The 60948-nt window shown below is 35.8% G+C and overlaps 1 protein-coding gene across 17 annotated transcripts; it reads right to left on the bottom strand.

Annotated features, from left to right (window-relative positions):
• Window positions 1-2064: 2064 nt before the first annotated feature.
• Window positions 2065-52583, bottom strand: LOC105340586 (protein cordon-bleu). 17 transcript variants are annotated; one of them, XM_034449030.2, is made up of 13 exons: window positions 51881-52583; window positions 50402-50416; window positions 27280-27501; window positions 25305-25545; window positions 17727-17952; window positions 15061-15221; window positions 12648-13437; window positions 11273-11401; window positions 10223-10558; window positions 9592-9618; window positions 7385-7510; window positions 4270-5906; window positions 2065-3943 (listed from the first exon to the last, which is right to left on the bottom strand). In XM_034449030.2, exons 1-13 carry the CDS (start codon window positions 51901-51903, stop codon window positions 3893-3895), a joined length of 3984 nt encoding a protein of 1327 aa, XP_034304921.2. In that variant the 5' UTR covers window positions 51904-52583; the 3' UTR covers window positions 2065-3892. The 17 variants fall into 17 exon arrangements, with proteins under 17 accessions (XP_034304921.2, XP_034304914.2, XP_034304925.2 ...); XM_034449023.2 differs by lacking the exons at window positions 50402-50416; window positions 51881-52583 and adding an exon at window positions 45252-45797; XM_034449034.2 differs by lacking the exons at window positions 50402-50416; window positions 51881-52583 and adding an exon at window positions 43948-44193.
• Window positions 52584-60948: the final 8365 nt, after the last annotated feature.

Below are 60948 nucleotides of genomic sequence, written 5' to 3'. Positions count from 1 at the left end.
TGTGACATTGAACAAGTGTGTAATCACACCATTTTGACATTGAACAAGTGTGTAATCACACCATTGTGACATTGAACAAGTGTGTAATCACACTTTTGTTAAATTGAACAAGTGTGTCCATTGTGGAAATGAACTATCATGTAATCACATCATTGTGACATTGAACTGTTGTGTAATCATACATTTGTGACACTCATTATTGTGTTATCACACCAATTTGACACTGAACAATTGTGTAATCACACAACTGTGACATTGCTCTGTAATGGTATCATTCTATGGTGTAATTTGACTATTTGACAATATATCACACTTTTGTGACATTGAACAAGTGTGTAGTCATACCATTGTGACATTGAACAAGTGTGTGATCACACCATTGTGACATTGAACAAGTGTGTGATCATATCATTTAACATTGAACAAGTGTGTGATCACACCATTGTTACATTGAACAAGTGTATGATCACACCATTGTTACATTGAACAAGTGTGTAATCACACCATTGTAACATTGGACTAATGTGTTATAACATCATTATGTGATTGGACAATTCGGTAATTACATCATTTTGACACTATGTAGACTATTGTGTTAACAAAATTGTGACACTTAACTATTGTGTTATCACACCATTGTAATATTGAACTATTGTGTATAAAGACTATTATGACATTGAACTTTTATGTAACTACATCACTGTAATATTGAATTAATGTGTAATCACAAAATTGTGACTTTAAACTATCATATTATCACAGTATTGTGTAATGAGACTATTGTAACCATGGGCTATTGTGTATTTACTACATACGGACATCTTATTCTGTTTTATCAAACCGTCGTGAAATTGAAATGAATTGTTATCGCAATGATGCCCTGATCCACTGAGCACATAGATACCGGATATCTTTGACATATCTGTAGACTATTACCATGCACTGATATCGTACATTCAGGATATCGATGTGTTATGATTTAATACATACTCCTTGAAAATTAATTCTTGAGGTTTGCATCTCTTTAAAAAAATCTTCCCTTGCCAACATTTTCATACAACGCACCTTGGCGAACGCACTAGAACTTAGTTACAGTAAAATGCTTGATAGATAGCTTGACTTCTTTAATTTACGGTATGCATTTTAGCAGGTTGCATACAAGAATCGACGAGGATAGGCTAGTGTTAAGAAAGATAACCGTGTTTCAATATTCCATACGAAATTCGCAGTTGTCCCTCTTTGTTTAATTGGGGAAATACTGTTCAAACCTGCTACAAGATTGCCTGATCAAAAGTAATGAACTTCTCAGTATATGTTATTATTTATAAAACAAAGTGTATGGCAGATGCAACTAATTTTAAAACTTTATATATCATTAAAAGGGTGATGTAATGTACAAATCGCACTTATGCCGCAGTGATCTCTGCTATCCTCCGATCAGATCAACTTTATTCTGAAGGAATTATCCGTTGTAAATTTTCACCATCAGTAATTTTTATTAAAGTTCTTATATTGTTATATTAATGTTGATACCATATAGACTATTCCTTTAATTTAAATTGACACAATGACTTAAATGTAAACCACAGGTAAGATAAAACCTTACTGAAGAAATCTGTTATTGTAAATCATATAACAATAAAGAAATCTGTTATTGTAAATCATATAACAATAAAGAAATCTGTTATTGTAAATCATATAACAATAAAGAAATCTGTTATTGTAAATCATATAACAATAAAGAAATCTGTTATTGTAAATCATATAACAATAAAGAAATCTGTTATTGTAAATCATATAACAATAAAGAAATCTGTTATTGTAAATCATATAACAATAAAGAAATCTGTTATTGTAAATCATATAACAATAAAGAAATCTGTTATTGTAAATCATATAACAATAATGGTTATTCATTCGCGGATACTTTGATTTCAATGTCAGTTTAGGATTATTAGGGAACTAAGTTTTTCCGAACCGGGAGGTTCCGCCGAGTAATCCGTAGTAATAAACAGATTATCCCAAAAGTAAAATGTCCTCCAATAAAAGAAACAAAGAACAAGGTAAAATTTCGTATTTTTAATGCTGGCCTTGGTTTTTCACAAAGCCTTCAATATACACGTGTATACAATTGATAATATACAAATAAAAAAATATATCCACATCTGAGATACATATTGGTCGTGGTGAATAAATACAGCTACTGTAATAAGCTTTTGATCTTGTGTCCAATTGTCATTTTTACCCCAAGATTTTTCCTTATCACAATATACATTTTCATCGCAAACTATAATCTCAATTCAGAATAAAATTTAGAGTTTCATTGTTTTAAAACGAATCTGTAGTTTAATATTATATACCGGTATATTCTAACTATAAATTGAATTGCATTTATAATTCATTTTGAAATAGCATTTTATGCATAACAATTTTTTGCATACCTCTTCCTGACTAAAATGTTTATAATTATTTATCATGAAAATGAACTGTCTAAATTCAAAGATTTCATACTGTATGAATATGCATACCGCGTATTATAACTACATATTCTGACTCTAATCAATGAATATTCATTACACACTTTTTGATATTAGTAGAAATATATACTGACCTTGACATCAGTGTAATGTTGTTCTAATTATGTAGTAAAAGTCCTCTGGTTACATAGTTACAAACCTAAATAGTTTCTCTTCATCACAGGTTATACAAAAATACTAGAAAAACATGTAAAATCAGACCTGCCCTAAATTTAAGGGGTAAATCACTCCATCTTTCACGCAGTGTAACTAAATTCCCAACAAGTCACATTGATCTAGCTGTCCATTTCTTATATATGCTGACTCTAACTAAATGAACACTCTTTTTGAATACGCATTATACACATGTGCATATATATTTACAATTCACGTACATTTAACAAAACTAAAAAAAAACATGAATAAACTGGTCAACTTTAAATTGCACTTTTTTTCAACATATGAACATCAATAAAACATATATACAACACAGGCTTCCAGTGATAGTACAACGTAAAGATCACATACAAGCACACCTGATGTTTTGAATTTGATTTCATGTAACTATAAATGATTATCTGTGCCAATATAAAGAGTATAAAACAAAATAAAATGTGTGATGGTTGATTATCAATGAAGAAAAGAGAAAAAAATCCTTACTTTGAGAAAAAAATGGCTGCTGCTATTTTTTGACCAGCCAAAACCAACAGATATATGTACATCTATTTTGGAAAAAAAAAAAATGTACATCTATTTTGTAGTGAAAATATTGAATTTATAATGATGATAAAATGTTAACGTTGTTATCAAAAAAGCATCATTTATTTTATTGCATAAAAAATAACTATTGATGAATACACACTTCATAGCTCAGAATATCACATTTATACATGTATTACATGACCATTACATGTACAATAATCTGTTGATTTGGAAATGCTTTATTGAAACTAGATCAATAAATCTCTTCATTCATTGGTTGAAATCTGTGTCATATGACTGGTGATCAAACTTCTTTGGAAGACTAGTAAATGGACTGATTAAATATGTTTCAGTATGTAACAGCTACATCAAATGGTTAATGTTGAATCCATATTGAAAAATGAATTTGTCGTCGTCACAGAACTGTAACAACAAGGTACAGCTTTTACTTCAGTTTTGATTTGAACATCTCAGCCATCACTTTATACAACCTTGACCCTTGACCTTAACATTAATGCATGTACTTTGGTTCAGAAGTTCATGACCCCTGCAGATTGACCCTTCAGCTGTTGTTGAATTGTTTAAGCTTCAGATCAGTTGTTCTGCTGTTAAAATTCCCGAACTTCACATCATGGATGAGGCTAACCCTGCCATGGCAGATACTGTTGCTATGGTTACTGTGTGACCCCTGGTCCAGACACCCATTTTGTTTGTTTCAACTGAACCTATTAAGTAAAAGCTATATGTGAACAAATGGTCGTTATTTATAGATTGATTATTTAACCTACATAATTGTGTTGACATTAAGAATACATAATCACAAAATTGATGATGTCATTTTACTTTGCATTAATTATCATCTGTAACTGGCACATGGAAAATAGAAATATGAAATATTCTTTAAAAAAATAACACAAGACAATGAAATTCTGAGCCTGGTAAATTAAGGAGCGAACAGTCACACACCTGACCTACAGGCAACTCTTCTGATTGACATGCTGTACAGTAGATCAAAACTTGTCATGTCTGATCATAAGCAGGAGTTACTGACCTTTTTCAGGGCGCCCCGCCCCTGGAAACCCCGGATCTGAATCATCAGCTCTTCCCGTGGATCGAGTTTGGGCTCAAACTTCTTGCTGCTTCGCTTCTTGGCCTTCTTCTCTTTGTCCATGGAGTCTGACTTCATCCTCATCTGCGGCAGCATGGGCGGACTAGGAATGGGAGCAGGGATAGCGGACTGTTCCGCCGGTTCCATACTATTCCGTGGGGAATCCTGTGACACAGACGTGGCCTGAGCAGCTAGGGTCTCCATACTCTTCTGCATCTGAGCAAGCATCTGTTTTTGGATCTCTATCTGAGCTTTGAGCTGGTTCTGTAGCTGTATGGAGTTTTCGTCTGTAGGGACTGGCTGGGAGGCCAGCAGGTTCTGATTCTGTTCTAGCTGTGTCTGCCAGACCTGGATCTGTTGCTGCATTTGTTCCATGGGGCCCACATCCATACTGCTCACACTTCCTCGAGCTGAGCTCGGCGCCGAGTTATAGTTTAAGCTATCTCGAGCTGAGCTCGGTGCAGAGTCACTGTCATTCTGAGAAGGTTCATTGTTATTCACACTGTCTTCATTTATCTCATTATTTGCTACACTCTTGGACTCTGACAAACCATCTGTCACATCTTTGGAGAGATCAAGTTTTTCTACCACAGAATTATCAGGAACCAAACGCTCCGAAGACTTCACAATGGGAAGAGCCATCAGTGAAATAGACTTCTCCTCCATCACATGCTCTTGTTCGCCCTCAGAGCTCGGAGTAAAACTCAGTTCATTACAACGGTCCTTGATACTTGAACCGCTCTTCTTTAATGGAGTTAGTAACACATTCTCGTCGCCGTCGGAGCGGAATCGAGATCGGAGTTCCTCTAACACTAACACTGGGGAGGTGACGACCGCGGGGGACTTCCTCCCCGACCGTCTCTTGACCTCCTCACCGGGAGGCTTGGTGTCTGTCTTTAGATTCAAGCTCTGTGGTTTCTTTTTCTTTGGTCCTGTGAAATCAACATTCTGTAAATCATCGAAAGTCAAAACAAATTCCTCCTTTTCATGCTTCACTTCTTTGGGTTTTTCCTTCTCCTGTTTCACTTCTTTGGGTTTTTCCACCTCTGCCTGTTTAGTAGCAGTCTCTTGACTTGGAACCTGGGGCTGCGCTTTAACAGTCTCTTTCGGGTTTTCAACCAGAGGTTTAACATGCTCTTTAGGAGAGTCCAAGTCCGGAATCCGCCGGGGACTCCCGGGTCCATCACTGGAGGAGGAAAGAGGATAAATCACCTCTGTTATTGTCTCTGAATACTCCTCTTCTTCCTCCTCCTCTTGACCTTTGACATCATTTTGCTGACCTTTAGCCTCCTCGGTCTCTTGGAACCCTGGAGGAACCGAGTCGACAGTGAAGCTGTAAGTGATTTCGGACACCTCACTGTCGCGCTGAGCTGACTTTTTATTTTCCCTCGGACTTTCACAGGGTGAACTGTCCACACTAGAGAAATCCAGTTTGGCCACCTGGACAGAGATTTTCTGCTTCGGTTCTGAATCTGGTTCCGTCTGGTTTGATCCGGCCTCCACTGCAGGTTTCTGGTTGACCACTTCTTTGTTCATCCTTTCCACAAAGTGGGCCATCTCGTTTTTGTATTCCTCTTCATCTGAAATATCCAAAATTATAAATCATATGAATTCAGCTATGGTGTAAAAGTGTATATTCATAAAAAAAGAAGTTGAGTTTTAGGAAATACAAATATCAACATCCCATCCCAACCCCTGGATTTAATGCTGGCTAGTGAAACAACTATCACAACAATTCTGTTACATTTTAATACATTTGTAATACCTAACTGTATCATAATCACACACAGGTTTGCTTTTGCTGATCAACTATATGCAAATACATAATTGGTTGAATTAAAAATGCCAATGTTCTCTTATACAAGCTAGTAACAACAAATGACTGGGAACTAACCTCAATGATACAGACTTATTGTACCAGTACTGTACATAAAATGGGACTGCTACTATTCTCTATAACACAACATTAGTAATCAATCCACATCAAACCTATACATGTATATAAGTCACTGCACACAGCTTACTAACTATTATAGTTTCTCCACACAACTAAATAACTGTTATAGTTTCTCCACACAACTAAATAAATTTTATAGTTTCTCCACACAGCTAATTTTAAATAACTGCATCAGTTATAGTTTCTCCACACAGCTAAATAACTGTTAAGTTTCTCCACACAGCTAATTACTTTCATAGTTTCTCCACACAGCTAAATAACCATTATAGATGCTCCACACAGCTAATTAAATAACTGTTATAGTTTCTCCACAATTTAAATTAATGTTACAATTTCAGTGATGTATTATGTTTTACAAACTCTTTGTGCTCATTTCACTAAATATATAAGACAATTCTATATAAGAATTAAGTTATTTGTAACACACAAGTCAAAGTGTTTCATTTCATAAGGATGTTGCAGGTTCCTTCCATATCTGGACTACCAATTTTCGATGATGTCAAAGATAAAAATGTTTTCAACAGATTCTTACATTCATGGACATTTAAAAAATTCAACATGACAATGAATGTGTAATGATATGATCGTTACAATTCATGGTTTTGAGAACTTTTTATATTGTAAAGTTAAAATTCATTTTTTGCAAAGTCTATGCTCTATACACTCGATATGTTTGGTGTATAATTATGCAATCAATTTTTTTGGCTATTTAATGTTCATTTTTGGGGGGTAAATGTTCAATATTCTTCCTTTAAGCATTGCTTTATATGCTTACATATGGATATAAACATGCATATATAATGTAACATATTTCCTGTTGAGCTCTTGGTAGATATGTAAGTGCATGGATCATAAGTATGGGGTTATTCAAGTGCAGACACACATGCAGTATAATCAGTGATAAGACACAAGGCCATACCGGGATTAAACAGATTAATATAGACCAACATAGCTGACCGTGCATAAGATATTAGGGCGCAGAGCACACTGACACACAGACAGACTGGCTGGGCAGGTCCTAGTTTTACACTGCCCCATCGCCTGTCACTAGACATGTCCTAGTTTTACACTGCTCCCTTGCCTGCCAGGGACTGGTTTTACCTTCCTCGCTGGACTCCTCTAGCATGGCTTCCTGTCCCGCCAGTATGGCCAGCTCAAAGCCCATGTTGATCTCATCAATGGTTGTCACGGAGGCCATGCTGGTGCGACTCTCCGCCCGACTCTGCGCTGTGAGGGGCAACAGAAAACAGTCAACAACAGAAAGCAGGACTCCAGCTCAGGAGCTCCTCTGGAGGGGGGGGGGGGGACAACAGTGGGACAGGAAGAGTCAGTATCTAATGAGAGCCTGGGATTACTAGTTTACTATTGAAATTTCAACAAAAAGGGGCATTGTAAAGTGTTATCAGAGATTTTTCTGATAAAAATGTCTCATATTTAAAATATAATATCTTTAAAGATTCTGTGCTCAATTTCTTTACATAAAAATATTTTTGAAAGTATTTTTTCCATCAAAACTGATTTCAAATCAAAAGTTCATTTACCAAGGTAATACAGGTACACTGCATGCTCCCTCCAGAGGAGCCCCTTACAGATACAAAAGGGAATAAACAGAGGTAGATAAGAATCTCTGGTCTATTGCTGACCAATCATGTTCAGTGTTACCTAACAATTTAGTATAAAATCAGCCAATCAGTAACATTGAAACAAGTATCAAAGTTATAATCAAATTTACTTTTATTTCATCCAATCAAATTTCAGTCCTAAGTAACACTGAACAACAACATGCTTTAGTGCAGCTTGAAAGATAACCAGGTTTTTCTTCTATATCTCATTCAGATTTGAAAGACAATATTCTTTTGAATCTATACACATATCTTACAATTGAAATCAAATACAATACAACCCAAATTCATACAATAGTGTTATTTAATACACAAAATACCAAAAGAACTCTGAAACCTGATGCTATCATAATCATACAGATATATCAGAGGAAAAGACAACTTTTCTGCATGCATGTTCATATTAATTCAACAAAGGGTTAGTGTGCAAGGTTATTAAGTCAAGTTGTCTTTTAATCCCCTAATATTTGTCTAGCCTTTCCCTGACCCTTTTATCTATTCACTTGTTCAGTTATGTCTTTGATCTGAAGGTTCAGTGACCATTTCCCAAAAAATATTTATTTCAATAATTGCCATGAAAACTATCAGATTTTCAATCAAGTTTTCTTGTATGATAAAATTATCGGATTAAACAGGTTTCAAGTTAGAGAGGTAACCTATTTACGTCAGTGTTGAGTTGTACTGTACGAGCTGAATATCTAGCATTACACATTAAAGAATTAATCAGACTTTGTGATGACTATTAGCCCCCTACTGATGACTTGACGAGCCTACACAGGCTGGAAATTACCACATAATTGATTTTTCATGCAGGTGCAAATATTTGCAGTTTGATTACAAAACAGGTGCATTTATTTATTTTCTGTACTTTTTGCAATTTCCAAACATCATCTACTCCAATAACTCTGACAAAATCAATTAAACGTTTTTTGTAATTTTATTTTTTTTGCATCTGAGATGATACTTGCAATAACAATAATAGCAAATTTAGCAAAAAGTGGCACCCAACAGAAAAATCCAGTTACATGGTAATTGCTGTGGCTCTGCAGTGAGTTAATTAACTGTTAATTAGTTACAGAACAGGATCAGGAAGGCATTCAACAGAGAGTGCATTCTATAAATTCTGTGTCCTAGCTCTGTACTCTACAGTTACGCAAACAAATTGACATTTTGTCAGTCGGTGATGTAAATTAGAGGCAGATGACATAAAATGGGTGAAAAAAATGATGTAGGTTACATTGCTCTACGTTTGGGCAAATATCGAAAACAATGAAAGCAATTAATTTATAATGAAGATAAGCATAATTTTTTTTTTTTGGGGGGGGGGGGGTGTTGGAGGGGGAAAGGGTGTGTGACTGTACAAGGGTTTTGTGTTGATGACTTATACTCTTATATATAGAAGTTTTACAATATTGAGTTGATAAATGGCTGACTGACACATGATACACAAGTGACATTTAGTGACAGTTGTACAATACTAGTGTGATACATTGGTTGGCTTGTTGATACGTGATACACAAATATCACAGGTGCTCTATGGTATTACGATGATACATGGTTTGTTGATATGTATGTGATATATTCTGTATATTAATGGGAGATTTTGATATGATATTATAGCGATACATGGTTTGTTTGATACGAGGTTAGATACATCAATATCACACTTCTGCTGTCATATCTTACTTGTGTGTCTGACGCTTGACTGAAACTCTATAATTAAAAACGGTGAAGAAAAACTATATGATAAAAGCTGCATCTATTGCCATGCCAACAAAAAGGTGCTTCTCTCGTACATGGAGAATTGGTAGAAAAATTATTGGCATAGTACAATCATTTCTATGCAATGCCATATTGTGAACAGCAAGAAAAAATTAGACACATTGTAATATTTCCCTTCCCAAAGAAGATCCAAATTATACACATGTTTTTAAAAACTAATGTTCCAAACCACCAATAGAAAACATACATGTACATCATTGTACAAATGAGAGAAATAGAAATTTAGTCCTATCTAATGTGTTTTATTTTTAGAATAATCTAGAACTGAATATTTTCTAAACTAACTAAATCCCCAGACATAACTTCACCCATAACAAGCGACTAGTCCATGACAATTCTAGGATATATGTACTAATCAAAAATTGTGCATTAATTTATTCATTACTATGATCAGAAGGATTTTTTTCCCAGCATTTTGCCGGTGAACTTTAAGCATGGGCAGCCATGGCACACTCCCTTATCAATTTTTTCCAAAATATCATAATCAACATATCAGAACAAACTACACAGAATTCATGATGACGTTTATACATACTTGGTGAGCTTTTGGGACTCTCCTGATCGAAAGATGTGCTGTCATCGCTGGTCTCCGTGCCGATGTCAACGGTGTCGACCTTGACCCCCATGATGTCACTGTAGCTGACTACCTCCCCGTCCTCTGGTGGGGGCTCGTCCGGCGGGGGTGGAGCCACGAAGCACGGCTTCAGGGGCCGGGGAGTGTCCACCTCCTCCACAGTAAGGTCACCATTCTCCACCATCATCATCTGGTCCTCTCCCTCCTCAAGGTCTTCACCGAGGTGATTTTCAAGGTCATCACCAAGGTGATTGTCAAGGTCGTCTAGAACCGCATGGATGGCTAAAGTATCATCTTCTGTACAGGGAATAGAATGGATGCATACAGAGATAATTTTATTTAACAGGTCTTAATTTAAAATGAAACACATACCTACAAGTGGATATATTTGGGAAAATACTACTAAAGTGAAAAAGAGATGAGACTGATGTAAGCTAGCACACACACACTGCACTCCAGAGTCACTGTGATTATTGTGAAAGAAAAAATCTGTGATGAAAAACAGCTACAGTTACTGTACATTACAACTAGCATTGAATTGTTATTAAATTACCGTATAAATATGTTCAATGCAAGTTTAACGTGACCTCATATTTTGGTCTCCATAAGCTGACATTTAGGTATTTACACAACACCTCATTCTCAAGGATATCTCTTGTATTGATAAACAAATTATCACTGATTGATACTGTATTCAAAATCCTGTAACATTTGTCTCTAAACTTAATGTGTATTCATTTGATATTTCACACTTATTGAGCCATTTTTAGTATTTTCTGTTATTGCAAAGCACACACAATGACAACTGTTTTTATTCATTATTTTGAAATTGATGAACATTTTAATCTTCCTTTTTTCATACATTTAGTTGATTGATTAGGTTGCATATTATTACATAGCAAATTGATACTTAAAAATTTCAGAAAATCTACTTTAAATACTTGTCCTTTAAAAAAAACCCACTATAACCTTTGACCCCAGGATTATACAGCGGTAACCTTGGTAACTTACTTTTAGACATGGAGGCGGGGCGGGGGGAAGAGGTAGCAGCAGGGGCGGTAGAGTCGGAGGATTTCCGGGCGGGCTTAGGAATGGTCGCCTTGACGGAAACAGAGAGCGGTTCAGAGGGTGGAGCATGACCTAGATAAGGGGTGCAGAAAACAGAGCACTCTAAAAACAAGAAATCACGGCAAACGCCAGACTCCCCTCACCGACAGGCCTGTTAGTGAAGCAGCAGTTAATACACTCCGGGTGAGTATAAATGTGACAGCAGAAAGGAAACACCATGGAATCAGTTCATGGTGGTTAAATATTGGGTTGTCTGAAGTTTTTAGTATTTGTGGATAACTATTTTCTGTGATGGGTCTTGTATATAAAGAGAGCATGTCATCATTTATAGTTGTGAAAATCCACAATCTCTGCACGACCCCATGACCTCATGATTCCATCGTGATTCCCATTTGAAAAGCAAATCTATCATGACTAAATAGAAATAATTGTCTCCTTTTGTTTGTCAAACAAATCGGTCTCATGTAATGATAATTTCTATCATTTTTGCATTTTTTCATCAATACACTACTGTACAAAAGTTGTAAGAAATTTGGACTGACAATTTTTTTTCTGTGATGAATAAATCTAAAGAACTTAACTGATAATTTAGATTGGGTTTCTAAAAAGATGGACTCCAGTGTAATGGAACATCATATAAAGTTTCATTTTAATAATGTTTCCAAAAAGTTTTTTTCTTTATCAAAATTTAAAAACTTTAATGATCACAACTGAATTCAGAATTTTCTTTAACAAAATTGGAAACAATTATCCTTTTTATAAGATTACAATGACGCTTGACTACAATATACTTTATCACTATACACTGTGGATTCATTTGAATTCACTGGGAGCAATCTTCGTGGATCGTGGGATTTTGGTTATATGTAGGGATGTTATTTTGTAGATATGTCAGTTGTCAGTTCCAGAAACAAAGAAAACTTTTTCTAACTTTGTTCATGTCCAGAATGTAAATTTGTGAAGGAGGGCTTCCCACAAATTCTACGAAAATTGAGCCCCCATGAATTCTAATGATTCCACAGTACATACTTGTACTAAGTACAGTTATTCTTGAATAATGATGTACCTTACTATTATCATACATATACCAGATGCTATGATCAAATTGGCTATTTATTTATAGATATATATCAGATACCATGTACAATTAAGGCACAACATACACCAATAAGAAAAGATAACTCTAAAACTTTATAAAATGGTGTTGTACCTTAAAAGAACAAGTTCTAATACATGTATGAAAGAAACTATTTGAAAATGGGTCAAAGTGGGAGAACATGTCCAGTGATTGTAACACCTCTACACTCGCACACTGTACCTGGAGGAGGGGGTGGGGCTTTCTTCTTCTTAGCACCGAGTGTTCGCTCCAGTGACTGTGATCGAGGGTTCTCCTTTTTCCCGGTTTTATCGAGTGGCAATGTCTGACTGGATCCGGTTTCCAGGTTGTCGATTCCTGGTCGGACTTTGCGTCGAGGAGAAGACATATCCTGTATTCCACTGTCTCCACTGTGTTTGTTTCTCGCACCGGACGCTAGGTCCGTGGAGATCTGGAGTTCTAAGTTTTCCTCTATTTTGGCGGTGTCTGGTGACTCGGCACCACTAAGAGTCAATTCGTGGTAGCCACTCGAGTCCGAACTGTTCCTGGAATGAAATTTGTGAGCTAGTTGTTGATTGGATGGTGTGATTTCTGGGATCCGTGAATCGGCCTGTAGAGGCGTCGTCTGTTTGCTTTCTACTGTGATTTCAGCAGTCACTACATTAGAGTTAGGGGGAGCTTTCACTTGTTGTGGGGGAGGGGGAGCACGTTTTTTCTTCCCTGATTTAACAGGAGGTCCCGCTGTGGGGACCTCTTTTACAGAGCTCAGAGCGGGGGCAGATTTCACTTGCACAGAGGGACCACTTCGTCCCCTGACGTCAAATTCACTGGATGAAGCAGGGATTGTTTTTTGTCCATTCACTGCGACATCTGCGGTTGATGTGACATACATGGATTTGGGCCGTTCCATCCTCTCTGTTTTCTTTCGCATGGCAGGGGGGCTTCCCCCTTCCCTCCTAGAGCTGGAGGATGACCGTGATTTTCCCGCGTGATTGAGGTCCGCCTGCATGGACTGAAATATAAAATTATATTCTCACTTGAGAATTAAGTTATGTCATTTTTCTACCACGAGTGAAGAAATATTTCATTTAGTATTTGTAAAGATATTTCATGGTTCACCGATATACATTTAATTACCATTGTATACGTCAAGTTCCTAAGACTTGCAAAAATTAATATACATATATATTTAAATGCACCTAGAGAATAATATCAAAACGGATTACAGATAATTATTTTTTTCATCAAAGTTACATGTACTTTATAAGTATTTAGAATGTGTTTACTAATGATTCCCAATTTTTAATTACCAGGTATCTAACAAGAAACACCCCTCCCCCCCACAACTCTTATTTATTAAAGAAACTGGGCGCACAAGATAGTGAGTTTGCAGGAACCATCGACACGAACCAATTGGGGTTTAAATGTCTATATCCTCGAAATGCTATGTACAGGTTTCAACAAAAATTGATTACTCAAACTATATTGTGTTGAGAGAGTTTAAGTACAAGTCTATTCTGGCTATTGAATAAAACTCACAAGCTTTCTGAAAAGGGAAATGAGGGGTAAACCGATAAAACTTTATATTGGAAATTTTAATACACATGCATATATATTTTAATTGAATTATACTGTATATCATAATAAACTAGTAATAAGAATAGAAAATAGTGTTCATACGGCAGAAATCAATAACGACTAATCAAAATATACCGGTATCCTAGTATAATTCAACATAATGTTATATCAACATACAATTAAAAAAAAAGTTTTTAAAAAAGTTAATTTGAGTCTCGAGCAGGATTTGAACCCAAAACACTGCGTGAATGTCTTCAAAATCCAGACCGAAACCAGTGAGCCATGCGAGGCTTTGAAAATTGCGGTATAAAGTAGTGTTGGAGACAATATTGTCATATCTTTGGACTTTGTTTTATTATCTTCCAAAAATATTTTGAAAAGGTATATAATTAGTCATCTCTGGGTCATCTCTCCATCTTTTTTTAAAAAGCGACGTTTTTAATGTTGAATTAAGTCATCTTTACAAGTTTAAAATTTGTGGAGAGAAGACCCAGAGACATCAGAATCATTTAAAAACAGCTGTAAATAAGTACGATTTTGCATCAATTCCGCCGTGTTGCTATATTTAGGCCCATATTATGACAAAACCTTTTGCATTTCAAACATTTTTCTGCCCATTCTACGTCCAACAGAAACCAAATAACGGTTATTATTCGAAAAATGTCCAAAATTAATCAATGAAATTTTCACTATTCTTGTGCACCCAGATTCCTGCCGAATCCACATCGTAAGCGCCCACTTTCTTAACCCCTTTACTTTCTGAGAGATTAGTACATTGTCTTATTCACTTTAGTCTTCCCCTTGGATTCCATTTTTCCAATATCATTTAACAACGATGATTCCCCTACCCTCCACAACTCTCATTAGATCAATGACCACCATGGATTTGTTGTCCTAATTTACCTGACCTACCACTGTGACAGTGAATTTCTTGTCATATCTTACTACTGTTAATTTCTTGTCCTAACTTACCACAGTGATTTTGTTGTCCTAACTTACCACAGTGAATTTCTTGTTCTGAATTACCACTGACAGTTAATTTCTTGTCCTAACTTACCACAGTGAATTTCTTGTCCTTTTTCAGGAAGGAGAAGAAGCCCTTTTTCTTTTTGCCCTCCCCGGCCATCGGCATGTAGGGTGTGGTGGGGGCATCCGTCTTCATGGACTGGCTCCGCCCTATAGACAGGTCTGGCATCGACTTGGCTCCGTCCAACATTACTGAAATCAGTGGGGAGGGTTAGTGAGAAGCAAGTTATATCTATATAAGGCAATAATTTATCTTTAATGACCATATAAAGAAGTGAATAGCTGCTACGTTAAACAAGAGAGGGGGTAAATGAATGGTCAAATCATTCATCCATATTGATATCACGTAATTCATCTATAACGACCATATTTGATTTATATTGACCATGTCTACATTTACAGCTCAGCATATGTGACATTATATATAATTCAATTATGACCATGCACAAAGAGCTTATCTAAAATGACCATGCTTATTTCAACTATAATGATATATGACCATATATACATGATATACATAAGGCATCTATTACTATATTTAATCAGAGACCGTCATACTTAATTCATTTATTGGTATTATATACAATCAAAAGAATATAGATTTGATATGTTATATTGAACAAACCATTTCCAGTACATTGTGCACTGGTCATTTTCAAATTCAGAGTACTCTATCAATTTTTTTTTTATATTAATAGATAGTTCACATTGGTGTTAGTTTTAATATTCCTTGTTGACGGTTTGTTCAAACTTCACTGAACTAACAGTTTACTTTCCTTGTTCTCTGTCAGTCAATGCTTTGACACAAATTGCTCGTGGAATTGAAACGTCACATGTGAAAGGACACATTTTCCTGAATTCCAAATAACTTTTTTATACCGTTAAAAATAACTGAAGAGTTGAGTACTTCTCAGTTTTCGATATCTATATAAATATTACTGTAACATGAATTCTACCTCTGTGCAATGACTTGTATGAAAAATATTCCTCTTATATTGTATACCATCTTCAAATCAAATGTTTAACTTACCTGAAAATGATTAAATGGACATGCATTTTCACATTCCCGTTATTTTCTTAAAGGTAAATTTTAATTATCTATATATATCTGAACTTTTCCGACCTATTAATATAACAAGTTAAATAACTTCTGTGTCGCTAACTTCAGAACTGATTACTTACTGTAATGATAGCAAAGATTCAGCACTGTGAGTTAAAAAATACAGAGTCTATAATAATGATTGTATTGAGGGTGACACTAAATGATTTTAACTTGTGATAAAACTCTGCAGCTGACAATGAATTCCTTCCTGACACACTATGACCTTTATTTGACATGTTACCACAATTTGTTTACAGCTACTACATGTATCATAACTATACTAACCCCCCCCCCCCCCCATTCCTTAGCCCCCCCCCCCCCAGGCCTTACCTTGGATCTGGCCCCTGCGGCGGGCACTAAGACATGGACCCATGTTCCTGGTCCGAGGTCACACCAGATACTGATCCTCACATGTTGACATTGAGCCACAATTAACGTTATAGATTTATCCCAGTTCAGTTATGTACATTATTGTGTAGTTATTGTGTAAACAATTTTTTCTTGTAAAAGGAAGGAAGTGAGAGCCCCTCTTAACGTGCTTACAGTGTGTGTATACACGGCTCAGTGTCACCGTACTCACTCTGCGTGTTAAGTTTGGGTCACACACACGACCAGATGTTTATCTGTAGGGATCAGAACTTGGCACCCCATAAACCACCCCACCCCCACCCCCACCCCCACCCCCAACCACAGTTCTTATCTATTATCCTAATACAAACATTCTGTTTAATACAAGGTCTTTTGTCATTTTTGTTCAGAACTGGTAGTTGTTTAATTAATTCAGCAACTTTATCATTTAATATATTTATTGATATAAAATGAGTTTACAAAATCAACTGTTTTACTGCTATATAGACAAGTCTATCAGACTATGAGGCTAAGGTTTAGATGCTTACCCAGTATTAAGATTGACTGGTATTGATGAATATACTGGTAAATGTTTACTTTTATACACCTAAACAAAGTTCATAATTGACTATACATGTATTTATCAATGTGTTAAAAATTCAATACAGAATTAATGTTTCAAATTTATATCTTACTTATTGTTCAATTTGGCTCTATGTCATAATTATGAGAAGTTTTCCTGTGTGACAAATTACCGATTAACTGATTCTTTATAAAAAGATTCCAGATTTAGGTGTGTAAATATCACATTAATAAAGGTAATGCATGTTTATTTTTCCAATTTGTCATCTTTTTTCGTCAAATTTTCCAAAATAAAACTTTTATGAATTTTCACCATAATTGCAAGGCAAGAGCTATAAAAGGAGAAAACCTGTACCTCAAAGCCTATTACGTACTAAATAATGGACTTGCCACAGAAATGAAAAAAAAATGCATGTTTTAAGGATCTCCCATAACTTTGAACAATATACATAATTTTTTACCCAACTTGTGCATTTACTTTATCCTCTCACCAACCAGGGCTCTGGGAAATAAAACCTTTACTTAACTCATATTGGTTGAAAATTAACACACTTAATATATATAAGCATAAGTTCCATAAAAAAATGGAAGTTCACAGGTTCAATAAGAAGCACTAATGTCAACTTGGTCAACATAAGCTGAATAAATAATTTACATAAACTCACCATTAGCACTAACAAGATTGACCTCATTGGCCGGTAACTCTGAGATGGTGGTCCCAAGACTCAGCTGTTGGCCCGGACTCGTGGGTAACTGGAACACCAGTCGACTCGGGTCGAGTTGCCTCTCCTGACAGAGCTGAGCTCGGACTTGCTCGAGCGTGAGCTGGGGACTGATCCTGAGGACCTTCTTCTGACCCCCGGGGAGATTGACCGTGAACCGCTTGGTCATCTGTATAAATAAAAAAAATTATAAATTGAAACAGAGTTCCCTCATGTAAAGTTTAATATAAACAGTTCTCAGTAAACCCATAGGAAGTTACAAAAAAAATTATCACTGAAAGGAAGTTCCCTAAGGTAATGTTAGAAATAAACAGTGGATGTTCCTCAAAGATTTTACATGTAGCAATGAAGTTCAGTGGAGAAATTACTTCAGAGTGGACACAGAATACACATTCCAATATCAATATTTCCTTTTCCTGTCAGCATAAAATATGAGATTCAATGATCGAATTGAGTCTCAAGTGTTGAGACAGAGATTACTATACAGAACATTTTTTCAGCAGTTTGATAATAAAGGTAATCCCTTGAAGAAACAGTTCATCCAAACACTAGACAAATAAATAAACACTGCATTTATATGACAAAGATCCTGCAGTGATTATTTTTCTTTTATTTATGAATTTCTTCTCTCCACTTTACAGTATGATTTCAATTCCAAAATTCATATAATGTTAATATGATAAGCATGAAGCTTTTTGTTCTTTTTTTAATTAATCAACTTTGGAGTAGCATTTATTTATCTGAGAAATGAATAAAACTTCATTAACTCTTGGTGATCAAAGGCAGAGAGATGACCAAGTGTCACAGAGATGTGTCGGCAGCCTTTATTTTACCTGGATGGATGCATTAAACTTTGACTGTGAAAGTCATTTATCATTCTCTAGGCTGAATTATCATACTAAGCTATGGGAGGGAGGGAGAGAGAGAGAGAGAGAGAGAGAGAGAGAGAGAGAGAGAGAGAGAGAGAGAGAGAGAGAGAGAGAGAGCAATGAAAATTCTATCCAAAATAGAAAAACTCACAAGAAGTCACACAACATCTGTTATATTAAGGAAAGAACAATCAGTTTACATTATTTTTGAGTCTACAGCCCTGGGTTACGAGATCTGCAGACATTCTGTCAGTCTGCTGAAGGCATGGAATTCAAGATGCACTTTATGAGAACAGAGAGAATTTTAGAACATAGGAGAGAAAGAATTAAACCAGAGATTATAAGGTCTTAGAAAAGATTTAATTGGATAAAAAAATAAGGGTACATATTTAGACGGGACTCAGATCAAAAAGACTATTATACCACGACCTGAATGAAGTGTTACCAACTACATTCTCATTAACTTAAATTACATACCGGTGTTTCTAAACTTTATCAGAAGTGCTACCTCATCATATAAATCTGCTGTATATATAAAGAAGCTATGGCATGGAGTAGTGTAACACTTAATTAGACTGTGTATTTCACTGCTAAAACTAATTGGATTGCAGGATGACCTTCTAATGGCAGTAATTAGGTATTCAATTTAGACAGGTAATGCTATATACTTTAGGGTGTATGTATTAAAAAATGGAGAAATGTAGTTAACATGAGAGAGAGAGAGAGATAACAGGGTACATCAGGTAGATAGGTAGCAGTGTACACCTATACTGTGGAATGTGAATGTCAGCGACCACTCTATATACACAGACAGGTGAGAGAGCATCACGATTCAGACAGGGCCCCTCATGTACCCGAGAAATAGAGGCTCTGGGAGAAACGAAACTGTCTTGGTTTCATGCTCTGATTGAGAAAGGTTTTTAAACAATGAAGCTCCTGTAGATGCCTGGCACCAGAAGAAGAAACCGGAGACCTGATGGGTAACCATGTCAATAAAATGTCAGATATTTTATATGTGTGATAATGGGGCACACCTACATTCTGACCAGAATCTGTCGTCTGTTGTTATAACACGTACCAGCGACAAGTACAGGACAACTCATGTACTGCAGCTTTAACAACACCCAGTATTGGGTCAATGAATGAGACATCACTATCAATCAAATCATTTATTGTTTTAACTTCCAGGTTTTATAATATACTACCAGTATTTAGCACGAATCCTAGCATTATCAACTCCTACATCTAAATATATATATAAATACTAAAATTCAACGAAGAATAGTACACAAAATAAAAATTTATGAATAGACCTATAGTACTAAAACACAACAAATATATTAAGATTTTTTTATCCCTGAATTCACCGTCAGCTAGAGTCAGTGACATTTTTTCAAAATCTTGTTGTCTTACCACAAAAGGGAGCTCCTTTGATGAGTTGGCAGTCATTGTTTAAATTTGCCACTGTTCAATACTGATTCACAATTGCTGTTATCCAAAAAACAATCGCTAATATTCTGAAATCATTGTTTAAAACAGAGTCCATAATTCATATATCTATAAAACAACAGAAAGACCACAAGTTTTCTTCTCATTCATCCTCATTGTGACATTGTCACATCTCTAACAAGTCCGTCTCACGTTGACATGATGAATTGACTTGCCTCATCAACTACCGGTGAACATCACACTCGTACACAAGTAAAAACTAAAGACTCAGCACAAACAGATGTTTTTGTTTTGTTCCCACACATTAAAGTGACTTTTTTCTTTGCCATCAGATACAGGCTCCAGTGACATTTAAATGGGAGGGTTACAATAGCCTCCTAAGATTCCGACTTCAGTAAAAAGAATCTACAAACACCGAGAATTTTAACAAAACAGAGCCCTGAATATAATAAACGCCGTCACAGATAAATATCGCTCCACCCTCGGATCCATGCAACGTTTCAAGTCTACCCGACTTTTATCAACGATTCGATTACAGTCCGAACATTTATTGTTTACAAATCACAGCAAAGGTCAACACAAAAGGTCAATTATTTCTGATAGAGGCGCGCTAGGTCACTTGTAATGGTGTGTGATCGATATTGTTAAAGTTCACTCCATAAATCTATACCAATTGTCCACCTGTAGTGTGTGAAACTATCAGTAAGTTTTATTTACCTCACTGAGCTAATATTGTCACTGTGTACAGGGCATATATATATGAGGTACAGAATCCAGGGTAGGCCATCAGAATGAGTCAACCTAAATCAACCTTATTAAAATTTACTTCAGAAACTAATATACTTTTTAAGTCAATTTCAATAATGCTTATAATGTAGGAAATTTGACTGATCAAGGGAGCTAGTATTACAGGTCAATGGGTTTAATGACTGGATTTTTCAATCAATTTGAATACAAAAATTAATCATCGTTGATTTTGTAGATGTACAGTAGATTCTAATTCAGATGAAGGTCTAATATCATCCATGTCATCTTATTTTTAGTCATGAATTAAAATTTACTTTTAACTTAAATTTTGCCATTGAACAGATTATAACAGAGCCTTCCCCCTTTATCATAGTATGATCATCAGTACTAATCCGATGCAGGGTGTATATTGACCAGTCTCGGACCACTGACCCCCTGCAGGCACATCTCTACCACTGTGTACATGTAACAGCCCAGGACCCTAATGGACAGTGGTGAGATAATTCCACTTCAGCCTGAGTCCCTGTTTAAATTCCCGGCCTCTTGTAAGGACCCATTCACAAAAACCTGATCCTTCACACAATCTCTTTACAGTCAATTCATTCAATGCCTTCCATTTTTCACAGTGTCTATGTATATAATACATGTGTTAATCTCCGTTGAAACTCGGCCCCGTTTTTTTTTTTAAATACCTTGGCACACATCTCTCGGTATTTATTACAAACATTTAACTATTATATACACATTGTGTACAACAAAGATAGGTATTCCGGCTTTCTATTCAATCTCGCAATCTGAAATTTACACTTATACAATAAGCTTTATGTGACAGTCAGCCATTGAATCTCAACATCAGAGTCTGGAAAGCAACAGCAAAAACAATGAAAATCTGAATTCACACAATGAACTGTTCGATACATCAATTTTCTTTATAATATCAAATTTCTTGATTAATTCAGATCCAAACTCAAAATATATACATGTATTACATAGAACCTGTTTTAAAGTTGAAGGAATGTATGTATATATGTAATATTCTTCAGTAAAATTAACATTTCCAGCAAATATAATCTTGCTGAGGATTATAGCTAGCATAGCTCCACGAGGAAATCTCGACTGATTTCAAAGAAATGAAAATGCTCCCAAAATAGTTGAACTTAATTGACTGGAAAACCTGCCTCTTTAAAACTGCATAAAAATAAAAAAAATTCTGGCAACGTTCTTCTGTTGTAAACTTGTGGACTATCAATAAGTTACAATACAACATAGTTAACTGAGAGTGCATGCTCACTGCTCAGGGACCAGACATGGCTACAGATAACACACTGCACCATTATGAGCAACTTCTAGAGATCCATGTTTTACTGTATAATTACATGAAACACTCAGATCACAATGATACACTTCATTAACAATCAATCAAAATGATTACACGGATTAGAACGCTACCTGATTTTGTGTGAAATCTGCTAAATACTCCCCCAGTGTCATGGCTTGGACACCAAATCTTTCACATCTGAACTTTTGGATCTTTAGGACCAGGGTCAACATTTGACCCCCGGGGCCATCAGCCAATAGAAGACATGTAATATACAGGTAATATACAGGTAGATGCACACGGTTAGGTCAAGTTTGGTCAGATTTGGTTGAGGGGTGTTAGGTAATCCTGTCCCAGTGATTTGCTAATGATACTTCAGACTTAATGTTACCTGACGGTTTGGTAAGGTGATATTGTAATTCCATGTTTTTAGACCAAAATTATGTTCAATTCACTTCCTATCCATGGGCAACTGGATCAACAGCTGCTTTTTTTTTTTTTTTTTTTTTCATATAAATGACTTTCATGGATATATTGATTTCAGAGTACAATTATGTCATTCCAAATAAAAATGAGCCATAAATGGAACTGACTTTCTGGCTAAAACATTATCCTTCTAGCATTACAATGATCTATAAAATGTGTTTTGCAATACTTGCATTTGTAACATTTAGTTTAATGTAGAAAAAAAACCAACAACAAAGTATGTATAACTTTTGTTCAAACCATAAACAAAAAACAATAAAAGCTAATTTCTTGATGACTTTGGTGGCCTATAATGTTTTGGTTTTATTTTATTTTTATTACATTTTTGTACAGATATTAAATGTTGTTTTGAACCAAAAGCCAATTAGAGCCCATAGAATTTTATTTAGATGGATGCCCCATTATTGCATGGTGTATTTATTTAGATTAACTTCTGCCAAATGAACAAACGTAATTCATCTTCTCTGTTAAATGCGCTATACACATTTCATTGTTCTGAAAACAAAAAGAATTTTAAGATTCCATTTCCCCCCTCTCATTTTTCCTCTCCTTTAAACCAGGTGAACTCCACACAATAATGATATGCAAGTATTAGAATTTACGAAAAGAAACCTGAATACATTTTAATACACACCAGTTATTTCAGAGTCAGTATCGAATAGAGGCCGCGACCTTTGGTGACCTTATGGTAATGAAAGATAGAGTCGATCGTCCTACAGAGTCCTCTATACAGTGAGGCAGTGAGTGTCCACGCATATCAACTACACGCGGCTACACAGCCTGTCCTAATGTAATGAATGAGTGCTTGACAAAGAATGGCTAGTACATGTAAATGCAAATTAACAGGGAGTTTTGAGACACTCAAGTCACCTGTGTGAATAAAATTCAAAAGTCAAAAACTATTATTAAGAAAACATATTCAAAACTGACCTTGGTTGAATATTTTAAGTTTGCGCTACATACATTTTAAATAAGCCAATTAAGAAGATAAAAATGTACAGTGTTTTCATACATATTTTACATGATACAATTATTTCAGACATTACATTGTCTCAAGGATCTGTAATTTATACAGTGTAAAATATCTTGTCCTTTCTGTATACATACAATATAGGTAATGAAATATCAGAGAGATTATCCACTGGGTGAAGTGTGTATGTGTGGGGGTATAAACGGGTGCAATATAACTAAAGAATGCCACTGTATAACACATGTAGGCTACTGCCACAGTATATATTTTTTACACAAATACCTGTACATGTACAAAACCAGGTCGGTGCATGTGTTCATTGCAGTCTCACCTGGCACTGTCGAGATGATTAGTTATCACTTCCTCGGTCACCAGGCTTGTGTACACTGCAATCCAAGAATGTTAACCAGTACACCCAAAAAAATCCCCAACTAACTCTCTAACAAACCGGTAAACTATAATTACCTCAGCTACTCCAAAACGATTTTGAAATCCATTAACAAACCCCAAAATAAACTTGTTCCACCTCTGAAGGAATACCTGCACTCCAAAACTTCTCTCCTTATTAATGACTTCTTTTCTTTTTCTTTTTTACTTTTTTGGTGGTAGGGGGGGGGGCGTATATGTCTTTTCAATGTAGGACTAGCTAGCAGCATTCTCAACCAAGAGGTGTATAAAAGGTTTTCTCCTGGATTCAACCCCCTATCCAACATTTATCATTCATATTCCACTAGTCAAAGAACTGTATACTAGCTATTACATGTAAGTTCTGTGAATCAGCACACACTCTAACCGGAGCTAGTAGCAATACTAGTACATGTATAGAGTTAGGACCCCCTGCGGTGGTGATTTACCTGACGGTGTTTAGGGACCCCCCTCCCTGCTGACAAATACCTCACAGCTCTAATGTTTCATGCTGGGAAGTTCAGTGTATACCAAGTTGTTTGATTTCACTTTCCCTTGTTTTACAACAATGGCTGGTGTAGATTTAAATGTGACCCTCGTAATGTTTGACACCAGCTGGAATTCAATCTCCCCCAGTCAACAATCGATTGTCTTTCGTCATTGTTTCACCTGAGCTCCCACACCTGTGGTAGCAGGTTAAATCTGGGTCAATATTCTAATACCTGTCCACTGCAAGGTAGCACCAAGGTGTCATCACAACATCTCTTCTATGTCTTGTTTTCAACAAACATTACCCAGACTTTCTGATGATACTTATTCATGTCAAATTAAATCTCCGAGTTTACTGGAAATCTTTACAGAAGTTCAGATCTCGGTTAGATGGTGACAGAACTCGGTTAGTTAGTGACCTGTACCCACCCCGAACATTCCCGTCACATTCCTTACACCCAGTCATTCCCCACTTAGTTCTTATAAAAACTCAATCATGTCTTATTAAATGTCAAATGGACTCAAAGAAATTAAGTCTCCAGAATTTTTCCACAGTTAATGAAGTTGGATTTTATAACCACAAAGTTATTCTATCCAAGTCATACATGAAAGACAAATAGAAGATTCAGAGCGAGAATTTGGGTGGAAGAATGTACCGGTAGTTTGTTATATACATGTATTATATACACTAGCAGTTAGAATCTCCCCTGAAGCTGTCATCCCTTGTAACTGACCACAGCTGACCTCATTTTGAGCCGCTGGGGGGCTGGGTGACATAAACACCTTACCTCAAAGGGCTGGGCATTTTTGTGGTGGGTGGATTTTTTGGAGTCTTTCTTGGGGACGATTTGTACGGTGGCCCCGAGGAGTCTGTGGTCATCCCCGCGGGTACACAGGGAGCCAATCGTCTGGTTGGCCTTGTATTCCTTCAGTTTGCCCGTCTCCTCGTTAAGCACCTGCAAGGTGTGCCCCGCGGGGTTAAGTCGACTCCCCGCCGCGAGGTTCACCAACAGGTCCATCATAGGAATGCTGAAAGTCAAAGACATTCAACTCATTAAAATGCGTCAAAAATTCCTACCTCATCTGAATGGCCGTTTAACACTGCCTTCGATGGCTCTGACACCTGTTTCTTTTTACGCGAAAACATGACTGGATCTGTGTTAATATCACTCCATGATCTAGTGACTCTGTTGCTCCAGACTCCAAACTCAGCACTGGGACAAATCTCACATATATATCTCCCTCAAATTATCAATAAAACGGTTCACAGAAATCAGGCTCCGAGAGCTGTGCCCGACATTTTCCCCTGTGCTACCTGGGCTATGACAGGTATTTAATGAAGGCTTAAACACTGCTACACACACTCTGTGTTAATTGGAACAGTCTATATATATTGTGAATACATACTCAGGGCTCTGGAATAACAAACCCATTATAGTCTGTTTCATTGAAAGAATTTACCTGGATTCTTTGATTCCTAACAAAAACACAGCCAAAGGGCAGTAACTCTCGGCCACACTGATTGAAAACAAATGGATTTGGGGAGAATTGTTCAAAAGGAAGAAAAGTATTAAAAAGCAAAAACTAAGATTATAATTTGAATTCTCTTTGTTGAATAATTAGAAAAAAATCATCTCATAATAAATGATTCTATGATAAAGTCAAATGACTTTATAAAAATGAAAGTTTCAATTTTTTTTTTCTCCAACAAAGCTATGCAATCAGAAGATCTCATGAATTTAGAGTGTTTGGATTTCAACTGCTTACACAAGTGGATAGTTATGATTAAAAAAAACTGAATGAAATTACAGCTGTTGATCATTATGCATACAACCACCAAATTCATATCACGCTTGAGTGAACTTGAGGCATTTATTCTACAGAGGAACTGGAATTTGGGATTACAGAATTTACACACGATTTACAAACACAAGTAGTTGATCCATCGATAATCCCCAAATAATAAGCTATAACACTGACTTGTCAAATCCTAAAATTATTGGGGTTTTTCTCTCTCTCTCTCTCTCTTTCTCTCTCTCTCTCTTTCTCTCTCTCTCTCTGAGAGTCTCTCTCTCTCTCTGATCTCTCTCTCTCTCTCTTTCTCTCTCTCTCTCTCTCTGATCTCTCTCTCTCTGAGAGTCTCTCTCTCTCCCCATAAAGAGTTACTGCACTTGGTAGACTTTCACAGTGTAGGATCAAGAATCACGATTACCAAATATATATACCAATATACCAGTACATGATGCGGAAAGGTACATCCTGAGTAACAGTTCCTTTTTATCACAGCTAGTACAGTGCTTTCTAGCGTCTGGAGGACAAGAGTCACTAGATCTGTAAACTATTTCCTGAAGTCAAGCTATACATATGTATTTAAAAAATAAATAAATAAAAATAAATCATACTTGGTAAGTTGGTAATATGAAACAAAAACCAATGGAAAAGAAAAAAAAATCAGATAAACATATAATTAGCTCTTAAACTGAATCCAAAATAGTTAATCCCTGATCCAGTCATGTTTCTAACAGAGCATCAGCTTGATAAATGTGCAGTTCACTAAATGATTGACATTATTGCTAACATGTGGATGACAAAATCTTAGGTTTACTTTAAATTGTCAGCTGTTCAATTTTGAGTCCTTGTCCGATTTCAACTTTCAACTGACGGATCAATGTGCCATGGTAATACTTTAAATAAATTTTGAGCTCACTGATAACTAACTTTTAAGTTCAATGACACAAATTATAACTACAATGGGATACTTACTTTGAGTCGACGGACATCTGTTCGGTTTTGCCGTTGGGGAGGTACACCACTACTCCCACACTCTCCCCCGTGATTTCATTCATGTTCTCGTCATCGGGCGGCTCTGAGGGGTAGGACAGGGGGTGGGGGCCCCGACCATTACCACGGAAGTCGTCCAGGGGGGTCTTCTTAGTCAGGGGTCCCCCCGAGTCAGGCCCCGGCTTGGTCAGGCTCATGGCCCTACTGTAATAACAAATTGTTATTTTGTAATCAAAATAAGGTAACAAATATTATACATGTACTGTAATGATAAATAGAAGAAATGTAATACAGGGTTGTCTCTAAGACCCGGGAGTCGGGGAATTTCCCCGCCTATAATGCCTTAATTTCCCGGCTATTATTGCATTTCAACACAATGTAGCTATAAGTAAGACCCCCAGACCCCCCTTCTACTTTTTTGTTTCTTCCTTCTCCTTCAATTTTTAGAGACAACCCTGTAATAACAAAACAACCCCTATTGTTATCACAAATAATTGTATTTAAAATGTAATACAGTTAAAATGAAATGTAATAGTGTTAAAATGAAATGCTGCAATACTGTTAAAATGAAATGTAATACTGTAACAATTGTTATCAATGTTTAGTATACTTTGAATGCTACCTATCTAATACCCTGAGTAGCAGTTGTCATAATGTAACAGCAGAAATGTCACTAATAACATTGTTATTATAACAAATGATGTTAATATATAATCTATGCAGCAATAATACTTGAAGATTATATTAAACTCATCAAAGTGCACAGTGGCACGTAAATTCTTAATGCAGTATCACTGATTGTATTGTGCATGAAATATAAGGTCAACTATAACAGCTTGAAGCAAACTTTTAAGACCTTTAATACCACACCAGTATCATCAAAGTCATTCTTGTATTCATTTTGACATAAGATATCATCTAACACTATAAAACTTTTAATACTTTAGTTTGACCCATTTCTTCTTTTTCCTTTTACTCCAGGTGTCCAAGAACTAGGTAAGTTATCAATATGTATTTACAACACTATTCAAAACTTTTTTAATACTTTAAATTAGTTTGTCCCATTTTTTTTTTTACTCCTGTTAAAGAACTAGGTCAAATAGATAACTGATAACAAACTGTCAAATAAAGTCTCCAAATCATTACCTCCACAACAGAAAAAATACCTACGTTTAACCCACACAGAAATTTTACCTTAAGTTTAAGCCGTAAATCCACTCTTAGTTTATATATTACCTGAGCTCTAACAGTCGTGCATGTTTACACCACAAATTACTCGGTCATGTTATAAGACATGGACAGCGGGCCGGTCATCTCCGACCACCGATCTGACAGAGTAATGTTGCGCTTCATTAATTATTAATTAGCGGTCAATGACTCATTATCAGGGAAATTATATGCAAGAGGCATTTGATGTAAGGCTATCTTTTTTAAATCCCTAATTTACTTTTATTAGTGATTTTCTATTATCTGGGCCAGATATAATCTTTAAGAATTAAGACTGCACCCAACACACAACTGATTCGATACAATGTTATATCACTTAGTAATGATTCAATAGATTTTCTACATTTAAGTCTGTGTTTGAAAAGTACTGCACATGAATAGTGCCTCTATTTTAGACTAAGAATTGGAGGTTCAATTTAAGTGGTTCACCAAATTTGATTTTAATATGAGGTCTAAGTTAACAAATACCATTGACCTTCAGTTCATCAATTGTCAAAAAAACCTACTCTCTACCTATTTTCATACATGAAAGTATATACTATATTAGATATTAAACCTGTGATGTCAGAATTGTGCAAGTTGTGTACCAGGTATTTGTTTTAACAAAAAACTCAAAGAAATCATATTTTAGCAACTTGTAGGAAAAATATAATTGTAAGCAGATTAAAACAAATACCTGCAAATCTAGAAAATATCATTGATGACAAAATCTTTTGTTTGCAATATCATTGATTATATGTGGCAATTTCTGTCTCACAGAACAGACAAGAAAATAATAAAAAGCCTGGATGTGGACTTCACCTCATTGTACGCTGACTGTATCAGATCTTTATGGACAGAATAACATTCCTAGATCACAAAACTCCAAAAGGCAACACTTAACGAAACAAATCAATATCTTTTACACTCGACAAAGGAAAAATTAAAGAATGTCAATCAATTCCTGGAAATCACAAAATTTCACTCAAATCTGACTTGACACACACGATCCTCATGGCTACCTCCCTCCACACTCGGCCTGGTGGCCAACCCAGCTCCTTTCACCGTCAAATTCCAAAATATTTAAACGGCAATGATCCAGAAATTCGATTTAAAATCTAGAATGTGTACTCCATACTCCCATTGTTGAAGACTTTTCAATGGGCGGAAAGAAAGAAAACAAACGGCCTATAATAACACTGCCCTATTTTATGCAAATACATGTACCCGATACAAAGGCAGCATGGACGAGCAGGTTCTATAGAGAAACAGCACAGGTCCCACTCTCGTCTAAAACTGTGCAGAAATAAACAAGGTTATTATGCAGACATGTCAATCCGCTGTGTTATTATTTAAGCACCAGCATAATCTATTGTGTCCACATTTAAAAAGCTCCCGAGTTGTTGGGTTGCAAGAAAGATCTACAGACAACAAGAGGTCTGCGTTATCTGCGGAGGCTTTTGTCACCACACCGCCTCAATCTCCCCCGAGATCTTCAAACACACAATGACGTCCCACACCTTTATTTCGAGGAAACCAAAAAATGGTTTCAATGATTCTTTTCTTCATTCAGCTCAATATCATTTCAGTTTTTGCCCCTCTCATTGAGCGTATCTGTAGTCACTACATACATACATATGTATTAGGACCATAAAGGTGAGAGGGTTCCACTGGGGTGGATATACCCAGGATTAGTTTTTCAATTAAATTGAAATTGTACTGGACAGGTCAGCTATGATTTCCCAGTCATGGCTTTAGTCCTTCAAAAGTTAACATCCCCCTGGAGGCTTTAACCAACATTAAGATTCCTATCTCCCTATCGAATCCATTATCAACTGGGGTCATCGAAACGTTTTATGTAGTGCTGACTAAGTATGGGACCGTTATAGCTCTGACTGCCCCGCCCGGCTACTTCAGCGTTATCTGTCTCCCTGTGTCATCTACAACCGACACAACTCAATGATGTCAACGGCCAAATTCTTCCCTAATCCCTCCGTTTCTCGTCTGTCCAACGAAACAATTAAGTCTTAATTAGGAAGTAGGACTCTTTACCCTGCACGACCAATATCTTTGTATAATTCAGTAGCTTAACGTTATGGAATATCAATGTTCAATTTTAACAAACCTTAAGTTTCTAGATCTTTAGACAGTTGAAATTAGAATATCTAACAGATTACATAAACAATACAATGTAACCAATAAATTGGATCAATCACAATGCAACCTTTTTTTTATTCTCTATGCCTGGGCAATGACAAAAAAACAGTTAAGGAAACTTATTCTGATGACTTAGTACAGATTAGATGATCTATTATACAATCTAACAGTATCAGATTATGCAGAAATAACATAAATACCAAAATATTATTCAAAAACCATAAATTTAGACTGATCCTTACTTCAGTGTTCTCCTAAAGCAACAAGCACAGTCCCCCATACTGGCCCATAGCTACATCATACATAGTCCCCCATAGCTACACCAGCTACATCATAATTACAGATACTATCTACAGGTATCAATATCATACGACATCGATACCGTACGAGTATCGGCCCCTCGAGACAACCCTGGGACTGTCCAATGTATTTTACTCAGGTCAAGTTACAGGTAAATTATACAGCTCTGCATCATATCTCTTAAAGCACTCTTATGTATATATACTCATTATTGATGTTCAAACTCTTATGTATACATATCTTGTTCAAACACTGGATTGTGTACATTATCTCATGCAGCAATGTGTACACACCCAAGAACAATGAATGAGGAAGTGAGGAAGTCTTAAGGTGAAACGGTATAGTGTAAAATCAGGTAATAGCATGTTTAACATGCTTGTAAGTACCTTACTTACATCATTACAACTATTCATGCATGTACTGAGGTGTCATAGAAAGATTCATGAATTCTCTCTCTCTCTTTCTCTCTCTCTCTCTCTCAAGCTTTAATTAGGATTATAATAACCTAACATTCATTTAAATCATTTAGATCAATGAACTCGAAAATAAAATGACCAATAATACCATTTCACTTACAACAGAGCAGGAATAGTCTTCATCTTCTTCAAAAAATCACAGAACAGTGAAAATTATTGAATTTAGAAATCAAAATTCCTGAAAACAAATCCTCCAAACTCTTAAAATATCACAAAACAGAATGTTCCTAAAAACATGTAATAAAATCCAGCAAACATCTACATGTTATGTTACACGGTTAAAAGGTGGCCCTTTTTCTCAGAACCACAGCTTGGATTAGTGAAGTAATTCACAATGCACTCATGAACACCAATTGTTGAGCAATGAATTGACATGTTTTAATTTCCTGGATTATGCCCCCTGGTGATCAGTCTATACAGATAATTAGGAGGCATTATCATGATAATTAGGACAAGTGCGTGCAAAGAAGACTTCACACCTTGAGTGTACTATGACACTGAGTTGTCTGCCATAATAAAAGTCTGTAGTGTGACTAATTAATCCAGGCCTAGAGGGGCGGTGTTGTTTATAAGGAAAGGGAGATAACTCAAATGATAAACTGTTACCAAGTGGAGGTAAATTGAATAAAAAGAATGCAAAGAATCTGAGTTTTTTTCTACCCTATATATGTCATCTCATTGAGTATGCAAAACAGATAGACTGGAACTATTTATTCCAATGAAAATAAACGATACAAATGACTAATTTATAGCTTAGTCAGAGAAGGGTACATAAAATAGAAACAGTAATATTAATATTTTGCCTTTGGGATATTACTTCTAATGATTGGATCATCATTAATTGTCTTAGCTTTGTCAATAGACAAATGGTATTAAATTCTTTTTTTCTAATCAACATAAATAAAACAGTGGCCTCAATAAAAGAGTAAAATTAATTGTATAATAAGGAGATCAAGAACTCAGATTTTTATTAATATTAAGTTCTGTATAAGGTATGCATGCCCTTACAACAGAAACATCCTCCGAATTTATAATTTGAACTCAAGAGAAAATATCATTCAGTACTAATTGTTACATCTATCTCTATTTTGAATGATCTGATTACTTTACCAATTGTAATGAGTCCTCATCAATCCCGGAGACTATTGAAATCCTGATCAATAAACCACTAGTGTTTATCTACTATCCTCTGTTAATATGGTATTTCTCTATTTCATAGGGAACCTTGATATTAATATACGTATCACACGATCCCACTGTGGTTAAAATTGATCAACCTTTAGTCAATCTGGATGTTGATCTCTAAAAGACTGGAATGATCAGGAAGCAAAAATTTAAATCTGCCAATCAGGAGTCAAATCTTTCAATGAATCGTCCCACAGTAGGCCAAAAATGGCTTGATGTCTCATACATTGTTGTAGAATATAAATAGAACTGGGTAATTCATGGTCCACCAAAGAGATAGAGTCAAAGACTCCATTAAAGTTATGTCATAGGTTCTATAATCAAAAAAGGTCATTTAAAAGTCACTCCCCTAGCTGATTGGCCGATGATGAGTTCATTTAGATAATCTGTGTTGATTCTAAGAAGTCAAGTGCCAAGGTCACCGTCCGATTAACTCAAATTACATAACAAGCTCCAAAAATTTAAAATTCCTCATTACAAGACACCTTTTCAAATAATGAACCATATAAAGGCATAAAAATTGTAGTGACATTATGTCGTTTTCACTGAGAGGGGGAGATCAAGGTATTGGGAGTTATTGAAGCAATCAAAGTGTGGATATATTACGTAGGTGTGTACAAACTGTCATCTTCAAGGAATTTCTGATTATTTATTGCAACAACACAAGGTTTTTCCTACCAACCTGGTTTTTAAATTCATTGAACTAAAATTTAAAAAAAAAGATTGTCTGCACCCGTGCATTGTGACTCATATATTGCAAGAAAACAACTCTTGGGTACTGTATCAGCATAAATATGTGTGCTGCTTGATTATAATGTATAGGTTTGCACAGGTCATTTGAGTGCACTGTTTATCAGCGTGTAATCTATAATTACCACTGATATCTAATGCTTTAACTTTTATCTATCACCAAGTAAACACTTCAGATTCCTACATGTTTGCCATACAATGTCAATCAATTGTAGCTGAATTGTAACATGTAATAGTCATACGTTATTTCCAGAAAACATAGCTTGTGGACTATGTTGCTGCAGTCCCTCTATATTGTTGAACTTATGTTATCAGTATATAAGTAAACATTCTAATTAAATGTTTTAATAAAATTACATATGGTTTAACAAGTCTCATCTTAAACTACATGTAACAACCGAAACCAACAAAATACAGTTTCTTTGAAACACAAGCATAAAAGAACATATTAATATGCGATGGTCTATTCTGACACTTTAAACACACAGTATATATCATGGATCAAAGCTCCCAACTGAAGCAGTTTTTAATGCAAATGAAAGATCTATCTTACAGCAAGATGAATTCAGACCTGGCAGTTTAAGGAGACACAATTACCATGTTTTCCTTTTAAAGTTCCATAAACTTTAATCAAAGTCATGATGTTTTTAATGTAAAATCACCACTATTTTTCTTAGTTATTTGTGCAAGCTCTGTGGAATTGAGTTGTCTAGCATGGCCGAGTGGAAATACATTATAATGCACAGGTAAAATGCACCGGTAGCTGAATTCTTATCAACATGTAAATGGACAGATTAAATAGTCTGGCATGATAATCATAAAGTACTGCGTGCAGATACACTAATATATAGATGGGCGTGGAATCACTAACATTCAATCAATCCAACAACTTGGAAAATTCTCAGTTCTTTATAGCATGTAATAAAGTTTATAAATAGTAAGTTACTTAAAAATGTCAACAGTGATTCATTAAAGTTTGAGGCTCTAGACTGTGAAGATTTGGTAATCTGCGACAAATCCATCGACTGGAAAATGCTGTCAATCAGTTCACATCCAAATAACATCATATCTAATTTATTAAAACCATTTTGGAAAAATTCAACAAACTTTTACCATCATATAACTTTCTACTACTGGTGACCTTTTTTTCTATTGTACTGACAGTGCTGACTGTAACAATGTGTGCACCTCTCAGAGAACAGCAGTTTGTCAATCAAACACATCAAAAAACATGTCGACCATGATTGACAACTGTTTGTCCATGTGAGCCTTTATATACAGTTATAAAATACATGTATAATCTGCATGTCCGCAACAAAAATAGAGACGTCCATAAAAACGCCAAGTCCGATCAGATTTACTGGGTGTCATCAATCACTGGGTTTACCCATTTCTCCCTCAGTCTGTGTCCTCCATAAATACCTTATATGGTGATGAACGAGATTCTTCAACTCATTGATTGGACATTTCGTGTGGATTCTGAGCCATGCAAATAATCTCTTCTTTCTTTAATGGAAGTCTTTCTTAGAATTTCATATCTTATTTTGAATTTGAACATTAAATTCTGATCATTTCACTGAATTTAGGATACTGAATTTTAAGAATAAGAGATTAACATGAAAATGTGATGTTTTATTTAGGACCAATCACGGTACTCAGTACCCGGTAATCTTGACTGCAATTTCCAGGGAAGTTCTAAAAAATCTTTCAACAGATGATTTTCAATTTTCTGTATGGAGACTCAACTTATTTGGAAAAATGAGCACATTTTACGCCTGAGACACGATGTTAGCAGTGAGGAGTGAAATGTTGGGAGTTTGCTGTAACTGGAGACCTGGGTGTCCGCCTCACTGGTCACACCCAGCCACCATGTCCGCCTCACTGGTCACACCCAGCCACCAGCACTAACAGATTCCATACAATTATCACAGCAATTCAGACACAGACAGTCACTGCTTTGAACATACAGTTCCAGCAAATTTCAAAAATTTGAAAGCTCGCTGACTTAACCTGCAATCGCGGTTTTTATTCAATGATAAATAATCTTTGATTAAATCAAAGACCTGCATGATGCGCACAACTTATGATCCTCATATTCAAAGCATGATTTCATGAAATGTTTACTCATCTACTTATAATAATTTAAAAATTCAACCTCAGTGAGCTATCACCTTATCATGTTGACTGAACTTTCAATCCAACTCAACCTCTCCCAAAACATAGAGGTTCTTATCTTTAATCTCAGTTAAATCATTTTTTATAACTTATGTCTACTTAAATAACAGCCATTTGTCAACCTTATAGTTTGTGTCATCTACAGCCTTACTTGACACACCAAAAAGATATACATTCTAAACAAAGATTTTGGAATAGAATTCTTTTAAAACTCAGTTACAAAAAAAGATGAGAAAATTGATGTCGACACTTGACCATAAAGATGCTGTAATAATGATTTATTACTCAACTACGATGCCAAAAAGGGTGCATAATGCTTTTTAAAGGCATTTACAGCCAACAACAAAATATTTCTTTTAAATTAAAGTCATTACAAAGACAGGCGCATGCTGTAAAAGCCACAACTATTCATGACACACAGAACAATGTTGACCTCCCCTTCCTAGGATCACAACCAAAACAAACCAAACTTAACAGCTTCAAAATTATTATATAAAATGATCGGGTTTAAAATGAACAGGAATATACGTCAATTACAACTGCAATAGGTCAATAAGAAATATCCATAGCGGAAATATGTCAGCTGAAAAAATAATTTTACAACTGTGATAAATCATTTAAAGTGCAAAAAATTACTCATTTTGTACTTAAACCATTGCTCTTGAATTTAAGTAATGAAAATGTCGTAATGCTGTAATACAAATGTTTAAAAGTATTTTTTATTAATAAAAGACCCTAGTAATAAATTTTCTTCTAAATCTTATAAAAACTTACCAAATTTAAGTCACCTTAATGAGAACAGAATTCAAATTCAAGCTCCACAGATTTAATCGTCACTTGAGTCAATATTTTCCCAATGACATTTGTATTTGTGCCCCTTAATTTATAGAGCACGCACTTATAAGTCAGGTAAACGCAAACATTTCTCCGTCTGTCATAAAGTCCAGAACAGCTTATGTACAGTTCCAGAAACTCAATACACCACCCACTTATTTTTCCAATAAAAGTATTCCCAGATTTAGCTTTCGTTTAAATCCAAATCCGAAATAGAAAAACATTTAAACAGACCAGGATCACAGAGTTATAAAATGGATAACTTTATCACTGTATCTCTCAGGTCCTAGAAATTCAATGTATCTAGAAACTCTGAATCAGAAAAAAGGATAGAAAAAGCCATTAACTGGAGAAATTCTTCGGTCTATGAAGTGTGAAGTTAAACCCAAACTGACACGGCCCAGCGGTTCAACACAAGAGATGAGGGGTCTTAGGAATCAAACGCCAGGTATCAAACGCAAACAAGGAAACTCGTTTTTCCAGGTGTCAACAAAAAAAGCCACACCTCCAAATCATATACACAAACGTAACAAATACACAGAAAAAAGCTCGGCTCATTCATCATCGGGGAATCTCGCCGGGGCCTGTAATGTATTGAAATGTTTATGTTGTATTATCTGCTGTGTACAATACACAAAAGCTCTGTTTGAAGGAACCCTCAGACGGAATAAGCCGAGGAAGAAAACCTGTTGACTAAATGATTGGGTTTTACTCCTGTGAGAGTTTTATATAAATACTCAAGTAATAACTTCCCCGATTAGATGATAAATATTGATATTGACCGATTCTTATTATTATATTGTCGGAATCGCTTGTTCAAGGACAATCATTTTTTATTTCCTACGCGGTCTTTTTCTTTTTTCTCTTTACTTACACTAAAGGTTCAATAATAACTTAATAAAGAGTTATAAGCTCTATCAGTATCTGTAAAAAGCATTTAATGATCTCTACAAATTTCACAGTTTTATTATGTAATACATAATTAATGGTTTGCAGGGGAGAAAGAAAGGAAATAATAGTTTGAAGTGACAAAATACAAATTGTTGTGTGTGATATAGGGCTGTCCAGTTTGCTGATAAAAAAAAATCAATTACCGGTAGATGAACCGGTTGTATATAGATGAACCGGTTGTATATATGCAGCAAAGAAAGTCAAATCCAACTGTCACTCTATCAGTTTGACTATTGAAGCACCCTGAGCTACGTTATTAGATAATTCAGAATATAAGGGTGACATGTTTTATATGCAAACATTACAAGGACCCCACAGCCTGACCCTGTGTCCCCACCCCTTACCGAATAATTACAGGTAGTAGTCAAACTTAATAGCAGACTTGGTCAACTGAAAATGACCCATCTTATATACTGTAACAAAACATAGAATGAGGTAAGACTGTGGCAATTCTATAATAAGGGCCGCTCAGTGACCTCTTGACCCAGTTTCTGTCAGCAGGGCTGTAGGGTAGTACATTGTGCCACTGGGTGGGTATCACATCTATGTGGTCATTTTGTCACCCTTCACTTGGTCCATTTAAAGTAATCATTTAGGTCAACAAAGTTCTGGTATCTCTACATATAATGCCTGGGCCCCTGTATTTGTTCCACTGTATGGACTATAATAGCCAGCTGTCATTTTAGCCTTACTGAATTCATGGGTAAGGGAGGGGGGTTGGGTGCTGATGACCTATGACCTCAGGGCTCCTCGGTCCAGGAATGGTCTGTCAATCTTATAACCATGCAGCTTAGAATTGTTTATCATTATCATTATTTTTTGATGTGCATTAAGACAGGATATACATGTATTGATATATGTAAGATTTTGAACCTCTTATCATGTATTTCTAAAAAACTGATTTATATTTTGAAGAATTAAAGGCAATTTCACAACATATCACTACAAAATATGTACATTTTATGCCTCATAAGATTAAGTTGTGTGTGTGTATTGGAGGGGGTGTTAAAATCAAAGTACTGACAAAGCTATGAGACAGCTAGTAGAGTTACTACATCAGTGACGGCCAGCCTCTGTATAGAGAGACTCCTGTTTATCATAAGCATGGTCAGTTACACAGACATGTTTATCTGTCAAACTCTGCTTCAATCACTACCGCATCAAAATATTGATTTTCCGGCCAATAAACTAACAGGTTGATGTTACAGCTGTAGCTCAGGAGTCCACAACAGGTGGAAGAAATAAAACGCTCATGAATATATTAATAATTCTCTCTCTCTCTCTCTCTCTCTCTCTCTCTCTCTCTCTCTCTCTCTCTCTCTCTCTCTCTCTCTCTCTCTTCTACCTATTCCAGAAGCTTGTTAACATCAACTGAAAGCACTTTCAAAATAAAGTATGTAATTCAGTTTGAAGCTTCATGCTGAATAATCAAAGTGATATTTGCCCGCCTGTGGATAACAACCAGGTAAATGATGATGAAAGAGACCAATAGCTGTCATTGTGTTACACAGGTGCATCTATTTGTAACCTTAGCCAGAGGATCTCCGGTGCCATATATCTTTATAAACCAAAACATTTCACAAATGTAACAAGTTGCAAATACCAATATATCACACCCCTGTGATACTGTAAAAGGACATCTTATCTAAATGAGAAAGTCATTCAGAGCACGTGATGAATACAGAAAACTTACGTATTTGCTAATTTCCCGGGTTTCCATTCATAATTTCATTTGAATTTAACATGCAAGCAAGATTCTAAATTTAAGTATCACACCTAATATTCTATTTTTCTTTCTTAATACATGTAAATTTTAATTAACCACAACTAAATGAGTAAAACTGTGGTCATGAAGCTGCTAACTGTTACAAGGTTCTCTGGTCACCGGAGCCACAAAACTTACTGTAATAAGGTCGGCTCCTTGGTCTGTATAAAACCAAAAGTACTGTTGCTTACTTAATTAGTATCAGAAAGTTTTAATTTACTAGTATATACTTCATTGAAAATTAGTGGGTCAATTGCCAATAAATTAATAAATCAGTATTTCAAGGAATTATGGGTTAGTTCACTGTGTTACATTTATTAATAAGGTTAATGTTTTGGGACCTGTTACTTAATTATAATATTCACCAGTCATATTTAGAGAATACAGAATAAGACAGAATATTACATTTGGGACTGACTAAGTGTTTTCCTGGTCATGGAGGTTGGGAGGTTTATATAAAGCGGAGACTTCATAGAGAGGCTGAGGGTCGCAGTCCCTGGGAGACCCAAGAATTTGCTGCCGTCGTAGTGAGGGGTAAACATCGTAATCTCATCACTACACACAGGGGGGACTAATGGGTAAACAAGCTTATCAAATGTAGATGTACAGGTAAGTAAAAACCCATTGGAGGGTAAATACTGACCACAGATCTACCGAAACTTGGTTGACCTTCCACAGAGAGGGAATACACAGTGACAACCAAACAACGAGGTCACAGTGCACCATCAGTGGCCTTGGAACCTGGGTACCTAGGGACTGGATCCACCCATGCAGAAGAAAAACACCTCAATCACAATGTCCCATAGTCCACAATCTTGTTAATATGATTAAATGACATAAATTTAAAAGGGAATACACAGTGACACCCAAACCAATAGGTCACATCCGCACCATCAGTGCATGGCCTTGGAACCTGGGGACTGCACCCACCCTGGATCCTTAAGGTTGCTGAGTCAAACCTAGTCATCAAATCTCGATGTCCATTTACTCCTCATCTCCCTCAGCTGACCCCTTAAAAATTTTAACATTAGGGACTAAAAGATTAAAAAAAAATTCTTGTCCTAATGATACATTTTAGCCAAATTTTTAACCTTCACCCCCCCCCCCCCCCAGTTACATGTATTACAAACTCTGCATGGAGATTGTACTGTAATGTCATATATAAAACATGGCATAAATTAGAGTGGTTATAAAACGGTCTGCCCACTCCTGCACATTAGTCCCGCATACATAATATGCTTTAGTTGTGGGTCTAAACCATAAAAGAAATGCCTTGGACTATCATATAAAACAAAAAAATTGCATACTAGTATACATTTGGCAAGGCCATGCTGTATAGCTGATTGTGGTTATATACTTACGTCTAAGGTTACGGGAGTCAAAAGGGTAAAAGGACCACACAGGCCGGGTCCACAAACTGCCCGCCCTTATAAAGTCACAGTTCCTGTGGTACAACCTTTAGTGAATCACTAGGGCATCATGTATTGTAATCCACATTCTTCATCCATAAAAATTATACTATAGTGTATCACTTGTGCAGAGCATAATATTATCCAGAGAAATTATCTGTATACTGTAGTGTATCACTAGTGTGAGCATAATATTATCCAGAGAAATTATCTTAATTCACTTTGATTACATCCAAGATCATTCCAAATCTAATCCAAACAATTTCATTGTTCATTAATAAAATCCAAAAAGAACAAAATAATCTGAAAGCACCTAGTATGCACATAGCATCAGCCAGCCACTATATAAGACACCTTTTCCACTAGTACACAGAACCATTCATCACTAATTAATTAATAAAAGCTTATTAGAAGAGTCTCACCATGACTTTGCTGACGGTTTTGGCTTAACAAATGTTACTGCCAACTAGCTATTAAACAAACCCCAGAAATTACAACAACTGTGCAGTATAAACATTACAGAACACAGAATCTCAGGTTGCATGCTCCGAATCACCTGAAGCAGGTATAGCAGGTGAAGTGCCCGAACCAATCAATAATTAAAGGAAGACTGTGTCTGCCAATTATTTTCTTTTTCCAAAAAAAATATCAAATCTTGAACATAGAGCATGAAATAATATCTTACACATGTCTACCTTCAACTTTCTCTTTTTATGCTTAAAACAAAATTAAGTAAAAAACTTTTTAATGTATTGAGGTCAATTTTTTCTTTGGTTGCTGTGGAAACACTTTCATGACTTGGCCACCTGCCAAATGTTAATTATCAGAAGACTTAGGTATATTTATTCTGTAACATTTAATTAAAGTGCTGCTGCAGTGATTATACCTTCATGCTAGGAGATAAATACAAGAACCTTGAGTATAGCAATATTGAAGTCATAATTTTCGCCGGCAGGGGGTAAACAGTTTTGCTGCATGCATGAATCTATCCAGTTATTATAACAAACAGGTTTTATCTCTAACAATCACTCATTATTCATAACAACATGCTTCCTCAGGGAAACAAGATGAACGGAAAATTTCCTGCTGTTCTTATAATTTTTGTCCAATAATTTTCATTCCACTTTCACTTCAATTTTCCACAAATAATTCAAAATACTGAGTTAATTTGGCTTAAAATTAATCATTATATTATAGATAAGAAATTGTTGAAACCACAAACATCATGAAGATTTAATTTTAAAATAATAAATGGATTTTCCTGAAAATCTGTTTGATTTCGGGTCCTGTAGGGGACATGTACTGACAATTTGCTTATGCAATACTTGAAGCCACTTCAATACACATTCAAAGTCACTTCGTCAGTGACCAATATATATTTGCACATCATTTTCTTCTTTCATTTTTTCATTCTTACTAGTAAATGTAATGCAATAATTAACTGACAAAACTAAATTTGGTTGATTGATAAATTTTGAATGTAAAACATAAGGCCATCCTTAAAAAAAAGTTTATTTGGAATTGCGGCCTGGAGGTTTCTGGACACAGGAAAGAGGAAGGGAATTTTTATTTCAAACTTAATGAAGCATAATTAATTAAAAATTGGTAAAATATAAAAATCTTTAAATAAGAAAAGTTTTTTTCTTTTGCTAAAACATTTTACCACGGGGATGGGGGTGTATTTTAATGAAATGAGAGGCAATTCCAAACGAACAATAATTTTATTTTGGCCTAATAAGAAACATTCAAAGTCAAAAATCTTGCACAAAATTGTCTTCATATATCGTAAACTCCAGTATATTAAAACCAAACTAATTTTGACTAATTGAAAGGTTTAAAATATAAAACATATACACGTGTATCCACTTCTAAATAATTTGACAGTCTGAGAATTTTCTCACCTGATAATTGAATGTTATCTCCTCTAATCAGATTGTCGCCCAATAACAAAGAACAAATTAATCCTTAACATGCATTATCAGAATAATCCATTACACTAAAAGTGTCTACAGTCGACAGTCCATCAACCCCTAACGCATTACAACACAGGACCCAGGGCTGGTCAGTGACGGGGAGGATGACATACTTAAGAATTAGCACCCTAGCAATTACCCAAACATGGGACCATCCTCCGTTATCTGCGAGAGAAATTTGATAAAAACCGTGCACTTATCTCATTAATGGTCAGTTAGGGCCCCATACAAATGGTATTACATTGTAGATTCCTGTGTACTGTACTCAAACACTGATAATTGGAAATAAATGCCAGGACAGGGTTAGTGAGATTACAGGGGTTTAGGTTTACAGTCCGATATCAACTAAAATATCACAGCAGCCAGGCAACTGTAGGAACACGCTGATTCCTTCTTATGCAATCAGACTTATATCACATCATTTGATTAATCAATTAAAAGTGGTCAATTATAATAACTACTTACTTAGGAAATTTTCTTTGTATAAAAAAGTATTTAGAATATTTGTTGGCGGAATAATAAAAGTATTTTGTTACCTTTTAAATTTTGTTATTTTCATAGTAAATATATGCAAATGAAAAATTATCTTGTGATGATTTCAAGAAATCTGTTATGGAGAAAAATATTAGGGTATATATGTACAGTGTTAAATAAATTTAAATTCAAAGATCTCATTCAAATCCACCTGAAGGTTCAAGATGCACAAAATATGTGGAATTTTCATTTACAGAAAATGTAAAGAAACTGAAAAATCATACATCTTTCGTTATGACGATATATGGATGCATCCCCCCTCCCCATCCAACCCAACACACACACTTTTCCTACGACACGAGGTACATATCAGGTCTTCACAAATTGATATAAATGTTAATAACCCTAAGTACCTACACAATCCAGATAACCAGCGGTCCTCTCAGAACTTCTTTTTGATTTACAAATGTACGACATGTGTTGATTCTATGCAGGTGCATGGCAAATTACATGCTTCTTAAGGGAGATAACTCTCAAATTAAGCATGGTAAATATCCTCAACGTTCAGGTATACATAACACAGCAGGGATTGAATACTTAAAGGATACAAAAAGAATCTTGAATTTCTAATGAGGATTCGTTAATTGTGGACTTACTGGCGGATTAAGAGTGAGTCATTCACCTGGTATTTAATTTCGGATTAATGAAGCACAGAACTGCCGGGGGCAACCACGAAATGTCAGAAATTTAAAATATCCATTCATTCATAAAAATGACTTCTTTCGGTTTTTAATCTGTATGTCTCAAATTTTTGAAATATGTATGTTCACAGAGAACAATTAAGAATATTACGATGTTTAAGATATCTATGGTGATGACGTTTTTAAATGAGAGAGAGAGAGAGAGAGAGAGAGAGAGAGAGAGAGAGAGAGAGAGAGAGAATTAGAGAGAGTTAGAGAGAGAGAGTTAACATTGTTAAAGAGAGATAGACTTACCGTGATTTAAACATAGTAGAAGAAATAGCAGGAATAACTAAGTCCAGTATTAGGTGTCAATCAAAATATCCATACTCCAAATGGAATATAATCCAACAAGTGCTAAAATCAGCCAAACAAAATGACAACACCCGAATTAAATTCCTCTAAATTCACGTATTCCAACACCCTCTCTCTACAGATTCGAAAGAAGGGACCATTTTTGTCTTTTGACAAACAAGAAATTCCTGGGAGCCACCGCGTTTCGAGGTTTCACTATTGCCTGGCATTTAATACAAAACAGGTTTTGCTATCGCGCTCGATATTCTGGATTGATTTATTCCACGCGAGGACCGATTGTGTATTGCTCTAATCATAGACTAATGCATGCACGCGCTTTCTCTTGTTTTCTTCCGCCTGCTGTCAGTTTTTGCCACCTGGTTTATGACTGTGGTCGTCTCCTGTCTATTGTCGCGTGCAGATTGACAGAACTGCACAATAGTGGCAATACTGTGATCTGTGTCCGCTCTACGCTGAAGTTCTTTTTTTTTTTTTAATAATTTCTGATTTTTTTTAATTCGGTCGCTTGCTATAAAAATCATAAATCTTAAATCCTAGTCATATCCTTTTCTAATCGTTACCAACAACGTAAAATGTTTTTTTGAATCTCAAAGAAAGTGCGAGTAAAATTGTATCTGGTTGTGTAGAGGTATCCCTGACAGTGTATTATCATTAAATTACACATGAACTTTAAAAAATGAAATTGTTTGACGGGACAAATAGATTTAAACGAAATTTGAAAACTTGTGAAATTCATATTTGCCGTGGCATGGGCCAAATGTTTCAGAACACGCAATTTTTATATTTTTTTCCTAAATTATAAAGACCATACACACACACTTAATAAAGAATAAGAAAATGCCATACATGAGAATACAGGTGTTTGTCTCTGCAATATATGTTTACTCCATAAGATAATGATTTAAACTTGGGGTACACAAGTACCGGTGCATGAAAGATGCACGTGCTTTTAAAACCGGTGGGTCGTTAACATTATGGCATACACCCATTCACATTAAGATTTCCTTATTTACGGGCCTTATCATTAATTCATCGAAGAAAAAAGAAGAGAGAGAGAGAGAGAGAGAGAGAGAGAGAGAGAGAGAAAGCTCTCGACGTCCTGTCTGTCGTTTAACAACTGGAGGAACTCACTATATATCCACCGCACGGCACGACATACCAGGACTATTTTTAAAGTAATTAACTTCTATTCTTAGATTGCACAGGTTGTGGCTTTTAATGTATAACATTTACGTTCGGTTTACCTATCGTATCCAACATCATTGGATCTGCGTCTGAATGCCTCTGCATCTTTTGATCTGAACCTGTCCGCTACAACATCATAGGATCCGCGCCTTAATGCCCCAGCATCATTGCATCCGCGCCTGAAGACATCATCCTCTTTTGATCTGCGCCTGTCTACTAAAGCATCATAGGATCCGCGCCTAAATGCTCCAGTATAATTGGATCCGCGCCTGAAGACATCGGTGCCACATAGATCCTCCTGGGAGTCGGATAACTCACACGACCCGTGATAGGAGCTCGTGTCGTCACCCGTGTCCACCCCCAACTCACCGGCCGAGTCCTCACTGACGTCACAACTCAAACTCATCCCTGGCTGCTGCTGTGTAAGTCCTTATAAACTATCCAATAGTTGCAATTTGAAAATTCACCTCTTTGCATAAACTTGTTCATAAAGAGTACAGGTACATGTACTTTGAAAATCTGTATTTTCCTTTATAATCCAATATATATTTCACGATTAGAAGATCGAATCCCTGGTAATCGTTTAACATCCGACATCAAATAAAATCATCGTACCACGGTTTGTATTTTGCTCACTAGGTATGTGATAACGAGGCTGAATAATAAAACCCCGGACATCTAATGACACACTTATCTGTTATTGAGGTCATCAAGCGTCATGATTAACAGCGCGTGCATGTCTTCTACAGCTGACGGTCCCCGGGGGCAGGGCAGTGGTCAGGGTTTACGATGCGGTCATCAACCGTCTGTCTCATCGGACTAAAAATAGATCACATGAAAGCAGACGACCCTCGGGTTCTGGGAAACCCATTCATCAAAACGACGTCACAATCAAAGGTGAACTTCAAGCAAAATTTCGATACTCCAATAAAATTTTGTCTTCCGTATATAATAACTTTTCTCGGAGGTAAACTCATAAAGAGCAGAAGACAGATCAAATCAGCCACGTTACACGATGTGTCCCCACCAGTCGGCAGTTGACCCGGGGACAATTAACAGTGATTTGTTTTGGGCCCGTAGTGCAGTAGGCCTCATTGACAGTTTAAGTCCTGATGAAGCACCCCATCCATCACCCCGCAATCAGCGTCTTTTGTCACGGTGTGAAATTCAATCTTTCGGACTATTTTTAATTATTGTGTAAATTATGTTTTTCGGACTTTGTGTTAATTGTTACAAAAACTTTTCATCTATTTCGACAACTGTTTTATAAACGTTATAAATTCCGCGCAGCATTAATCCCACCTGAGGCACAATCAGGGATGGACAGCTTATCTTTTAATTGACTTCTGTTTATGTTTATTGACACTTAAGCTTCTTTCATCTTATTAATCCTTTTATGTACATGCTGCTAAAATGTCCCGAGTTACTCAATAGCTGTTTGATAATTGATTTACTTACATCTGTACTTCTTATGTTAATCCTTCATTGTGTTGTTCCATTGTTCATTATATATTATTCTGAATTGTAAATTATAGTCAGTTGGAATCAGACCTTCGGTGCTGATACATACCAAACTCACGTAAAAGTATATTTCATGTCAAGTCTATATAAAAGTCTGAAAACTAAAACGCGTGTTGGCTTGTTGGAGGTTTCATGAGGCTGGGTCCAACAACAAGAGAATAAGCTCACGGTTGGCCCAGTATTAGTCCTATACGGGAGAGAGCGCCCCGTAATATTTGGTGGAGAATCCGGGTAACGACACCCGGGATTGCTACATATATTTTGTAGTAGTCAGATCCTGGACCTCTACAACAGTTTAGCGAGTTTCCCCAGATTCAGAGTCTACAGATGAAGAAGACGATTTATACTAGATACAACATGGAATATTCTTTCCGACCGCAGTGGAGACAGAAGAAGTTCAGCTTTCCCTCCTGTCAGCGTCCAGTGTGCGGAAGGTGTGGAAACGTGCATCCCAACGTTTTATGTTTCGCGTTCAACCAGAAGTGTTACCGATGTCACAGAATTGGACATTATTCCAGAATGTGTTTTACACAGATGAAGAAACCAACAAAATGTGTTAAAAAGGAAGCAGTTTTGGGTCGTAAAAAGACGCGAGACATGAAACGACTGTGCAAATATCTTGAAAACAAACGTACTTTGAGAGAATTGCCGTTTAATTCAATTCGTAACAATCAATTTCATTCTTTGTTTGATACCTCAAGTATTCTACGAACTGAGCTACACAACATTAAGATTCAGCTACGCAAGTCCGATCAACTTACGAAGAGTATGGCTGAAAATCTACAAAGTGCTAAGTCTGAGAATGCAAGACTTCAAAGTGAAAATACGGATTTGAGAACAAAGCTCCAAGAAAACTCGAAACGTTCTGACATTGATATCTATGTGAAGAAAATACAAAAATTAGAAGCAGAGGCACACGGTGATAAAGTGCTCATGGATTTAATGCAGAGGAAACTAAAAGATATCGGGAGTGAACATTCTCAATATGTAATGAAAATTCAGACAGAGGCTGACGATACAATCAAACAGCTGAGGGAACAAAACAACGCCCTGCTGCAGACCATTTGGGTATTGGAATGTGATAACGAACATCTAGAGGCCGTGTTGCATGATAAACAACTTGACCGCCGATTTCAACCACACAGGCAGCAAAGAAGACAACAACGCGGCTACCGTCGATGATAAAAATTCAAAACACGAGGACGTGTTTTACGCGGACGCGAAGCATGTGTCACGGTGTGAAATTCAATCTTTCGGACTATTTTTAATTATTGTGTAAATTATGTTTTTCGGACTTTGTGTTAATTGTTACAAAAACTTTTCATCTATTTCGACAACTGTTTTATAAACGTTATAAATTCCGCGCAGCATTAATCCCACCTGAGGCACAATCAGGGATGGACAGCTTATCTTTTAATTGACTTCTGTTTATGTTTATTGACACTTAAGCTTCTTTCATCTTATTAATCCTTTTATGTACATGCTGCTAAAATGTCCCGAGTTACTCAATAGCTGTTTGATAATTGATTTACTTACATCTGTACTTCTTATGTTAATCCTTCATTGTGTTGTTCCATTGTTCATTATATATTATTCTGAATTGTAAATTATAGTCAGTTGGAATCAGACCTTCGGTGCTGATACATACCAAACTCACGTAAAAGTATATTTCATGTCAAGTCTATATAAAAGTCTGAAAACTAAAACGCGTGTTGGCTTGTTGGAGGTTTCATGAGGCTGGGTCCAACAACAAGAGAATAAGCTCACGGTTGGCCCAGTATTAGTCCTATACGGGAGAGAGCGCCCCGTAATACTTTCCTCAATGATCGTTGTTCTACGTGCAATAAGATTACAGGTTGACTGAGGACAAAGCATCTGGCAGGCAAATGTATCTTGGACCAGAGCGGACAAAAAACTTGCTCGTTTCTTTTCTACATGTAGAGGTAGAATTAAAAAAAATTGCGGCGTTGGAAGGGGGGGGAGGTTCAGTGTCAACAATGCATAAACACACAAGGTTAAGGAACGAAACACTTTTTTTGTGTTCTGCTTCATTTGTTGAAGTCTCTTTGGTAGTGCAATAATCAGACAAAGGTACAAGACAACATGAGTTATTCCACTTTGGTAAAAGTTTGCCACACAGACTCAAAGAAACAGGGAGGCCTCCCCCTATTACCGCCGTTGTTTGTCTGGAAAAAATTTGAAATTGTTCCTCTCTCCTGGTAGTTGTGTTACGTAAAGTTATAAATTAAAGAAATGAATTCAATGTTAACAACAAGTTGTAGGGGCTGGTAAAGTTTACGCATGAACAGTAAACCGGCAGTTTAATATAAACTTATGCATACATGACTAGTATCTCTGTGTGGCCAAAATATCACAAAATATAGTATAAAACGTGTACCATTCACGATATTAATTTCACAGGGAAAAATTCCACAAAACTGACTTTTGCATTGATATTATACTAACATATAAAAACTGCTCTAAAATAAACTAATTTTTTTCCTTCCATGTCACTTTATATTTTTTTGAAAAAATTGCTACATAAAAATGATAGCAGTTTATCATAACAAACAACAAATTGCGCTGCAAAACAATAAGTTATAGAAAAAATTCTTATCTCGATAAATGCATGGTGATTTGGAAGCAATGGCTATCTCCAGAAAATACAATAGCCGTGTTTTTCTATACCATTTTCTTCCACAGTAGGACCCAGGATTCGTCAAATTAATTTCAGTGCAAGTGTAAATCAATGGCCATATGGGAAAAGGGAGGTAATCCAAACTTAATCCTAAAATACCATAGTGGGCCTATATTAAATTTCGGTTTACTACACTTATCAATGGTCATATAAAAAAAAATATTTTCCCAATTAATATTCCACTTGGTTCCCCAAATTTCTACTGCGTTTCTGAAAGTATACACCATTGCTCCGAGGAATTCTATCATTATGTATCACCAGGTCCAACTCAACACCGCTCTGGATTACAGCCTTACCAAATGTAAATAACTGTCAAAAATCTTTGGGGAATTTGTGTTTTTAAAATTAATTAAGAAAAAAGTTTCTGTAAATTTTGGCCAATGGTTAAACGTTCTAAATTCAGGACAGGTTTAATCCTTCAGTCAGGGTTGGACAGTTACATGATATCTCTTCATTAACATATTTTCATTTATTGACTCTGCTCTTTAATCAACATGGCGCTAAATTGTTACAAAAAAAAATGATACTAAATACTTCATTCTCTCGAATCTTGTTATTTTGCCCAATCATTGTATCCAATGCATATTTTGTTTATAAAACAGCCGTTCATATGGAATCAAACTTTCGGTGCTATCAATAGTTCCAAAACTAAAAGTACGTTCTATGCAGATTCAAAGATTTGAACAACTTCATTGGGTGTCGGCTTGAGTGAGATTTCAAAAAAATCAAGAGATTCATGAACAAGAGAAAACTCAGCACAGAAAGAGAAATTAATTCTTAAAAACTAGTTCTCTCTTTGCTTGAAAGCAGTAAACTAATAACTGATCATTGCGTATGCATCATCCAGACATATCAAGTTAAGTTTATCCCGTCCGTTTATGATGATATCTTTTTGTGCATACAATTAACATATGTACATCAGAGTATTCTATATTTTCATTTTAGAGACAGATGTTATTTTTAAATATTAAAATGTTAATAATAACTCACCTCCGCCGGGTAAAACTACAAGAAAACAAATAGAAAATTTATGAAAACAAAACATATGAAACAAAACCTAGAATAAATATATATATACATGAATATATTATAACATATATTATATAAAATATAATTTACAAAGTAAAACCATGTAAGTTTAAAAAAAAAATCATTAGTATCAAACTCAGAACTCAAATTAAAGTGCACACATGTGCATTGTACCAAGCGTTTTCCGTGTTGCATTAGAGTTTTGCAATTCAAACAACTCAAAATTATCTAAAATTGTCTAAAACAACTGTAATTATCTTGAATGATTAGAATTACAAAACTGTAATGCAACTCACGGGTCGACTGTATTCAGTGTCTTTTTCACCTTGAAATTTGAATGGTAAAGTTTTAATGTGAAGTTGGGGATAATACCGGTCTCTCTCGGTAGGGAAGCAAGTGTGCTTTGTCGACGCCAGCTAAAATACTGTCTAACTTTCACAAACGTATCTTGTATCTTAATTATTTGTACTGATTAACTGTAACTTGTAATGTAGAAGTTCTTAGCATCCGTATTATGAATTCAGGGGAAATCTCACTTCGTTACATTTACCCAAGTATACGCTCAACTCTTAAACGAAACAAAAAAGTTCAACAAGATGTACATTGTATTTAAGTTGGTTAATTAGAAATCTTTGATTTTAAAGTTTTACGGAACATCTAAAATATGTAATATCAAAGGCAGGCTTATAAGCAGAATACCGAAGTCGCGAATAACAAGCGAATGAGAATAATGAAAAACTGTCTTTTATGATTCATGCCGGTATGAATGGTAGTGAACTTTGCCACCCTATCCCACCTCCCCCCCCCCCCAAAAAAAAAACCCCAAAATAAAACAAAACAAAACAAAACAAAAAAACACCAAAGAAATTTAAAACAGATGAATCCTTAAGGCGTGGTCCTAAAAAAATTCAAGACAATTTACCTTGACTTACTATTTATAAATACAAAAATTACAGGAAAAAGACAGCGCGAGAATCAAATCAAAATTATTTTCCCATTCGGGTTCGGGCTGTCTCTCGTCTGATGAACCAGTGTCAGTCTGGAAGTGTTTAGCCATTAGTTTGTCCAGACGTTACGGATCTATTGCATAGGAAAGCTGTCAGAGGAGACAGTGATTGTCTGTGTTGTCATAACACAAGTATCCAAATAGTTTTTTTTAAGGAAGAATAAGTTCGATATACGAAGTGACAGAGTAGCTCACATCACACAGGCGATGGAGATTTGGGGGGGGGGGGGGGGGTGACCCAATGTAAAACTTTACCAAAAAAAACCCAACTCAGTAAAGAATGCGAGAATGTTGAAAGGGAGTAAAGGAAAGTAAGATTCGGAGAAGGTAATCTCAGGAATTTAACATTTCAAAATATCAGGAGTTCCGCTTCAATCACCGTGTCCGTCAATAGGATGCAATTGAGATGTCGTCTGTAGCTACTTAGTACTTACCGCCTTCTGACCCACTTTAACATCGTCAGTCTCAGTCAGGGGTAACCAATGGTGACCTGGTTACGTCATCACGAGGCTGCTGACAAGGTCTCCACCAGACCCTTCTCTTTCTGCTCTCACTGTATATATCCCAGCAGTTATTTCCTCCACCCTTTAGATCTGTGTAATACTCCCCGAAGAACCTCACAAGTACAAATCCAGCCAATTACAGCGGGCTCCACACACACTCACTGACCACATCGATGTCAGGTCTCCCACCCCGAACTCAGAGGGATTATCCCCTGATGACGTCACTCGACTGAAAACGGTCCGCTACACATTGTTGAGACTGAATTGTTAGAATGGAATCCTCAATTTGAAAGTAGACGATGTCTCCTGCAGTATGAATGTTTCGTAAACTTTCGGTAAAAATGAACCAAGTCCGAATATTCCCTCGGGGATTCCCCTCCCGTCCGGTGACAGAAGCCGCTCCCTGCCTTTGTCCGCTGGGATGCCGTGATGACTAACCAGCGCCGGGACTGCTGTCGGTTATCACCGTGACGATCTGTGGGCCTACCCCGTCCTTTGTGTGTTATACCCGGCAATTAGAGATCCTTCACACGCTCCACTTACCACCCAAAACACAGAAAAGAACAGTTTTGACGAAAACCCGTCAAAATGAATGCACAGAGAGAAAGCATCGTGTTACACGGAGTGATCCGCTCCCGTTATATCAAGTATCTCTCAAAGGGACAGGAGCTGTGTCTGAGAGAACTTCACTGAAACCAGGGGCACACACAACGCCTTACTATATCGAGAAAAAGGGACCGTAAAATAGCAGTAAATGATTTCACAAATCCATTATACCTGCGCACTATACACGGGGCACCTGCCTTTCTTATCTAAATTCTCTACAGGTATATTTTGTACTACAGGTATACGCTCTTCTACAGGTGTAAATTTACAATACACAATGCATGTCGTCACACCGGGGGATGACCCCCTAACAACACGCCGGACGGGCAGACAGTGAATCGCTCCGTCAGGCTTGTAAATATTTTTTGGTCTTTATGTGTAATAAAAATTGTGTATTTGTGATAACAGGGAGTTGACACGAGAGACGACGGGCTGTGAGAGAGTGTCCGTGTGATGGCGAGAGAGAGAGAAAGAGAGAGAGAGAGAGAGAGAGAGAGAGAGAGAGAGAGAGAGAGAGAGTCCGCGTGATGTAGCATAGGACAGGGAGAGAGGCCTATATCAACTCCAGAGACGAACAGAGAGACATCACATCCCAGCGATAAACAACGTTTCTCCACTTATCGGTGAATATCGCGTTATAATAAATAATTATATATGATAAAACAAAACTGTTCGTTTTTAGTATATTCCATAATACATGTTGGCAATTCACTTTAAATATTCCAGCAGAATAATACATATTGTAGACTGTAAAGCCGTTTTATAAAAGTAAGAGTTGAATCCTTTGATATTTTTTTAATGAAATGCGAAACATACATTGAATATGAATTTGATATTTGGTGGTTGTTAGGTTATATGACGAGTTCTTAAATTAAGATATATTCTCTGTTTATGATTTCACTGGAGTGTTTACCTACACAATAAATCGCAGCATTGCATGTTTTGATTTTAAAATTTCAAGTGGCTCGACAAACCAGTGCAATATTTGATAGAACGATAATGAATTATTTTCGAAAAATGGTATTGCAAAAACGAGTCTAAAATGTATCATTTTCATTTTTGCCAATTTTGACCATTAAGATTTTTTTTAAAAAACAAGAAAATACACAATTATATAAACTCTTTCATAAAATGTGACAGTCGAGATTGTATTTAACATGAAATAAATGTATCTGTTGATTTTCATAGACTACGCCCTGTACCAGTCCATATAATATGTTAATATTTACTTTCAAGAAGTTGATACTACATACACATGTACTACTGGTTGACAGGTGTGCTTTGGCTACGAGAGAAGAGAAATAACTCTTATCTCGTTATAATCCTGAATGCAAGTCCATTATCAACTATTTTCTATCTGCTCATCATTGATTATCTAGAACCATTTTAACAAGAGCTTGGACTTTGGGTAGTTGTGTCAAACAGCAATGTGACGTAGGCCTGTCTATTTCATTGCTGGCCACTCAGCTATGGCTCTTTGAAATCAACAAGATTTTTCTGGCTTTTGAGTTAAGTCTACGCAATTGATGCATATTTCGCTTGAAACCGCATCATTCTTAACTTATTTGGACGCATGGATAAGATAGCTACGCCCTACTGAAAGTCCAAGGTCTTGTTAAAATGGTTCTATAAGATTAAATCTTATGAATTCAATCATTATAGTAAAATTAATCGATTTCAATATGAAGTATACGTATAAATTAGACACAGTTATTGTTTAATATGTATTGAAAAAAAAGGCGATACAGTTTCGTTCAATATATGCCCTGTTTTCAAAATAAGAATAATGACTTCAACATTTTGTCGTTATTCTTTGATGTAGTAAAAAATGATGAAAAATTGCAACTTTCTCATATTTTATTGAAGAGGAAAATGTGTACGAAGCTGTTTGCCCACAACGAAATTAGATATATTTTAAGTGATATTACATGAAAATGTCGACGTCATAATGTGAATTCTAGTGTGGTCGACGGCTGCGAACATCGTCATGCATGTAGTTTTCTGTTCAGTTTCAGAATTTAACATCAAGACATTATAAACATATTAACAATGTATCACATTACATGTATCTCTCAAGACTGTGATAGCACTGCTAGAATGAAAATATTTGAAATCATAGAATAGAGGACTTCATGAGCATCATAACCGTGTATTAAGTTTTTTCTCAAATATATATTGGTACTGATGTTGACTTTAAAACCGCTTTATAGAGGTTAGCACCTGAAATAATAGGAATGTCAATCATCCGAAAACCAATAGTATATAAAGATGGGGACCTAAAACGTTCATTCATTTTATTTATGACCCATGTCACATGCCATTTTTTGGAAATATAGGACCTCTAAAAGAAATGATAATTTTCCTGAAATTTTTGCCAAAATTTGACATGGAAATCGATAATTTAACGATAAAAAACAAATATTCATAGTTTGAACTATTATTTACACCTAGTTATGATTTTAATACAGCATGTAGTTAAACACGTGAAGTGAGTATAAAAGTAAAATTAAAGTCAACGTTTAAAAATTCTTGCTTTACTGGTGGCTTCAAAGGCCAGAACATAATGGACAAATAAAGAGAGATGTTACAAAATTTTAGAGTAATCAAATTATAACGCAAATACAAAAATATAGTAATGCATCTTCCCAAAACTTTGCAAACAAATAGACATACATTTAATGTATCATTTAAAAGTAAAACAAGTAGGGGTCACATCTCCAAAATTTGAGATATAGCATGAAATAAGCTAATTTTATGCCAAAATTGGGGTTATTGTTTTTCTTAACTTCTATCAAATATGATCAAAATATGCCAAAATATATTGATAGAATTATCAAAATATTGTTTGAATATGTATTTAGGACATCGTGAATATATCATAATACACAAACTATCTAGAAGTTTAGTCTACACTGAAAATTAGGAAGCTAAATAAACAGTACTCTAAAACTACTAAGTTATGAAAATTAATTGTTTATTTCCTTCTTGAAAACCTTCCGCCACAAAACATATAGTCCCTTACTTAACTCTGTAAAAATGTAATTTTTTAAAAGCAATTTTATTCAATAAAGTTTAATTGGCATTGTAAAATATCAATATACTACTAGAATTAATATGTGATGCAGAATTTTCAGACTAGAGGTGACCCAAAATGGCTACCCAAAACCTACGGAGCGAACCTCTTTAAAGATATTTTTAACGGAAGGTCTGTCGTTGCTTGCAACGAGGTCGCGTCAAGTTGTGTTTGTACTTTTGATTTTATGCAAACTGTCTGACAAGTTCGTAAAAGCTGCTTACTCACGAATCAAAATCATGTGTGCTGAAACATTTTAAATATAAATGATTTCGATATTGCCATTATAAATATGATATTGTCGATATCGACGTTACCATTTGATATTGGAAAGAATCAGTATTCATTTTCTAACATAATGAAAAATGTATAAATCAATAAACAATGTGTCAATTGTTTTCGCATTGTAGAAAAAATACAATGCATATCACACCTATCTTTAATTATGTATTTCTATTAGAACTTTATTTGCACTCCTTAGAAAAGCTTTTTCCTTTTTTTTTAATTCAAAACTCAGACATTTAACACCGGATATTGGAAAACTATTACGATTCTGAAATATCAGTTGTCACAAACTGCTCCTAAAATCAGCAATCATTTATATAAAATATTAATTAGTTATCAATATTTGTGCGGCTTTACGCATAGTTTAGAGTGAAACCATCTTCAATTGCTCATCAACAAACTTTGATGAGAAAAAAGCTTTAGTAAGGAGTGCAAATAAAGTTCTAATAAAAATGTTTTGTGTGGTACTGATACACAATAGTGTGATGTCTTTGGTTAACGGCTGCAGATGTGTCATTTAGGCTGGCATTTGTGATTGGACATTTTGAATACTTTGAAACCTTCCTTATCGGATGTCATTGTTTAGTGTAAAACATAACGAACAACATTTGCATTGAATCTTGATCATGATGAATACAAATTATTTGATAATTACAGTAGGACTGACTGTGGCATTTTTGTGCTTTTCGATCAATCCAGTGACGTCACAAACCAGTAATGATTTGAAAGAGTTGGTCAACGACCTGTTTTCATCTTATTCCTTAAAAGTTCGTCCTGTGGTGAACCAGCAACAACCATTGCTGCTTGACGTCAGCTTCTACCTCAGCAGTATTAATGAGGTCAACGAGGTCAAGGAGAAAATGGTTACTACGGGTTACCTGGCTTTGTTGTGGACTGACGAACTCCTGGAATGGACCCCTGCCGACTATAACAACACGAAACAAATCTTTGTTCCTCAGATACAAGAAAATACAAATTTAATACCACTGATGTTGACATTAAGGTGCATGTTTATTTATTTCATAATACTTCATGCACACACTACATATATGAAATGTAAATATATATTAACCTAAACTGTGTATGATATCCAATCACAAAAACAATGCTGGCGAGAACGTTCTAGTTCAAAGTGAAAGTAGACCGTGCTTTTTCCATCGCGTTAATGTATGACTGATTTTTTAAATCAATAACTGCACTGATAAAATGCATGTGAAGCAATACATAACACATTCTATTTGGCATTCAACAATGCAAAAAAATATCATCAATGACCATAAATGCAAAACCAACAGTTTCTTTGCAAAATAAGTATACATATATTAAACCAAACTTGCTTTTATACAAATGAAATAAAAATAAAACCAGCATACAAAAATGCATCAACATAAAACAAGCAGACGCACTGAAATAACGCCAGATATGTTGTGTTGGGAAAGCAACACGCGGGGTTTCCGGTCAAGTCTTACACAGACCATCTCTTACACAAGTCATCTCGTATGCAACAAACATTTATATGATTGTTAAAATGTATTTTTCCTCTTCCGCTAACTATCACCTATTACAGGATCATTCGGGTAATATAGCTGTAGACAGACACAGTGTTGTCTTCGGCTGATGAGACCAACAAACGATGAGTGTTGACGTCATAACTTATGGACTTAAATACAGATTTTTCTGATGATAGCAAATAAAGTAAAAACCGACCATTTTTATCGAGCATATGCACTGCTTTGCTCTTAGCATCCGACACCAAAATGTGTGCTAATGCGTCAACACATAGCCCAATAGGCCAGAATTCTGATCCTTTACGATTCCCGCTGTAGGAAAAACGATGTTTCCCTGTATAGTCTTTCACAATTACAGCCGTAAATGCAGCAGCCACTACGATGTCCCTATTACTATTTTCTGTTATACTGAATGATATCACCTCTGACTCTTTGTTTGGCGTGTTGAGTTGTATTGTTTGTGTCAGTTGTCCAGTGTGGTTGTATCGGTTTACTTTGGACTCATGCGTATCAAAATTTAGCATCGCAACAAGTACGTCCCCTGTGGACGGGGCCCAGTGCAGGCATTGTGGAAGCCACGCAGGGTCTGGTATCATTATAACTGTCCTTGACGTTTTCCTGTCCTTTGATAGCTTACTGATATTTAAATCAGCATTTATATACAACAATTCATTCTCTCCATTGACTGTATGTATTCCAAACCGGCATTTCAAAAAAGAGCCTATATCATATCGTGTATGAAAAGTGTCACCTCTTTGGTTGGACAAGACCAATTTCTTAGTATCACATACCCAAACTCGATTTGAATTTACAAACACAGCGTGGTTACAGATGTCTACACCGTCTATTTTGAACTGTTTTAAAAGCGTTAGTTTAGGCATCCAATTTAGCAGACGGTCGTTTCCTACGCGTCGTATTCCTGCCTGTGTAATTTGAATTTCACAAAGTAACTGAATAATATTTGTTTTGTTCAATAACCCATTCACGTGCATTTGGCTGCAAATTGAAAGGATATTGTCATTCACACTTGGGAGGCATGTTTCCTTTATATATTTGATGAATTGTACCGGTCTGATTGATGATTGTTCATATACGTGCTCATACTGCTGGATTTTAGCAAGATGTTTAAATGTTCTTATTTTTGGATTTAAACATCTGTATTTGGAATTAACAACCTTTAACACATTATCAAGATTTTGTTTAAGGATACGGGCCTTTTTCAACATCTCGAATCGATAAATCGTGAAATCCTCGTGACAGGTTTCAATGTCCTTTTCAATTTCTGGTTTGATTTTTGATAAGAGGGCTCGACTGTAAAAAAGAGCTTCACCTTTGATGATGCTGATTATTTTTCTGCATTGTTGCCGTTTTATTGCATAAACCATTTGTATATTTTGTAGACTGTGACTACTGTGTCGAAAAAGAGACAACGGGAATCTGTCCATTTTATGCCCTGAACAAGCCCCACACAATGGAACCTGACAAGAATAACAATACTGAGAATAAAGCCTTCCAGGATGCGTCACACAGTTCTCTTTCTTTGGAGATATGTCGAATTTCCAATGGTAATTTTTTACAACATGTTCTATATTGTTTAAATCTAAGAGATGTTTCTCTTTGCAATTGTCACACAAACTGTACAGACAAGTGAAACAATGGTACGCTGCTTTTTCTTGACATTTACTGGTAGAACACTCAAGCACTCTGCATTGGGATGTTGGTACGTCCATTTTGTGATGGTATGTGTCTTAGAAATATAATCTATTAAACTAAATAATAAGAGTACAATTAATTTATCGGCGATTTATAATGGGAAAATCTACCATATTTTATCCATTTAAAAAATGTAGAACTCCTTGCATTGTACATGTGTGTCAACATCTTATCTTTCGGGTACTTGTTGTTTGCAATGCAAACTCCCCTTTGATGATTTACTTTGGAACTTAAAGCGACGGATAGAGATTGCTTCAAAAAAGTAAAAAAAAAAAACAACGGATTTTTTTTTATTTTGTGAAAGAGGTAGATTGACCACAATCTTAGTATTTATGGTTATCAAAATATTAAGCAAAATGGGGTGGGTGCAGAAACTTTGAACAAAGTATATTTTTTTAGAAATATTGTCTGACTTTGTTTATTAATTTTATATATAGTTCTACAATGCCTGCGTTTAAAAAAAATTGAGACCAAATGCAAAATCGACAAAATAAACTGACAGTACTTGCCTTAGACACTCTCTCAAGAGAGAGTCAAACATTGTCTGCAAAGGCTCCAGCGAGAGTTTGAGAATACCTATTGGCGTCAGATGGAGTCTAACAATGCCTGCATTGGCTTTTGAATGTGTTAGATAATGATGGTATTGGCTTCTGAAACTTCATTTCGGTGGCGTCAAAACTTCCTTCTACATACAATTTGATATCCTTGCATAAGCTGTAATATCAAATGATATTTTTATACATTCTAACACACAGTTGATTCCTTCATGTAATAGGGCGTTTCCAACGGAAGACCTTATAGAGATTGTAGTGTTTCCTCTTCTTATTTTTTCCCCTTTTTTTGTCCACAAGATGGCTGGATAGATTTTCTTGAAGTTTTCAGGAGAGATAGAAAACGATAATATCCCGAAGCGTTTTTTCATTTTTACAAAATTCATTTCCAGTTGTCTGTTTCCTGTCCCGGGTTAAAAAACCTTGTTACCTCGAGATCTAAAAATCGGCAAACACTTGAACACCTAAACTTTGTGGAATGATATACCTATATTTGTAGATGGAATTAAACTATTTTGTTTTGTTCATCGTAAATAAAATAGTTTAAACACATCTACATACACAGGTCTATAATCCCACAAAGTTTCGATGTTCAAGTACTTAGTATTTAGCCGATTTTGAGACCTCGAGGGAACAAGGTTTTTTGACGCGGGACAGGAAACGGACGGCCGTAAATAAATCTGTAAAAAATGAGAAAATATCTCGAGATAGTATCATTCTCTATCAGTCCTAAAAATTTAAGGAAAATCTATTAAGCCATCTCTGAGAAATCCTGCCAACAAAAAGGGGTAAAAAAGATACACAGAAAGAAAAACACTACAATCACTATAAGGCCTTCCGTTGGAAACGGAAGACCTTAACTAGTAGACTAATTGTTCTCGAACAATCAGAGGACCTTCCACCTCATTATTTTTATGTTTTGCTTAAATATGATTGATAAAACATTTTCTCTGCGTTACTTTAGCAAAAAAAGCCAAAAAATAAAATATGCATATTTTTGTTTGACACTGACATTTGACCTTTATTTCATATTGACTGGTAAGGGTCAACATTTCAATTTGAAGTGGTCTGATGAGTTCAACAGTTTTAGGTGTTTTTAACAAAATTAAGAAACTTTAAGGGACGATACTCAGTAACTAATAGAGAGTGGTCTCATACCCTTTTGGTATTATTAGATGTAAGAAGCCCCTAAATGTACCGAATACATTAGTAAAAGTTCAAAGTTTCTACCTTTAACGGTTTATACGAAGTGGCGATAACAAG

This window comes from Magallana gigas, chromosome 10, assembly GCF_963853765.1.
Source record: "Magallana gigas chromosome 10, xbMagGiga1.1, whole genome shotgun sequence".
NCBI classification, from domain to species: Eukaryota; Metazoa; Mollusca; class Bivalvia; order Ostreida; family Ostreidae; genus Magallana; species Magallana gigas.
This window is presented reverse-complemented; position numbering and strand designations above follow the sequence as displayed.

Excerpts from the sequence above, each read along its gene's own strand:
- LOC105340586 (XM_034449023.2), bottom strand. The coding sequence starts at position 45,598 with ATGAGTTTGAGTTGTGACGTCAGTGAGGACTCGGCCGGTGAGTTGGGG. Across the intron at positions 11,402-12,647 it reads AGCCCCACCCCCTCCTCCAG|GTCATGCTCCACCCTCTGAA; the intron begins GTACAGTGTGCG and ends CCCCTTATCTAG. Across the intron at positions 9,619-10,222 it reads GAGTCCCAAAAGCTCACCAA|AGTTTCAGTCAAGCGTCAGA; the intron begins GTATGTATAAAC and ends TTTTAATTATAG.